Below are 72,089 nucleotides of genomic sequence, written 5' to 3' on the forward strand. Positions count from 1 at the left end.
TGTTTTACTTTTAATCAATAAATGCTTTCTACTTACGGAATTACGCTATGTGGCCCCTCTTTATTTTTCACGGGCCATTTTCTCAAGACGGGTAACCACTTATAAGGAGAAGATTCTCTTAAAGAATCAATGTTTCTGGAGTTCCATCACCACTGACTTTAAAGGTCCTTCCTCCATTGCTAGTTGGCAATATAAGCTCTTCTGAGTCATAGAACATACGTTCTTTTGAGTACTACCCTTTTGGTAAGCCTGCATTTGGGTGGTGGTATCATCACATTGGTTTTTCATATTGGCTACTCACGTGGTGAACAGGACCGCCTCATTCAAGTATGAACTATTAATAATCATTATATATAAGTGACACTTGGAGATCACCAGAGACTTTATTATTTTACTTCAAAACAAATCTCTTTACCACATTTGTTATATGTAATAATATTTTTTGTTTATATGGTTATTTGGCACAATAGCGCTACACTTTTATATACTTGATAGAGGAGGGCGGCATCGTTCCATAGTGTATTGGAACTCCACCACCTAAAGTCTGTTACGTAGTCCTCCACTGGCCTCCGCGGTTGTGGCACGCTGAGGGTCGTCATACAATTTGGCCATTTTATTCATAAAAGAGTCCATAGTGACTAACGAAGAGCTGGCCTGTTCCAATAAGCGGTGAGCCCAAGTTTGGGGTCCCCCCTGGAGTAGTGAGATGATGAACCCCACCTTAGTGCTCACCAAAGAGAAGGTACGGGGTTGTAGCAGTAAGTACAGCTGGCAGGCATTCCTGAAGGCACAGAACTTGCTACAATCCCCCGAAAACCTCTCTGGAGTGGGAACTCGAGGCTCTGGGGGTGGCACCACTACTGGCGGGAGCTGATGCTGAGGCTGCTGGGCCGGAGGGCCGAGATGCTGTGGCCGCCTGATGAGTTAAGGTGCTTGGAGACAATGACTCCACTCTTTGCTCAAGTTGACGATAGCCATCTTGCAGGCCCTGGACTGCCTTGCTAAGGGCCGCAATCTGCTGGCACAGAGCTTCCAAAGGTGAGGCCCCCCTTTCGGACTCCATTTTGGCTGGATCGCACTGTCACGTACCTTGCAGCGGAGTCCGAAATGCTGGGGGTGGCCTCTTGCACGATTCCGGTCCCAACACCCCTGATAGTGAGGACAGGGAGTGCTGGGGCAACGAAAGGGTGAAGGTGCCTTCAGGCTGAAGGCTGGAGCTTGGAGATACAGGGTCCTTTCGGAGGAAGGCATGAAGACTGATCACCAGAACTGTTCAGCAGAAGCCAGGCAGGTAAGTATGGATTCAGGAACAACTGCAGAAACAGGCAAAGGTTGGCAACTGGCTAGCAACAAGGTACATAAACGGAAGGCAAGTTTGTAGTAAAGGACAGGCAGAGGTTGGCAACAGGCTGGCAGCGAGGTACAGAATCAGGAAGCAGAGCCATGGTAGAGAATCCAAGCCAAAGTCTGTATAAACAGTAAAGGTAGATAACAGGCAGGGGTGATCCAGGAGAATGGTCAAGGAAGCCGGGTTTGTCAGGAGCAAGGTAACAGGTCAAACAACAATCAGGAACTCAGGAACAAGCTGAAGACGATCCACCACTGGTATCAGGCAGAGACTCTGTTTATATAGGGTGCCATGTGCCAGGATTGGTGGACGTGAATGTGCGTGCGCGAGTGCGCACACGTTAGCATGGTGTGCGAGTTCGCACGTTCGTTCTGGAACTCGTTCTCCTCTGTCGGGGATACTGCACATGGCCATTGGCATTAGTGGAATGGGAATTAGCCACTGCTGCATGGAGACGGGCATTAGCACTGTGAGTTCTCTGACAATGTCCATTGGCATTAGCGGAATGGGGATTAGCCACTGCTGCATGGAGATGGGCATTAGCACTGTGAATTCTCTGACAGTTTTACACTATGCAAGCATTCTTTTATCCTTATTCAACCATCTGGCTGCATTGAGATGATGATTTCCGTTGCTGGGATTGAGGAGTTTTGTGCCTGCCATTGAGACCGGCTGGGTTATAAGCCACTTGCGCTCCTGGATCCCCTGTCATAAGGGACCATATTGTTCTGGTAAGGGGCAGTGTGTCTGTAGGTGGAGGCATCTTTCTTACTCTCTGCATGGTTTCTGTGGTGTTTTGGATTTTTTCACTGTGATCAAGTTTTTCACATATTGTGTATGGACTTATTTTGGATCTTTTTTTCTTTATCTGTTTTTTTTCCATCAGTTATCACATGCTATATGGACTCACTTTTTTGTTTTGTTTTTTTTTTGCCAATCAGGATTCACTTGTCTATTATTACATTTTGTCACTAATGTTTTTTACAGTATTAGTCACTTTCTTGCCATACCTTTTGCCATCACTGTATTTCTTTGAGATTGGGTTTCACCAACCCATCCATATATACACTCAGTGTTTTTGCATTTTTATTGTTTTTCTATATAATTTTTTTCAATTTTTTTATACATAATTTTTGTGCTCACATTTACACGGTATTTGCATTGGGTTTCATCTGCCCTTTTATTATTATTTTGCATTTACCGTTTGCTATTGGTAAACGCATTGGCCCAATTCCAATGGTTTGTTTTTTTCCAATCCTTAGCGCAGCTTCATCTTGTTTTATTTCTGTTTTGGCGTCGTATAACGCCTTGAGTTGCAGCTTGGTCCTCTTTATATAATAGGGCAGTTTTCTTTTTTAACATTTTAGTTCTTTACCAATATAGGCTCTTTACCAAGATCAGAGATGCGGTCTGTCAGAGCAGAGCAACACACCGCACTACCGGTTGCCGTGGTGCATGCCCTCGTGGCTTATCCTGCTGGACATCATATGACTCCCAGTCAGAATAACTGATCCCCTGCCCAGCCGTCATTCGGCTATAGGCCGGGTGAGATGTGGTTAAAGTGCCTCTGATTAACCCCATATAAAGTTCAACTGTTCTAGTTGGTCTTTCCTGACATTTTCTTAGTCGCATCCTACAGCAAAAGCCATGGTCCGCAGAGAGGCTGTCAAGAGCGCTACAGCAACATTAAAGGAGCTGCAGGAATATTTGGCAAGTACTGACTGTGTAATACATGTGACAACAATCTCCCATATTCTTCAAATATCTGGGCTATGGGGTAGAGTGGCAAGATAGAAGGCCTTTCTTACGAAGAAAAACATCCAAGCCCGGCTAAATTTTGCAAAAAACACATCTGAAGTCTTCCATAAGCCCCTGGGAAAATGTTATGATCAGATGAAAACAAACTTTGAACTTTTTGGCCATAATTCCAAAAGATGTTTGGTGCAAAAACAACACTGCACATCACCAAAAGAACACCATACCCACAGTGAAGCATGGTGGTGGCTAGAAAGCTGAATATGAAGAGGAACTGCATCTTTCTGCACGACAACGGCTCAAAGCATACATCCAAATCAACAAAGGAATTGCTTCACCAGAAGAAGATTAAAGTTTTGGAATGGCCCAGCCAGAGCGCAGACCTGAAACCGATTAAAAATCTGTGGGGTGATCTGAAGAGGGCTGTGCATATTCATGTGAATATCCTAATATTGTATGTTTCCAATCTAGATGTCCTTCTGTATTGTTCATTGAGTACCGTACCTTAAAGAAGGGGTATCTAGACATCAACCAAAGCAATTTCAAATTCAGGACAGTTTCCAGGGTGGTCCACCTGAGGCTCACAAGATATGCATTAAAGCTGGAAAGGGGAGGCGATTGGGAGATTGGGAATAATCAAAATGTACATAAAAAAATCAAAAGGAAAAAGTATGTGAAGGTATAAAAGGAGGTACATGTGGGCAGTCTGAGTCTTGGTAAAAGCCCTGAGGGTGTTATCCACCAAGAGATTGGGTAAGATTAACATAAGGTATGAATACATTTGAGGATGGCATAATACCTGCAAAGTGTATATATACGCATGTATAAAATATTGTATTTTACTAGTGCCTCCACCTAGGGAGAGCATCTAAGGAATATATCAATATATTTATACTGATGTATGCAAATTTTTTTATAAAACGCCAAAAACGTAATTAATGAATTGCAATTCAAGTAGAATTACCTTATAGAATAGCGTGACAGATGAAGAAAAATTAACCTGTACATACCAAAGTGTTTTAAATGTATCATATTTGTGGAGGGCGTGGAGAGCTATTGTCTCTTCCATACGCATGATATCATTAAGGGTGGCTACCCAATGGGAAAGCAGAGGAGAGACTGATGATTTCCAAAAACTCATCTAGCCAAAAACTTGTCTAGCCGCCAAAAGAAATAAACGTAAGAGGCTTCTTTTCTGGAAAGTCACTGAACCAGGTAGAATGGAGAGTAAAGCAATTTCTGTGGAGGATCGCATGGAATCATCATACATCTTGTTGTAAATATCAAAAATAGACTGCTAGAAGGAACATCATTTAAAGCTTTCCCACCAGATGTGGGACCGCACCTCCAGCACACAGTAAAAGTGGATGGAAATGCGTTATGGAACGTGACAGGGTCTTTGCACCAACGTGACACAATTTTGAAATAATTTTCCAGAGCATACCAGGAATGGAGGATTTATGCATGTATAACCACTGTCCATCTGGGCTAGTTCTGACATTTCACACCTACATGTAAAAATCTACATTTTTTTTTGCTAGAAAATTACTTAGAATCCCTAAACATTATATATTTTTTTTGTAGAGGCCCTATAGAATAAAATGGTGGGTGTTGCAATTTTTTATGTCACACGGTATTTGTGCAGCGGTTGGAAAAAAAGGTTGCTGTGCAAGCGGGAGGTCTTTTGGATTTGCCATTTGAGAACACGGATGCCCAATGGGCTAAATTTTGAGTGGGATCTTACCCATTCTTTTTTTTTTGTTTAATAGATTTTTTTTTTTGTAATTCTTTTATTTCTTTCAAAGACATCACAGGTTAATTATCAACGATAAATAAAACGAATGACAGCATATACAGAAGTGATTGAAACAAAAACATGTCATGTAAAGGGTTAAATACCATATCAGAAGTGACAAACAAACATGCCCCTCAATTATGTGTTCTGCAAAGTGCATGTAGAGATTAAATCGTGCGGTGGAGCAGTCTATGGACTCAACCGGAAAAACTTCCTAGGTGTCATCTTAATAACCCATTAGGATCTGCATATCTACCAAGACTAATCGGAGAGATTAAAATTAGAATTTCCCAGCTGGCTGGGAGGAAGGCCCCCCAAGAAACCAGCTGAGTCCAGTCATGAGATGCACAGACAAGTAATATATATCAGGATATTCTCAGTATCTGACTAAACTTTCCCCATGACTGGAGGGGATTTGAGGGGGGACAGAGGAAGGGGAGCGAGGACGGGGGGGAATAGAGCCCCCCACAGTTAGGGGGGAAAAAAGGGGGGGTGAGTGGAGGATGGTGAGTGTCGAAGGCGGAGAGAGAAGGAAGAAGGGGAATGGAGAGAAGGAAAGGAGGAGCAGCAGTGGTGCCCCCCGGCTAGGCAACAACCCGGGCCCTGGAATCATTCAGCCTGTGCCACCTCTTGGAGGTACGATTCAGAATAGATATAGTGTTGCCATGGTCGCCAAGTCTCCCGAAAGGCCTCCCCCCTGTCGTACAGTGTGGTGGTGAGATCTTCCATGTTTCGAATTTCGTTCACCTTGGCATACCACTGTGCTTTTGTTGGTGGGGTCTCCGATCTTCAACACAAGGGTATACATGCCTTGGCGGCATTCATTAATTGGATGGTAAGAGAGGCTTTGTATTTCTTGATTGATCGCTTAGAGAGATGCAGTAAGCAGGCCCCGGGGTCCCCCTCCAGAGCAACACCGGTCAAGTGCCCAATTGTGCGTGCCACCTCCAGCCAGTAGGGTTTAATTTTGGGGCAGTCCCAAAAAATATGGAACGTCGTTCCCTCTCCCACCCCACACCGCCAACATAGATTAGGAACTTGTGGGAAAAAACGGTGTAGAGTGAAAGGCACTCTGTACCAATGAGTCACAATTTTATAGCATGTCTCTTGGACTCTGGTGGCCAAGGATGATTTCTGGGCAAAATGTAGAATCTTTTCCCTTTGTGGTTCAGTGAATTGAAAACCTAGTTCCTCTTCCCACTTAGACAGGAAGGGGGGCATGAACCCTTCTGCTGGTGAAACCAGGGAGGAGTATATCAGCGATAAACAATGGCGGGTTGGTTCTTTGCGGTGGCAGATTTGTTCCAGCTCTGTAAGCTGGCGTGATATACCCGGAGTCCATGCACATCGGCATATAAAGTTACGGAGTTGTAGGCCACTCAAAAAATCTAATGGAGGATCGGAACCCGCCATCCCGGCATCCCCCGTGAGCTGGCCAGTCGGGCCTAGAAAGTCATGGAGGTGTGGCCACCTGCCTCCCGCCGTCAGATAACGGAATACAGGACCCCGACAACCGGGTAGAAAATCAGGGTTGCCCGGGATTGGCACCATAGGTGAAGGTATCGGAGATACCAAAGAGTGTCGGAAGGCGTCTCTCGCCACCTGAATTGTGCTTCCTAGTGTGGGGTGGGCGATAATGGCCTTCAGTATGGGAGTGGTGATCCATGGCCAACTCTTGGCCGTGCCGTTGGAGTCCTCCAGCTCCATTGCCACCCACTGTTTTGCCTTCGCATGGCAGTGCCAGTCAACTACTCTGGTGAGGTGTGTTGCCCTATAGTAAGCTTTCACATCAGGGAGGCCAACCCACCTTTGTGTTTTGCCATGTGGAGGAGTTGCAATTTAATACGTGGTTTTCGGTGCGACCAGACAAAGTCGCGGAACATCGAATGGATTCGCTTAAAGAAAAGAGGGGGGAGGCGAATGGGGAGGGCCTGAAGCAGATAGAGCACCCTAGGCAAGGCGGTCATCTTGATGGCATTACATCGACCAAACCATGTTAAGGTTAGGGAGTGCCAGTGATGCAGATCCATTTTGAGACGAAGAAGTAGAGGAGCGAAATTCGTCTGGTATGGATTGGCAGGGTCAGGGGTGATGTCAACTCCTAGATAAGGGATAGTATCGGTTGCCCAATGTAGCTGGTATTCCGCGCGCAGACGGCGTATTATGTCTGTGCCCACCGTAACGTTAAGTAGAGAGGATTTTGTTAAGTTAATTTGGAACAGGGAGAGAGCCCCATAGATTCGGAGGGAGTGAAGTAAGATAGGAAGTGAGGCAAGTGGGTCTGCCAAGAAAAAAATAAGGTCGTCCGCAAAAGCGGCTACTTTATGGGCCCCCGGACGATTTGTGATAACTGACAATGCCCGAGTTCGCCCTTATCCTGCAAAGGAAGGGTTCCAACGTGAGTATAAAGATTAGCGGGGACAAAGGACATCCCTGTCGGGTACCATTGCGAATGGTAAAGTAGCTCGACCTTGTCTCATTGACCTTAACTGCAGCCGTAGGATGGGAGTAAAGGGATAATATCCAACTAAGCATCGATGAGCGAAGACCAATGTGCTCCAGGGTGGCCTGTATAAAGGACCAGTCTACACGGTCGAAGGCCTTCTCTGCGTCTGTAGACAGCAGGAGAAGGGGTCGCCGTGATGTTCTGGCTGCATGAATTAAGTTTATCACCCTAATGGTGTTATCGCGGGGTTCTCGCTGCGGTACAAAACCCGCTTGGTCCTTGTGAATCAGGCTCGGTATATGTAGAATTATCCTATTGGCCAGTATCTTGGCAAACCGTTTCAAATCAGTGTTCAGGAGAGCTATCAGCTTCCACAGCACAATGGGTCCTTCCCCTCTTTGGGGATAAGGGATATGTATGCTCTTAAAGTGTCAATAGGAAAAGAATTGCCTTCTGTGATTGAGTTAAGTGCAGATACCAATGGTTTAGAGAGCGTCTCAAAGAAGGTCTTATAGTACACCGGTGTGAAACCATCAGGGTCTAGGGCTTTCCTTGGCTTCGAGTCTGCCAGTGCCACACCCAGCTCCGCCAAGGTGATGGGTTCCTCTATTTCTTCCTGGACAGCAGTCGGAAGTGAGGGCATGCCCGATGTGGCCAGATAGGATCGGGGGGTAAATCCCCCAGCGGAATTCGGGTCCTCAGGTGGTGGCCTGTCTAGGTTGTAGAGGCCTTCATAAAATGATCGGAACTCTGCTGCGATATCAGATGATGCGGTCATCTTCTGACCAGAGGATGACAAGATGTGGGGAATGTAAGTTTTGGTACGGGGACCACGCAGTGCTCTGGCTAGTAGCGAACAAGGTTTATTGGAGTACTCGTACATCATTCTGCGTGCCCATGCCAGTTTTTGTTTTGTTTTATGAAACAGAAGTGTACGAAGCTCTTCGCGAGCTTTGAGAAGTTCATGGTGGGTGGATCGTGCAAGACTAGCCTTATGAGCGCACTCTAGGGAACGGATCTGAGTGAGGAGTTCGTCTATGCGACGTGTTCTTTCCCGTTTAAGGCGGGCACCTATGCTAATTAAAATGCCCCTTACAACTGTCTTGTGGGCCTCCCAGACCATTAAGGGATTAGGAACTGAGGCTTTGTTGACAGAGAAATACTCCCGCAACTTGGCCTGTATTTCTGAGCGGATCTCCTCTGACTGCAGCATAGCTTCATTAAGCCTCCACGAGGGTGGGGTCCGAATCACCGGTCCCAACCGAAGTGTCAGGTGTATCGGGGCGTGATCCGAGAAGGAAATGACATCAATGGAGGTATTCACCACCCTAGCTAGGTCTTTATGTGATAGCAGCAAGTAGTCCAATCTCAAGTAGGAGTGGTGGACTGGAGAGAAGTACGTATAGTCCCTATCTTGGGGGTGTGACAGATGCCAAGGATCTATCAAGCGCAGAGCATGGAGGTCCGCTTTCATTCGCTTAAGGCGGAAGTAGGAAAGATGGGATGAGCCGCATGAGGCGTCTAACAAGGGATCCATCGTGAAGTTAAAGTCCCCCCCAAAAATGAGCACCCCCTCCGAAAATTCCAGTAACTGAGGTAGCAGCTTCCGCAGGAATTGCGGGTGGTCTACATTGGGAAAGTAGACATTGGCAAAGGTGACCTGCACATCAGACACCCTCCCCTTCAGAAGAAGAAAGCGACCTTGTGGATCTACCCGCTGCACCTCGAACATCTACGGTACCGATTTTGCTACAAGGATGCTAGCCCCCTTGGATTTGGAGATGGGCGATATGCTGTGGTATGCCATCAGAAACGCTCCATTAGTCAATTTAGGAATATGGTCACCATGGAAGTGCGTTTCCTGTAAAAAGGCAATTTGAGTTTTGCCCTTGCGCAGATCAGTTAGTAGCTGGGAGCGCTTTTCTGGAACATTAAGGCCCCGTACATTGAGGGAGGTGACCTTTAGGAGACCCATAGCGTCGGTTATCGCACTGGCAAGCAGGAACAATAAAGTGAGGTGGGCAATCATCTCCAGCCCCAGTCCCTACCCAGCCAAGGGGCAACACCACCGGAAAGGGAAAAGAGGGCAAAAGAGGGGTAGAGAGGAAAGGAGAGCATGCAAGGGAAAAGGAGGGAGGGGAATAGAGGGAGAGGGTTGTAGGAACAACAATCTAGCAATACAATTACTCTCTGGACCCCCGATTAGCACTGAAAAGTCCAATCGGGAGACCGCCCTAAATGGGGGTGGACAGGGCAGTGAGGATTGCTTTTGATTAAGCAATTCAATGACCAAAAGTTAGACAAAAAAGTAATTATGTTAGGAGATGCACTAGACAGGGGTTATGAGAATCGTAAAAAATAAAAGATAACATTAGAACCAACTTAACATCAAATATAATCCAGCGAGCATTTAACACTCATATAACAAATGGAAATACCGGTCTGTTATAGCCGCATAGCGTTGCTGCATCGGGAGGAGGGCTCTGTGACACAAGGACCCTACACAGGCCACAAATACCGATTCGTCCCGTTTCCCGATGCATCAAGACCGGGACACTATCCTTCCTGGAAGGTAAACATTTGCAGCAGTTGGAAGGAAAAATAAGGTTAAGTGAGCCAGAAAAAAAAGAATAACATTAGTACCATAAATGCTGAAGCGACCTGAATTATGTCTCCACTAATTAGGCCCCATCCTACTCAGAAGGGAACAAAAATTTTCAGGTCAACTCTCATTATGATCTAACAATATGAAATGCATAATACCCCCCTCTCCCCAAAAATAAAGAAAAAGTACTCAGGGTGAAAGAAAAAAAAAGGGAAGGTCATCTTCTGCTGTAAACATATATGGCCAGTTAGTTGAAGGCAGTGTCAGTGAGACAAACAGAGATCATAAGTAACTCTCCTAAGTAAACCAAAAATCTTGACGGTTGACGATGCAGTTTCTGAAGAAGTCACAAAAAACAAAACAATAAAAGGGGGGAAACTGCAGGAGGGGAATACTGCATAACCTTACCAGTCCGTACAGTAAGGAAAGCGGTCAATCCTCGGATGATGTTGGATGTGGTCTGAAGGCGTCTCGATTTGGTGGACGGGAACATGATCGCCTGACCCGCTGTTGCCTGGGCAAGGCTGGACTTGGAGTCTCCTGAGATAGCAGGTAGTCGAACCAGTTAGGAACACTGATGGCAGGTTTGGCGATAAACTGGAACAGGTCAGGAAGTTGGTCTGGTGTGCGGAGATGAAACTCCGAACCTTGCTTCCTGACGATAAAATGAAAGGGATGGCCCCAGCGGTATGTGGCCTCGGCTTCCCGTATCACCTCCAGCAATGGCCGCAGCATACCTCTCATAACACGGGTCTGTCTCGATATGTCAGGAAAGATCCGTATGGACGCCCCATCAAAGTCAATTGTGCCCTTCTCCCATGCCAGGTGTAGAATCTCTTCTTTGATTGTGAAAAAGTGCACCCTGCATAGAACATCACGGGGGAAATCCTGGTCCGCTGGAGCCCGCTGTACTGGAGGAGGGGCCCTGGGACCCGGTATACGGTGAACCCTGTCCAGTTCCAGGTCAGCGGTAGGTGGCTTACCTAAAACCTGGTTCAGGATCGCTACAACAGTGGAACGGAGATCTGAGCCCATGGTGGCCTCCGGAATACCTCTGAGGCGTAGATTGTTCCGCCTGCCCCTATTCTCGCCATCATCGATCCGCAGGTGGACATCCACAAGATGTCGGCGGAAAACCTTGTGATCCAACTCAAGGGATGTGATGCGTGCATCAGTGGTTGTCTGAGAGGATTCTAAAACAGTTACCCTCTCCTCCACTGTGTCTACTGCCGTTTGAGGTCATGCAATTCGTTTGTGAGAGCATTGACTATGGAGGTTGCCATTGCATTAAGGTCTTGCTTTGTGGGTAAGCCTGAGACTATGTCCTTTAGAGATTCCTCCAAGAGGCTGCTTGTTTCCCTTGTGCTCTCAGAGAGCAATTGAGTGTTCAGGAAGGGGTTGGCGGGGGACTGTATGGGTGAAAGTGACCTGGAGGGGAGAGGGGGAAAATCCTTCTCCACTACTGTGGCTTCCACCTGCCCCCCTTCTTACTTGATGTTGCGGCGGTGCCTCCTGGTGGGACTCGTGGCGGCGCCATCTTGCTTCGTGTGGCTGGTGAAGAGAGTTGGTGCTGCCGCAAAAAGTAATGAGAAATTTCTGGTCCCCTCCGTTCCTCGATGGCCGGCGTGTTTGCGATCCCCTGGCATGGGAAGCTGGCTCGTCTGAGCGGTTCTACGGGTGATTCTCAGCCCGTTCTAGTGCAGAGCTCCCGGCATAGCGTCCTCACGATTCCATTGTTAAGCCACGCCCCTGTTTAATAGACCCTTTACGTGCATGTTTCCCTTCCTGTGTCTCAACAGATCTCCCGCAGCTCAATATAGCCAGTGACATTCATCCGACGCTATACATTTTGAGAATATGTCAGTATTGGTCCTCATAATGTTCTAACACTTTGCTTTTAAACTCATTTGTTCTTAACAAACTTGATTGTATGTATACAGTTAGGTCCATATATATGTGGACACAGGCACAATTTTAGATTTTTTCAGGTATTTACCAAAACATATTCAAGCTATAGTTATATAATGAATATGGACTGAAAGGGCACACTCTAAGGTTTAATTTGAAGGTATGTACATCCAAATCAGAGGAAGGGTTTAGGAATTACAGCTCTTAAGAATAGTCACACCCCCCTTTTTCAAGAAACCAAAAGTAATTGGACAATTGAATCAATAGCTGTTTCAAGGCAAGGTGTGGGCTACTCCTTCATTATTTCTTCATCAATTAACCAGGTAAAAGGTCTGGAGTTGATTCTAAATGTGGTATTTGCATTTGGAATCTATTGCTGTGAACCTACATCATGCGTTCAAAGGAGCTGTCCATGCAAGTGAAACAGACCATTGTAAGGTTTCAAAAACTTAAAGTGGCCAAATCAACAGTTTGGTACATTCTGAGGAAAGAAGAACGCCCTGGTGAGCTCAGCAAAATAAAAAGTCCTGAACGTATAGATAACTATGTGGATCCACCAAAGAGGGGGCTGGAGGTTGCCAATCCCAAATTCAATATATAAAGGAGCAAATATCCCCCCAGGTAAATGATAAGGACAACAAGGAAAAAAGGGGGGGGGTCTAAACAATTTTTTTTTATTAATAATAATTTATTTATTGATATAAGTATTATTTTTCTGTTTTGCATTTTTAGAATATGCTATGGTAATTTTACTTCATCTTGAACGCCCCTGATGAAGGGACTCCACAAGTGTCCTGAAACGCATCAGGCTGAATGTCTACAATTGCCACGCACTAACGATTCAGTTTTTGTAAACTTGTTGTTATTAATGTATTCCATTTCTGGTGATGTTTGCACCCAAATAATTTTATATATATTTTTTTCTATATATCAAATAAATTATTATTAATAAAAAAATGTTTTGTTTAGACCCCCCTTTTTGCCTTCAAAGTCCTTATTATTTACCTGGGGAATATTTGCTGTTTTATATAAAAAGTCCTGAACGTCCACGGAAGACAACAGTGGTGGATGATCGCAGGATTTTCTCTATGGTAAAGAAAAACCCATTCACAACATCCAGACAAGTGAAGGACACTCTCCAGGAGGTGGGCGCATCATTGTCAAAGTCTACAATGAAGAGAAGACTTCACGAAAGCAAATACAGAGGGTTCACCACAAGGTGCAAACCGTTCATAAACCTAAATAGAAAAGCCAGATTAGACTTTGCCAAAACATCTAAAAAAGCCAGACCAGTTCTTGAAAAACATTCTTTGGATGGACGAAACTAAGATTAATCTGTAACAAAATGACAGGAAGAAAAAAGTGCGGAGAAGGCTTGGAAAAGCTCATGATCCAAAGCACACAACGTCATCTGTAAAACATGGTGGAGGCAGTGTGATGGCATGGGCATGCATGGCTTCCAGTGGCACTGGGTCATTGGTGTTTATTGATGATGTGACAGAAGACAGAAGCAGCCTGATGAATTCTGCTGTGTTTAGGGATATACTGTCAGCCCAGATTCAACCAAATGCAGCAAAGTTGATTGGACGTCACTTGACAGTACAGATGGACAATGATCCCAAACACACTGCAAAAGCAACCCAGGAGTATTTGAGGGAAAAGAAGTGGAATATTCTGCAATGGCCGAGTCAATCACCTGATCTTGACCCAATTGAGCACGCATTTTACTTGCTGAAGGTGAAAATAAAGGCAGAAAGACCCACAAACAAAGAGCCACTGAAGACAACTGCATTTAGAGCCAGGCAAAGCATCAGAAAGGAGGAAACACAGTCTTAGGTAATGTCCATGGGTTCCAGACTTTAGGCAGTCATTGCCAGTAAAGGATTATCAACAAAATATAAAAAATTAACATGTTATTTATGATTATGTTCATTTGTCCAATTACATTTGAGCCCCTAAAAATGGGGGGATTGTGTATATAAATGGTTGCAGTTCCTAAAACGTGTACTTGATATTTATGTTCAATCCCTTGAGTTAAAGCTGCACTTCAAATTCATTTGGATTGTTTTGTTTTAATTTTATTCTGCTGGATTACAGAGCCAAAAGTATACAAAACTGCTTTTGTCCAAATATATGTGGACCTAACAGTACATACTGTATATACATTTTTTTCTATTATTTTGTATATGTTGCTGTTACTATACAATGATTTTGAATGATGTTGTCAGAAACCATGAAATCAGACCGAGACAGAAGTACAGTTAAATCACACATGTTTAATAATAAAAGTAAAAAGAACAAACATAGTCAAAACATAGGCAAAGTTCAGTAACCGGAACGGATAGTAAGCCAAGCCAGGAGTCAAGGATCAAAAGTAGTGGAACAGCAAGCAGGATCTGTAGCCAGAAGGGATGTCAGCAAAGCCAGTCTTTAAACAGGAATGCAGGAGATAGTTTCTTGTGATGTGACCAAGGCGAAGGCAGAGCTCCTCTGGACTGGACGGCTTAAGTAGGCAGGACTGATGAGCAGGACCATCAACAGCTGGGTAACTGTGGAGAGAGATGGAAGCTGGCAATTAGCCGACGGAAGGAAGGGCTGAGCCCAGCCCTGACAGATGTGTCAAGTTTGCTGTATCAGATTTTTTTCTGGCAGTGGATATGGACTGAACTCTTCACATAAGATTTGAGTGTATGTACCATGTACTCCAGCCAGATTTTGCAAAAGTGGTACCACTTTTCTTTGTGGTACCAGCTGAGTACTGTTTTTAATCACAATAGGTGATTGTTGTGACTAGTTACAATAGGCAGTGACTAAGCGCTAATATTTGCATGAAACACATCTATCTCTTTGTCATCTGCTCCATCTGTCAACCGCTTGTCATATGAAGCTTCAATAAAAAGCATTATTGGAAGTGCAGCCGTCCGGAAACATTTCCTCATGTTACACAGCATGCAAGCTGGGCTAGCACTTGACTATTGTGTTTGGGGATTAACCAGAGACTCACTCACCTGGAGCAGATTTTTTTGCTTCACAGTGTATAGCAAAGTCTTGATTGAAGGACAAGTGTCACGTACCGGTTTGGAGGCCGAGGTGCTGAGAGGGCTCCCCTTGCGGCTAAGTGCAACACACCCCTGGAGATGATACAGGGAGTGCGGTGCCCAAAGAAGCATGGTTTTCCAGAGCCGGGGTCAAACACTGGGAAGCAAGCAGGAGCAGAGTCAAAAGTACAAGCCTGTGTTCAAACCAGGATATTAGGAAGCAGGGTCAAGACAAGCTGGGTCAGTAACAGGAAGTCCAAGAATCAGGGATACAGAGGCACAGGGAACACAGGGGAGCTGACGATAATCCAGTAACATCATGCTCTCAGCAGCATCTGTCACACCATTCGTGCGCTATTGCGCATGCGTGTACGCCTGTTTGCTCCGTTGTGTATCTGCGTATATGCCGGTTTGCGATGCTTGCAACAGTGTGTACAGAGGTTCTCCATAGGCATTCATGCTAAATATTGGCAGCATTGCCAGTCCTTCTGCGGCCATTTTCCTGACAACAAGTAATTCTGAAAAAAAGAACAAAAATGGCTAGTAAAAATGGTTAAACGTTTCTCAGTAGAGAAAAGTTATCCATCCTCCTAGGGCACCACAGCACAAATCCGAGGCATTTTTTGTTTGCCAGTGTCCAAACCCTCCTTCAGGCTGCAATGTTAACAGGGATGGGGCATGAATGGTAGGGGTGAGATGTGTGAAGTAATTCTTTCTAAAAAAAATAAATAAAATCACAAGACTGTAAAATCAGATTTTTTTTTTTTAGCATTCCCCTTTGAAATAAATGGAGAGGAATTGTGATTGCAATGTCTTGTTTGTGAAATTTTAATCCACAATGCCTATAGTTACAGAGGTGAATAGGGGTTTGTTTTAAATCTGAACTGCAGGAATTGAATGTATTACATACTTACATTGCTCCCATTTGACAAAGTATGCATTTATCATATTTGATGAACCCGATAAGGAAGCTGACAATCACTGTAGTAGTTGGCACAGTGATAGCCACAATCTTCTGGGTCCTGCTCAAATCCTGTGCGAGTGGCTTCTCCTCTGCACACAAAACATAGGGGTTCATTCGCTTGGCACCACCACCATTCATAGAACATTTCCTCTCCCTACCGTTCAATCAGAGAACACCTTGCATTCACTGGAAAAAAATGCAAGGTGTTCTATGAATTCTGGCAGTATTGAGTAAGTGACCCTTTATGGTCAGTGTGCAGAGAAAAAGCTGCTTGCACAGAATGTATAAGATTGCAGCTATCACTGTAGTAGCACTGATTACTACAGTGATTTTTATCTCCCCCAGTGGTTCATCGGGTATAATATATGCATACTTACATTGTGCCAAACTGGTCCAGAGTACAAATAATTTTAGTGGTTTTCCTACTTGTTTGAAATATGCAAATACTTTAAAGCAGACCTGTGCCTATACTATGCATATTAAAAAATGACTTGTGTCATGTAGACACAAGTACAAAAACAGATGGATATAATTTTGCCAATAAAGACACACAGCCAAAGATAAAGTGCTAACAATAATTACTGTCAGTAATTTTATTCAATGGAGAGCAAATTTGGATAAACATATAAGATACAAAAATTTTTCCTGCAAAAAAAATGAAAAAGCATTTTCTCCCTTACACGGTAAGTAATCTCCCTTGCATTTTCATCACTGTATACAGCAGAATGATCTTATAGCCACTAGATAATATGGTAAATATTACAGATTCTCATAATTTTAAGACACTTCCTGACAGCAACCTGGCACAGTATTACACTGTAACATCAATTCATATATTAGGCTCTTAAAAGGCAAGTGCTGATATACTCTATTGACATGTTGTAGTTTATTATACACCGTTTACAAGTTCCCTTGGTATCATGAACGCCTAAATAGGAAAATGAATCATTAAGGGTGCTGATGGTTATTTTTCTGGACATGGCATCGCAAATAAAACAGACATGTTTTCAGTTATCACCCAAACCCATATCACAATACCAAATATACAATATCGCTATTTTGAAGCATTTTCCATGTCTAAACTGTCAATGAACCTGGGTGAGGGTAAAATGAAAGAAATCCTTACAGTTACTAAAACATCAGACACTGCTAACCTAAACTAAAGAGAGCAGCAAGTGTTCAAACTTTGTGGCAAACTATTTGATGGAAAGGAATTTCCAACTGTAATAAGCTCAGGAACTGCTACCCTGTTTCCCCGAAAATAAGACCTAGCGTGATTGTCGGTGATGGCTGCAATATAAGCCCTACCCCCCAAATAAGCCCTAGTTAAAGCCCTTGTAGGTCTTATTTTGAGGGTAGGGCTTATTTTCAGGGAAATAGGGTAGGGCTTATTTGGGGGGTAGGGCTTATATTGCAGCCATCACTGACAATCACGCTAGGTCTTATTTTTGGGGAAACAGGGTAGCAGTGATTTCAGCAATCATACGTTTAGTGATACAAGCAATTGCAAATCAATGTGGAGAAGTTCAAAAAACATTTGCAAATTAGAAAGTTCCCTTAGTCAGAATTTGTTATTTTTCTATATAAAACCAACAGTAAAAGTAAATTTCAGGGGTTACACATTTTTTCTCCTTTAATATTGAGAAGCTCAGTAGCTCTGTTTAGATATCCTACAAATGCAGTATGAAGATAGCAACCGCTATATGTGGAAAAAAAGTGAACTCTAGTTTATTAGAATACATTAAACCACAGTGTCAGTGAAGTCACATCAACACAAGTTCTATACCAAGATGTGTAAGTCCTGGAAAATAATTTGAGTGGCTTTATCAAACAACTCCATTAAAAATAATTTCTCAGTACATTTCATATTAAGAACCCTCAGTTTGTTAAATATTAATACAAGTATCAATTATTCCTAAAGTGGAGCTCCACCCAAAAGAGGAAGTTCTGCATTAAGATCCCCCTCACTAAATGGCACTTTTTTTGGAGGGGGGTAACTGATTTTGATATGTATCCGCTCCCACTTCCGCTCGTATCGCCTTGGTCCTTAACCACTTGCCAACCGCCCACAGCCGAATGACGGCTGCAGGGTGCTTGGATAACTCTGGGATCACGTCATATGACGTGATCCTGGAAAACTGCTCCCGCGCACCCCCCCCCCGGGCGCGCACACAGGAACATCCGTGTTCGGCGGGTCCACGGGACCCGGCGCAACACGGATCGCGGTATAGGGCCAATGACAGCGGCCCTTTACCATGTGATTGCGCCGTCCAATGACGGAGCGATCACAAATGTAAACAAAAAGGGAAAGCAGGGTCATCAGGAGGTTACAGCTCTCCTCTCCTCACACCGATGCAGCGTGAGAGGAGAGGAGAGCCTTACGGTGTCAATCAGTGAGTTTTTCCACATTTATCAGTGCCCAACAGTGCCACAGTAGTGCCCAACAGTGCCACAGTAGTGCCCAACAGTGTCATCTGTGCCACAACAGTGTCATCTGTGCCACCAGAGCCACACCAGTGATAATACAATGCACACCAGTGCCACACCTGTACCACACCAGTGCCACCTGTGCCCATCAGTGCCACCTGTGCCCATCAGTGCTGCCTGAGCCCACCAGTGCCGCCTGAGCCCACCAGTGCCACCTCTGTGCCACCAGAGCCACACCAGTGCAACCACAGTGCACACCAGTGCCACTACAGTGCACACCAGTGTCACACCAGTGCCCCATCAGTGCCACCTGTGCCCATCAGTGCCAACTGTGCCCATCAGTGCCACTTGTGCTCATCTGCGCCACTGCAGTGCCACCTCTGTGCCACCAGAGCCACACCAGTGCAACTAGAGCCACACCAGTCCCACTACAGTGCAACCAGAGCCACACCAGTCCCACTCCAGTGCCACATCAGTGCCACCTGTGCCCATCAGTGCCACCTGTGCCCATCAGTGCTCATCTGCGCCACATCAACCTCACCAGCCACCAGTATGGCAAAAAAATTATTTATGGCCGAGGAGGCCTACCAGCATGAGAGCAGCGGGGAGCTCTCTGAGTCTCTGTCCAATTCGCCTATGAACCTGTGACAAGCAGCGAGTCTGATACAGAATCGAAAGAGGAACGTGTGCCCATGAAAAGAAGGCATTCTGGCGTGGAGCAGCAGCCTACTAACACCTCGAGCGCTGTGCCATCCACCTCAAGCGCAGTGCCACCGCAACATAGGCCAGGTTGGTAGGGTGTCCTCTCAGCCACAAAAGGATAGAGGCCATGCCACCCTTCTATGCCCTTCAAAACCCCCTATGGCTTCCCCCTCATTCCGGAGCAGCAAATATCCCCCCTTTTACCGCCCAGCCAGGTGTCCAGGTGAACACCGATGATTTTGTGATGCTTGATTTTTTTTTTATTTGATTTTCACCGAAGACTTACTATCGTCCATTGTGGCCCAGTGCAACCTCTATGCACAGCAGTACATAGTAAGCAACCCTGGCTCTAGTTATGCCCATCCCTTTGAGTGGAGAGAGCTTACCATAGAGGAATTTAAAATTTTCTTAGGCCTAACTTTTACAATGGGACTCACAAAAAAAAACGAAATGTACTCATATTGGTCAACTAACCTCATCCACCACATGCCACTCTTCTCTTCGATAATGCCAAGATCAAGATACCTTATGATTTTGCGCTTCCTCCACTACAATGACAACACCCAGTGCCCTCCCCGAAATGACCCAGCATTTGACAAATTATTCAAACTTCGGCCACTCCTAAATTATTTCGCTGAAAAATTTCCCCAATTATATACCCCCGAACAGAATATTTCCGTGGATGAGTCCCTTGTAAAATTCTCCGGCAGGCTCAGCATCAAACAATTTATCCCCAGCAAAAGGGCCCGATACGGGGTAAAAATGTACAAACTTTGCGACCGAGCCACGGGGTACATTTAGGCCTTCCGGGTGTACGAAGGGAAGGACACCCAAACTGCATGTCCAGAACATATTGGAGCCAGCGGCAAAGTTGTCTGGGAGCTTGTTTATCCACTCCTTGGAAAGGGGTACCAGCATGTGGTACCGTAAGAACCAATAGAAAAGGCTTCCCGCAAAAACTGGTCAATGAAAGGCTATGCCGAGGGGAGACGGCGTCTTTGCGGAACCAGGAGCTATTAGCTGTCAAGTGGAGGGACAGACGAAACGTCCACATGCTTACAACAATCCATAATGACACCTACTTGGAAGTCCCAAGAAGAAACGGCCCAGTCCAGAAACCTGCTTGTGTTTACGATTATAATTTGTTTATGGGGGGAGTGGACTTCAACGATCAGATGATTGAACCCTACCTTCCCACAAGAAAATCCCGCCACTGGTATAAAAAAGTGTCCATTTATTTTTTCAGTTTGGCCATGTATAACACTTATGTTATTTACCAAAAATCTACATAGAACCCCGTATCCTATCTGCACTACCAGGAACAAGTAATCTCCGCCCTTTTGTACCCTGAAAGCCCACCAGAAATTATTCGCTCTGATTCCGTGAGCAGACTCCACGAACGCCACTTTCTTGACAAAATCCCCCCCAGTGAAACAGGTCAGAGACGTCAGAAGAGATGCCGGGTGTGCTCCAGAGGAGGAATTAGAAGTGACACCTCATTTTATTGTCCCCAATGTCTTTCCCAACCAGGTCTCTGTATAGGTGAATGTTTCCGCCGTTACCATACTTCTTTACATTATTAGGGAAGTATGGTAAACGTAATTCTCATTTCCTGTCATTTTCCTCCACACCCCTTATGCCACTGCGCTGAACTGTACATACCTCTGCCTTCTCCGGAATTGACCCTGGCCTATTATACGACCAAGCTTCTGCCTAACGATAAACATACCTCTGCCTTCTCCGGAACTGACCCTGGCCTGTTATTATACGACCAAGCTTCTGCCTAATGATAAACATACCTCTGCCTTCTCCGGAACTGACCCTGGACTGTTATACGACCAAGCTTATGCCTAACGCTAAATTGTACCTACCTCTGCCTGCTCTGGAACTGACCCTGGACTGTTTGACCACGTTTTTTGCCTGCCTCTTGGACTGATCATTTACCCTGCTATGCTAGTGGGAACACAGGGGTCTCACATATGTGAGGGGCTCCAGAAATGTTTTTCTGGATGAAGAAAAATATTTTTTTAGTTTTCTCATTCCCAGATTTAGGGTCTGGAGACTCGGAGGCTTCAAAGAGATTTGGGTGGGAGAAGCCTCTACCCCTGTCCCCAGTCTTTCCTGGCCTGCTACTTGGACCATGTTCCTGCTTACTACCAGGACCAATATTTTGGCACTGCTGGCAATGTCTCTACTTGCACTGACCCTGGACTGTATAAGGACAGTATCCCTGCCTGTACTGACTATGGACAATATTCTTGCCTGCTGCCTGGACAATTCCATTCACTGTCGCTGACCATGTCCCTGCCTGCTGCCTGGATCAGGGCTCTCCTCCTGTGGACAACTGCACTACTAAAACCACAGGTAATCTTTTGTTTACCCTTTGCTCAGCAGAATGTATTTTAGGGTGTAATTCTTGGTATGTTCATGCTATGTGTTAGAAATATGAAGAGTCTTCAAAAATGTGATAGATTGTAAGGAAATTAGATGTGTAATTTATGCTCCTAGAACGCCTAAATGTGCTACTTCAATGTTGCGCCTCTGTATGTAGCCAGGCTGTGTAAAAGTCTCACACATGTGGTATCGCCAACATACTATTTTGGGGTGTCATTTTTACTATGTACATGCTATGTGTTGGAAATATCTTAGAAATGGACAACTTTGTGTAAAAAAAAAATGCGTTTTCATTTTTTTTTCCCACATTTTCCAAAAACTTCTGTAAAAAAATGAACCATTCAAAAGACTCATTATGCCTCATAGATTATACGCTGGGGTGTTTGCTTTCCAAAATGGGGTCACTTTGTGGGCGCTTCCATTGTCCTGGTGCTCCAGGGCCTTCAAAAGTGTAATAGGTGGTTGAGAGATTAGATGTGTAATTTATGCTCCTAGAACGCCTGAAAGTGCTACTTCAATGTTGCACCTCTGTATGTGGCCAGGCTGTGTAAAAGTCTCACACATGTGGTATCGCCATACTCAGGAGGAGTAGCAGAATATATTTTGGGGTGTCATTTGTGTAATGTACATGCCATGTGAGAGAAATAACCTGTTATAATGACAAATTGGTGTGAAAAAAAAATAAAAATAAAAAAAAATCTTAAATTTTGCAAAGAATTGTGGGAAAAAATAACAACTTCAAAAAACTCACCATACCTCTTACTAAATACCTTGGAATGTCTACTTTCCAAAAAGGGGTCATTTTGTGGGTATTTGTACTTGCCTGGCTTGTTAGGGTCTCAAGAAATGAGATAGGCCTCAGTACATCAGGTGTGATCAGATGTGATCAATTTTCAGTGATTGGCACCATAGCTTGTAGACTCTATAACTTTCACACAGACTAAATAATATCCACTAATTTAGGTTATTTTTACCAAAGATATGTAGCAGTATAAATTTTGGCCCAAATTTATGAAGAAAAATTACTTATTTGCAAAATGTTATAATAAAAATGAAGAAAAATTCATTTTTTTACAAAATTTTCGGTCTTTTTTCATTTATAGCACAAAAAATAAAAAACCCAGAGGTGATCAAATACCACCAAAAGAAAGCTCTATTTGTGTGAAAAAAGGACGAAAATTTAATATGGATACAGTGTTGCATGACTGAGTAATTGTCATTCAAAATGTGAGAGCACCGAAAGCTGAAAATTGGTCTGGTTAGGAAGGGGGTTTAAGTGCCCAGTGGTCAAGTGGTTAAAGACCGTGGGACTATTCACAATGCGCAGCATGCGCATGCACAGTGGGCACTTGGCTGTAAAACTGCAAGCTGTCACAGCTGTGTGCCCACAGTTGAGATGCCGGCACCGGGGACAGAAGACCGAGGGAAGGAATGGCTCAGGTGAGCATATTGCTGGTTCCCAAGACAGGTGTATTTCTGTTGATTAAAACTCAGCAGCTACAGTTTTTATAATAAACACAAAATTGACTTATTTAACTATTGTGCCAATTCTATTTGGAAAATGGCAAAGCTCAAAATTCACTAAAGTAACAAAAGCACCTTCGCAGCAGAAAAGATAAAGTTGCAGCTGCTCCAACGAATTCGGAGTAGTTGTGAGGAATATAATTTCCCTTCACAAACAATGTAACAGAGTGGCAAAAAGATCCATACTGGCAGAAAGTTTCAACAAAATGCAAGACCATGAATGGCATAGTACTAGTTTGATTCAATCATAGGCCAACCTAAAATTCCAACACACACTGAAATCGCCAATCTAACCCAACCCTACATGTAACACATTGGTTAGCAGTGCATCTTTTTACCCAGTAATGGAGTACCAAAATTACTGCTGGGTAAGCAGTATGTTTAAGACTTTTCATTTTTAAGATGTCGTCCCTTGGTTGTAAAATTAAAAAATACAAAAACGTGACTTCAAACTTAACTTTAAAAATTCTGAACAATGAAAAAACAGTAAAAATAAAAAAGTAAAGCAAAGGAAAGGAGCTTGGATGGGCTTCAGTTTGAGATAATAGTTGGCACTAGTTAGTGTTGGGTATCCAAACATCCAGTCTTGAGAAGGAGGGCAGCAGTGACAAGACCCCTGTGGTAGAAGGCTAAAAGTTGGATTTTGAATGTCCAACTATACATATGGGGAAGTGCTTGACATGAGACGACCACTGTGCAGCTAGCTGGAAAAACTTGACATCATTCCATTCCATGCCATCATTTATAACTGAAAGAAAGAAAGATGTTAAAAAGCACAAATGTACATAATGATACAATCCCATGTACATTTTATATATTGTGAAATTCTACTACAATTGTAATTTTTTTCCTGTCTTACTGGCTCGTAAGCTTTATTTTACTGTAGAGACACCCTAACACACAGGATGTTGCCGGAACAGGCAGTCTTGGAAAATTTCCCAAATGATGACAAAGATGGAATGAAAAACTAAGAGGTTCTTACTCTTCTACGGTTGACTAAAAATATATTTTTTTTGTGCCCATTTCCACTGGTGATAGTGTCCCCCCCCCCCCATGATTAGGATCCCCTCCTTTTATTTGCATTCATTGTAAGACACAGCTGTGTTTTAGACAGGCATGTACTGGCCATCAGGACTACCGGGAGTTTCCCGGTTGGCCAGTTTCAGTGACAGTGGAGGTAGAGTGGCGGGGACGCCCAAACCCTGTCCACCAATAAGCTAATCTCCCGCTGTGTAGATGTTTAGAAAAATATCTTCTCCGAGCCTGCTGTGTTCAGTGGGGGGGCAGGGGGTGGATTAATCTGCTGCAGCGCACTACACAGTTGAAGGTTGGCCTGTGCACTGGAGCCGGCCAGGAGCGGTGCTGTGGATAAACCCGCCTAAAGCTGAAAGTAATGAAATAGTCCACTTTCTGTCCCCCAGCCCCCACTGAACACCTGGGAGGGCCAGAGAAGTTTTTTTTTCTAAACAGCTACACACCAGGAGTTGGGAGATTAGCTGATTGGTGGACAGGATTTGGGCACTGATCAGGCTGCATTAATGGGCACTGATGAGCCTGCATTATTGGGCACTGGTGTGGCTGCGCTGATGGGCATTGGTGTGGCTGTATTATTGGGCACTGGTGTGGCTGAGCTGATAGGAACTGATCAGGCTACATTAATGAACACTGGTGTTGCTGCACTGATGGGCACTGATCAGGTTGCATTAATGGGCACTGGTGCGGCTTCACTGCTCAGGCTGCATTAATGGGCACTAATGTGCGCTGATGGGCACTGATCAGGCTGCATTAATGGGCACTGGTGTGGCTGCAATAATGGGCATTGGTGTGGCTGTGCTGATCAGGCTGCATTAATGGGCACTGGTGTGGCTGCATTTTTTGGCACTGGTGTGGCTACGCGGATGGGCACTGATCAGGCTGCATTAATGGGCACTGGTGTGGCTGCACTGATGGCTACTGATCAGGCTGTATTATTGGGCACTGGTGAGGCTGCATTAATGGGCCCTGGTGTGGCTATGGCCTGTCCTATGCCCCATAGTGGAATGTTTTTTCTTATGTTTTTGTGCGTGTTTGCAAAATTAAAGTGGGCCAGTCTGGATAAAATCCAGGGCCGAATTTTTGTCCCAGTCGAGCCCTGGTTTTAGATCATCACTATACACGATACAAATACTAAAGGAGTCTCCCACCCAAGTAGTTCATAATTGAGGACCAAACAGTGTAGCCATTCAAGAGACTGTTTAAACAGCATAAAAGGCTAACCAAGTCAGAAATGGGACATTATGGGGGTGATTTATGAAATCCGTGCGCCATCAGTAGAGGCACACTGCGAGGTGCAATGCACATTTCCATATTTACGACACGGTGCACCGGTAACAGAGCTTCAATCCCCCATTTAACTATAGCAATCTCAGCGCACGGGAGGACATGGCGCATGGCATCTCAAATTCAATATTATCAGAAGATGGAGGTGCCAATATTATGGGGTGATGTGAGAAAGTTTAGTAACAACTGCCCAAGTAACAAATATGGCAAAAATAGAATGAGAAAGTAACTTTTTCAGCAAAAGCCTGCTGTGCCTGCAAGTACGTTTAGAACTGCGTGAGATCAATGTAAGCAGTGCGCATGCGCAAGCGGCTCTTGCGCTCATTCACATGAGTTTGTTAGTAAATGTTAAGCAATGTACATGCCATTGCATGGGTTACATAGTTAGTAAGGTTGAATAAAGACACCAGTCCATCCGGTTCAACCTGAGTGTGTGTGGGTGCATGTCCACAAACCCATGTAGTGCCGTCAATTTACGCAGCGCTCCACACATACATCGCACACTCACATCAGTCCCTACCCTCAAGGAGCCCACAATCCAAGGTCCCCAACTCACATTCATATACTAGGGCTAGTTTTGAACAGAAGCCAATTAACCTCACAGCATGTCTTTGGAGTGTGGGAGGAAACGGGAGCACCCGGAGGAAACCCACGCAGGCACAGGGAGAACATGCAAACTCCAGGCAGGTAGTGTCATGGTTGGGATTCGAACCAGCAACCCTTTTTACTGCTAGGCAAGAGTGCTACCCACTACACCACTGTGCTGCCCAATGGGTTGAACGTGCGCACCTATAAACTTGACAAATTTGTTTTTACGCTGGTTCACCTTTATGTATTACGTTGCCAACATGTGACATGCACCTTGTTAAAACTATGTAAAAAGACTCTCGCTCCTCTAGCTCCTCCTTAAAGGGGATTTAACCTTCCCCCGCTAATGCATATAATTTCCTTGGGCTAGCTTTTGCTTTTAAAGGGTAACTCCACACTCCATTCTCCAATGCTCTTTTCTCCCCCCTCTAATCCCTTGGATTTCCATGGGCTAACTTTTGCTTTTAAAGGGGAACTCCACACTCCACTCCATTCTCAAAAGTCTGTGAGCCATATCCAAACCACATCCTTTTTCAGAGCATACAAAAGGGCCAGCTATGAAAGGGGCGAGAAGAGCGATCACCCAACCCCCTCCTGAACCATACAAGGCCACATGCACTCAACATAGCTGGCTGCCTTCGGGGCATATTGGGCTCAGCCCAATACCAACCACAAAGCACCTTGTACCCACTAGTTTAAAGGGGCTTTCCACATTCCGAAGAATGAGAAAGGAAAGCATTCACAATGCCACATCTGTAAATTGAAGTGGTAAAAAAGGGGTACTAAACAAGTAACCAAAGGTCAGACTTTAGAGGCATGGAAACAATGGAGAAATAACAAAAATAATATTTATTTAAAAAAGTACATGGTATAGTCAGTGTTCAAAAAGATTAAAAATCATATAGAATGATACACTTTGTACAATGAGCTTTTCGCATCTACGCGTTTCGCTGTCAGGCTTCTTCAGGACCGGATCAAGGTTCAGAGACGTAACAAAGAAAAAAAAAGGAGGAGAGCGAATCTCACTGTCTGAAATGAGATATATTCAAATTGAAATCCAACACATCACACATACATACAGTGGGAACTGAAAGTATTCAGATCCCTTAAATTTTTCACTCTTTGTTATATTGCAGCCATTTTCTAAAATCATTTAAGTTCATTTTTTTTCATCATTAATGTACACACAGCACCCCATATTGACAGAAAAACACAGAATTGTTTACATTTTTGCAGATTTATTAAAAAAGAAAAACTGAAATATCACAGACCCTTTGCTCAGTATTTAGTAGAAGCACCCTTTTGATCTAATACAGCCATGAGTCTTTTTGGGAAAGATGCAACAAGTTTTTCACACCTGGTTTGGGGGATCCTCAGACCCTTTGCTGTGACACTCATATATTTAACTCAGATGCTGTCCATTTCTTCTGATCATCCTTGAGATGGTTCTACATCTAAATTTGAGTCTAGCTGTGTTTGATTATACTGATTGGTCTTGATTAGGAAAGCCACACACCTGTCTATATAAGACCTTACAGCTCACAATGCACGTCAGAGCAAACGAGAATCACGAGGTCAAAGGAACTGCCTGAAGAGCTCAGAGACAGAATTGTGACAAGGCACAGATCTGGCCAAGGTTACAAAAAAAGTTCTGCTGCATTTAAGGTTCCTAAGAGCACAGTGGCCTCCATAATCCTTAAATGGAAGACATTTGGGACGACCAGAACCCTTCCTAGAGCTGGCCATCTGGCCAAACTGAGCTATCGGGGGAGAAGAGCCTTGGTGAGAGAGGTAAAGAAAAATCCAAAGATCACTGTGGCTGAGCTCCAGAAATGCAGTCGGGAGATGGGAGAAAGTTGTAGAGAGTCAACCATCACTGCAGCCCTCCACCAGTCAGGGCTTTATGGCAGAGTGGCCCGACGGAAGCCTCTCCTCAGTGCAAGACACATGAAAGCCCGCATGGAGTTTGCTAAAAAAAAAAACACCTGAAGGACTCCAAGACGGTGAGAAATAAGATTCTTTGGTCTGATGAGACCAAGATAGAACTTTTTGGACTTAACTCTAAGCGGTATGTGTGGAGAAAACCAGGCACTGCTCATCACCTGTCCAATACAGTCCCAACAGTGAAGCATGGTGGTGGCAGCATCATGCTGTGGGGGTGTTTTTCAGCTGCAGGGACAGGACGTCTGGTTGTAATTGAGGGAAAGGTGAATGCGGCCAAGTACAGGGATATCCTGGATGAAAACCTTCTCCAGAGTGCTCAGGACCTCAGACTGGGCCGAAGGTTTACCTTCCAACAAGACAATGACCCTAAGCACACAGCTAAAATAATGGAGTGGCTTCACAACAACTCCGTGACTGTTCTTGAATGGCCCAGCCAGAGCCCTGACTTAAACCCAATTGAGCATCTCTGGAGAGATCTAAAAAATGGCTGTCCACCAACGTTTACCATCCAACCTGACAGAACTGGAGAGGATCTGCAAGGAAGAATGGCAGAGGATCCCCAAAACCAGGTGTGAAAAACTTGTTGCATCTTTCCCAAAAAGACTCATGGCTGTATTAGATCAAAAGGGTACTTCTACTAAATACTGAGCAAAGGGTCTGTGATATTTCAGTTTTTCTTTTTTAATAAATCTGCAAAAATGTCAACAATTCTGTGTTTTTCTGTCAATATGGGGTGCTGTGTGTACATTAATGAGGAAAAAAAATGAACTTAAATGATTTTAACAAACGGCTGCAATATAACAAAGAGTGAAACATTTAAGGGGGTCTGAATACTTTCCGTCCCTACTGTATATTACATTATATTGCATTAAAAAGCGTATGCTAAACTATCAAAGAGAAATCAGAAGAGACGGAAAGACACAAACAGCCATAAAAGATACCTTAAGGTGGACTAGGGCTCGAGTGGAACTCAATAATGCTAGCGGCATGTAATACAGTCCAACTAGCATACAATGCCTATAGAAGGAGGATCTGTGGAAAGGGAGAAATTACATACACTGCCAGTCAGTGTTAACAAATAAAGCATAACTGAGAGAGAATGAGTACTTGCATAAATACTGAGACGGAGAGATATGCCCCTGGGAGACAGCCTGGTGCTGTACACAAAGCCAATGTGAAATTGCGGGCTATTTATACTCAATAGCCGTGTCCCTACACAAAGACAAGACAACGTCAAATGACGCAATCACGTCAGAGCATCGCTGGTAGAATGGATTGTGGCAATTGTAGGCAGCGCGACAAGCGGACCTCCGCTCGATTTGCACATACGCACAAGTGAGACAAGAAGACTGACTTAGGTAGAAGATGTGTTAGATAAGAATAAACAGAGAGTCCCGTATCCCATAGACTTTAAGTAGGCAGGATTGCTCCAAGGACCGATTGTCTCGTTCTGCGGCCCCATTAGACTGCTGGTAATACGCAGAGGAGAAAGCAAGCTGAATTCCCAACTGTGCACAAAAGGCTCGCCAGAACCGGGAGACAAACTGACTACCCCTGTCCGAGGCAATCACCTTGGGTAGCCCATGTAAGCGAAAGATCTCCCGAGCAAAAATGGAAGCCAGTTCCTTATAAGTGGGCAACTTCATAAGTGGAATACAATGTGAGAACCGGTCAACCACCATAAGGATAACAGTGTTGCCTTGGGAGCTAGGTAACTCCACAATGAAATGCATAGGCAGGTAGGTCCAGGGCCTCTCTCCATTGGGTATGGGTTGTAGGAGGCCCACTGGAAGGTGTCGTGAAGTCTTACTCCGAGCACACACGAAACAGGCAGCTATGAAGGCAGTTACATCAGCTCGTAGACTAGGCCACCAGAATTGTTGGGAAATAGCCCAAACGAGTTGATTCTTCCCAGGGTGGCCAGCTGCCTTGGGAGAATGGTAAGTCTGGAGCACGGCAGTACGGATACTCTCTGGGACAAAGCAGCGGCCACAAGGTTTATCAGGAGGAGCATGGACCTGAGCAGCAAGAATTTTGTCACCCAAAGGAGAAGTAAGACTGGTGCGAACCGTAGCCAGGATACGATCAGAAGGAATCACAGAAACCGGAACCAACTCCAACTTGGAAGTGGAGGAAAATTGTTGTGACAAGGTGTCAGCCCTTACATTCTTAGTGACGGGTAAGAATGAGACAATGTAATTAAAACTTGACAAGAAAAGAGCCCATCGCACCCTTCTGAAGAGACAAGAATGTGAGATTCTTATGGTCAGTAAGAATGAGAACCAGCACAGTGGTACCTTCAAGGAGATGTCTCCATTCTTTCAGGGCTAAAATGATCGCCAACAGCTCTCTGTCACCAATCTCGTAATTGCACTCTGCAGGTGACAATAACCGGATCGGGTAGTCAGCCACATGAATGCATAGCGCTCTCAGAGTTAGGACGTTGAGACAGAAGGGCGCCAACTCCAGTCTCAGAAGCATCAACTTCTAGGATAAAGGCAACGTAGGATCAGGATGTGCCAACACAGGAGCAGAAACAAAGGCAGCCTTGAGACTCTCAAAAGCCTTAAAGTGTAAGTAAACCCTCCTATCGTTTTCAGTCAAGGAAGCTGCCATCTTTGCCTTTGTTTAATCAACAACTGCCATGATGCTTCACATGTGATCAGTTATGACACCAGCCATTGGATGGCTTGACAGTTTGGTTGAGAGCATAACCAATGGGAGTGTTACATTTCTGGCACATGCCGGAAATGAAACAGTTTTATGAATGGGTTTACATCCGCTTTAATGGACTCCGAAGACCAACTCTGTGGGTTACTGTCCTTTCTGGTCATTTCAGTCAGGGGCTTGACCAGAGACGAAAAGTTACGAATAAACGTCCGATAATAGTTGGCAAAGCCCAGGAAACGCTGCAGAGGACGTAAACCCATGGGACGGGGCCACTTTAGGACTGCCAAAAGTTTATCTGGGTTCATCAAAAAACCAGCAGTGAAAATGACATAGCCCAGGAATTTAACCTGTTCACGATCGAACTCGCACTTCTCCAGTTTACAATAGAGATTGTTTTCTCTTAGTTTCTGAAGCACACGACAGACACAGACAGACACATACACCAGGGAATTGGAAAATATGAGGATATCACCACATATAACTGAAACAAATCTCGGAGGAGATTAAATTCCTGGAAAACTGCTGGGGCGTTACAAAGGCCAAAAGGCATTACGAGGTACTCATAATGGCCTGTTCTGGTATTAAACGCAGTTTTCCACTCGTCGCCCTCCTTAATCTACACGAGATTGTATGCCCCTCTCAAATCAAGCTTTGTGAAAACTGTTGCTCCCTTGAGGCGGTCAAATAACTTTGTAATCAACAGAATCGGGTAGGCACTCTTAATCATGAAAGGATTGAGACCCCTATAATCAATACAAGGTCTCAGTTCACCACTCTTCTTCTTCACAAAGAAGAAACCAGCACCAGCAGGAGACGAGGATTGGTGGATGAAACCATGAGAAAATGCGCCTGCAACATACTCCTCCATGGCCTTATCCTCCAAGACGGACAAAGGGTAAACCCAGCCACGAGGGGGTATGGCACCAGGTTGAAGGTCAATTGCGCAATCATAAGGCCAATGTGGAGGCAAACTACCAGCTTGACCTTTGTAAAAAGACATTGCTAAAATTGCGGTACTCCTCCTGCAGGGAGGAGACTGAAGAGGTGCACAGGACCTTGGCTACCTTCTGGAAGCATGTCTCACTGCATTGTGGTGACCAGGAGAGGGGTTGTGAAAAAGAGGGGTTGTGCCTCTGTAACCAAGGATAACCAATAACCAGCGGAAACCTAGGTGAGGAAATAACTTGGAATTGGATTATCTCATGGTGAAGAGACCCTAAGGCCATGGACAACGGAACCGTCCCATGAGTCACATGGGCAGGCTGTAGAGGTCTCCCATCAAGAGCCTCAATGGCCAGTGGAGTGTCATGCAGCTGCAGCGGAATCGAGTGCTTTGATACAAAGGCAGCATCAATGAAAAATAAAATTGATAATTGCGCTGATATTAACCTATTAATATTGCACCGTGTATCATCAAATAAGTGAATAACATGAATTGGTGAGCTTATAAAAAATACAGTGAAATAAAAATAATAATAAATTCTTTGGTGAAAGGTACTGAATTAATTCACACACAAAATAAAATAAATAGAATCCACTTAGTGCGCACCAAAAAATTGGCAGGACTAGATAATCAAGTCTGAATGAGTGACAGATGCTTCTTTCAAACAATTCCACTGCTGGTTCCTACAGATGAAATTCCCGGCTTCCAGCAGACTTCCAAGACATAAAAGACAAAAAGGGAAACAAAACCATTGCACAGGTAACGTGACAAAGTGATCCCTATGCAGTTAGGGTGAACCTCACTCACACTTCCCCGTAGATACGATCACATGTGAAATGATCAGCTGCATACAGCTTAACGCTGGAGACTCCTCATCCACCACCAGTGCAAACAAAACTTTATTATTATTTTTATTTCACTGTATTTTTGATAAGCTCACCAATTTATGTTATTCACTTATTTGATGATACACGGTGCAATATTAATAGGTTAATATCAGCGCAATTATCAATTTTATTATTCTTGATTATTTTTGTGTATTAGGTCACATATTTAATTGCAGCTATATTATTTGGGCATCTTTTAATATTTTATCTCACATAATTTGGATCAATTTATCCATATCAGCGCTTTAGTAACTTGTCACTTTGAGCATCAATGAACAGGCCTGCAGCCCCAGAGTCGATTAGAGCCTGTATCTCGATGGACGATTCAGCCCAAGAAAGGGTGACCGAAACCAGGGGCTTATCCTTCTGGATAACTGGGGACAAAACAACGCCACCTAAGGTCTGTCCATGACAAGACCTCAAGGTTCGGGCGTTCCCTGGACGGTTAGGACAAGACTTCAAACAGTGACCCGCCTGGCCACAATAAAAGGTACAATCTTTCCCTCCTCCTAAGGGTTTTATTCTCTCATCTGCAGAGAGATGTGTGAAGCCCAAGTGCATAGGTTCGTCTTCACAGACCGACTCAGTACCAGGAGGTGAGGGAGGCAAGGGTGGGACTGCAAAGTTCGGAGACAAATGTACAGGAGGCTTCCGCAAGTGCTCCTTAAAAGGAAGTCTTTCTCTGAGTCTGAAGCCAATGAGGATAGCAAACGTGATCAACCTCTCAAGCTCAGTGGGTATATCTCGGGCTGCCATCTCATCCTTGATGGTATCCGAGAGACCATGAGAAAAAGCAGCCATGAGGGCTTCATTGTTCCAAACAACCTCTGCTGCCAGAGTACGGAATTCAATGGCGTAGTCAGCAACAGTTCTCGTACGCTGTCTGATGGACATGAGGCACTTGGCAGCAGAAGCGGAGCATTCGGGAACGTCAAATACCCTTTTAAAGGAGGCCGCAAACTCTGGGTAATTCAAGACAACAGGTTTTTGCGTCTCCCATAGAGGGTTTGCCCAGGCAAAGGCTTTCTCAGAAGGCAAAGATATCATGAAACCTACTTTGCTTCTGCCTGTGGGAAACGCCTGGGGCAGCATCTCAAAGTAAATCTCAACCTGGTTGAGAAACCCTCTGCATTGAACTGGATCGCCCCCAAATCGCTGGGGAAGCGGAGCAGAACCAGACATACCTCTTATAGAGGTAATACTCGAGGCGGAGGCCTGCACAGAGACTGGCACAGCAGCAGGGACGGCCTGCAACTCAAGTTGTACCGGAGCAGCCACAGTGGGAGTTTCCAGGTGAGCCGTGCAACTCAGGAGCGTTTGAAACTGAACCATGCGTTGATCTTGCTCATCCAATCTGGAAAAAAATATTACCAACAAGTGGATTGACTGTAACTTCAGAATTCATGACCTTCGTCTACTATCAGGGACCATGAATCAGACCGAGACAGAAGTATAGATAAATCACACTTGTTTAATAATAATAAAAATAAGGGTAAACAGAGAAAGCATAGTCAAAACAAGCCAGAGTTCAGTAACCAGATCGGGTAGTCAGCAAGCAAATGTTAGAGAGCCAGAGATAAACGTAGTAGTATAGCAAGCAGGATCAGAAGCCAGAAGGAACGTCAGCCGAGCAAGTCTTCAACAGGAACGCAAGGAGAAAGTCTCTGTGATGTTGACAAAGGCGAAGGCAGAGATCATGTGAGCTGGACGACTTTAAGTAGGCAGGACTGACGAGCAGAATCAACAACAGCTGGGTAACTGTGGATGGGAGCTGGCAATTATCCGACAGCCGAGCTGCCAGCTCAGAGAAGGAAGAGATGAGCCCAGCCCTGACAGGAATGCTGACACCAGCTGGAACGATGCGGCCCTCCGCTACCAGTTTCCTATGGGACCATCAGATCCTCTAAAGGACGAACTAGCCAGGGTTGGGGTACCCCAAACCTTGGATGCACTCATTAACCTGACCATACAGATTGACCGCCGTCTGCGAGAACGCAGATACATACAAGTGCACGATACTGCGGGTTGGCGCACTTGAGTACACGGTGCGGCACAAAGGCGTGGGCACGCGCACGCGCTACTGGGCATACAGCGTGAGTCTCCCTGGCGGGCTTAAAAAAAGCAGTCTTGTTTCTTGTCTCAGTGCTGGTTTGTCTTTTCAGCTTCCAGTGTTCCTGTTCCCAAGTTCTGTTTACCTGTGCCTGCCTGCTGTGACCCAGATCATCTTGACCATCTCTAAACTTCTCCTGCACTTGACCTCGGCTTGCTTTACGGACTTCTCTGCCTGCCTGATCCCTGTGTTTGACCCTCGGCCTGTTCTAAAGGACTTCTCTTCTGCTTGATAATTGTGCATGACCCTGGCTTGTTTTAAAGGACTCTCCCTCCACTGGACAACTGTGTTTGACCCTCGGCCTCCTCGTCAGACTTTGCTTCAGTTACCATCTCCAGATCAAGGTGTTAGAGCCTCGGCCGGGTTTTCTCATTGGTCCAGTATCCTAGTCTTCTCTGCAGGTCCTTCTCTCTGCCAGAAGATCTTCATGCAAGCCTCTCCTACCTGCTGGCGACCTGTGCCCCTCCATTCCCGATACCTTCTGTGCCACCTTCAGGGGTATAGCGCACTCAGTTGCAAGGGGAGCCGCTCTCAGCATCTCAGCCCTGGTGAGTACCTGACAGTACAAACCAGCCATGAGCGAGGCCGACAGAGCTGGCTCTCCCCTCGAGGCGCTCTGCCAGCAGGTTTCAGCCCTTACCCAGGCAGTTCACAGACTCCAAGACGGTTGTTTTCATATTGAAGGCCGCCTTCAACACCTGACTACTTCTCCAAGCCTCTTAAACACCACATCAGCATCTGCCAGCGGGACATCTTCCCCTCAAAGTCAAGCCAACCCAGCTCCTGCAGTGGTAATGACCCTCCCTGAACCCAGGGTCCCCACTCCGGAACGGTTTTCCGGGAACCGGAAGAAGTACAGGTCGTTCAAAAATACTTGTCTGTTGTATTTAGCCGTCCAACCCAGGACTTTTCATTCCGAGTCTGTGAATGTGGGATTTGTCATCTCCTTACTATCTGATGAACCGCAATCTTGGGATCACAACCTCCTGGAGCAGAAGAGCCCCCTTCTCAACTCGGTGGACACCTTCTTTGATTCGATGGCTCAACTATATGACAACCCACAACGCACTGCCACAGCCGAGTCCATCCTGAACACTCTGACCCAGGGGAAGAGACCTGTGGAGGACTATACTGTGGAATTCCGAAAATGGTCTGGAGACACCAACTGGAATGAAGCCGCTCTCAAATACCAGTATCGCCAAGGTCTCTCGGAAACTCTAAAGGACAAACTGGCTGGGGTGGATACTCCTGCCTCCCTGGAAGACCTGATCCAACTAGCCACCAAACTTCACAGATGCTTACGGGATTGTCGCTCCTAGCGTTTCCAGTCCTCAAGACCTACCTGGATGCTGCCACGGGTGCCTCCTGTTCCTGCACCTTCTGTGGTCCCTTCCTCCTCCTCCTCTGACAGGGAGCCCATGCAACTGGGTTTAGTTCGGTCCCCACTCTCTCCCGATGAAAGACTTCGCTGGCGCCAAGCCAACCTTTGCTTGTACTGTGGGGAAGCCTTCTTACGCAACTGTCCCGTGAGACCTAATAAGTGCCGTCCACAGTCTGCCATGAACTTCCAAGTTGCTAGCTCAAACCAATCTCACCTTGTCCTCCCAGGTTCTTTGCAGGTGGCGGAAGAGGAGGTCCGGCTGCTGGCTTTCATTGACTCAGGAGCCTGCAGTTGCTTCCTGGATGCATCTCTAGCCCAAAACCTGCACATCCCCCTACAAGCCAAGAAACAATGTCTGCAAATACATCTGGCAGATGGGTCCCTACCCTGCTCTGGGCCTGTCACTCAAGAAACTAAGCCTATTCTCACTTCCACAGACTCTGGCCATAAAGAATTTCTTCGCTTTGACATTATAAGTTCACCCATGTTTCCAATCATCCTGGGATATCCATGGTTGCAGGCCCATGATCCTCAGATCAATTGGAGCAAGAAAGAAATTCTCTTCTCCTCCTTGTATTGCTCTCAGCATTGCCTTATGTCAAAATACAACAGAACTGCTCCCTGTCTAGCTATACAACCAGTACCAGATAACCTCCAGCATGTCCCCTCAGCATATCATTATTATTATTATTCAGGATTTATATAGCGCCAACAGTTTACGCAGCGCTTTACAATATAAAAGGGAGACAATACAGTTATTATACAATACAATACAATAGGATTAAGAGGGCCCTGCTCAGAAGAGCTCATAATCTAATAGATTGTATCATGAATATCATGAATTTCTGGACATTTTTGATTAAAAAAAAGCTGACAGTTTGCCACCCCATCGGCCTTATGATTTCCTACTCGGTTCCGAGATCCCCTTCGGCCACATTTTTCCTCTGTCAGAGATCGAATTAGAAGCCCTTCGCTCCTACATCGACGAGAATCTTGAAAAAGGATTCATCCGTCCTTCTTCCCCAGCTGGAACAGGAATCTTCTGCGTTGAAAAAAAAGACGGATCCCTGAGACCTTGTGTGGACTATAGGGAGCTTAACAAAATTACTATCAAGAACAGATATCCGCTCCCTCTTATTCCTGAACTTTTCCAACATCTCCGAACCGCTCAAATATTTACCAAACTAGATCTCCGGGGAGCATACAATCTTGTTCGGATACGTGATGGAGACAAGTGGAAGACAGCCTTCAGGTCCAGATTTGGACACTTTGAATATTTAGTAATGCCTTTTGGGCTCTGCAACGCTCCGGCTACGTTTCAACAGGTCAACGACATCTTCCGTGAGTATCTGGATAACTTTTTGTAATTGTTTATCTTGATGACATCTTGATTTTCTCCACCACAGTAGAAATACATCGTATCCATGTGAAGAAGGTGCTCTCGATCCTCAGAAAACATGGCCTATACTTGAAAGGGGAGAAATTTGAATTTGAGAAAGATACCATCCAGTTCCTCAGGTTTGTCATCTCTATAGGAGGGGTCGCAATGGACCCACAAAGTAAAAACCATCCAGGAATGGCCAGCCCCTTCAGATAAAAAGGGGATTCAGCGATTTTGTTGGCTTTGCCAATTTTTATCGCAAATTCATTAAAGGGTTCTCTTCCATCATCTCCCCCATCACCCAACTAACCCGCCAGCAGACTAGATTCCAATGGTCACAGGAAGCCCAGGAAGCTTTCAATGAACTAAAAAGACTTTTCATGTCGGCTCCCATTCTCCAACATCCCAATCCAGTTTTGCCCTATGTGCTTGAAGTGGATGCCTCGGAGTCGGCAATGGGGGCAGTCCTGTCCCAAAGAAGTGGCCAAAAGCACTGCTTCACCCGGTGGCCTTTGCCTCTCGTAAACTCAGCCCTCCGGAGAAAAATTATGATGTTGGGGACCAAGAGCTACTAGCTATAAAATTTGCCTTGGAAGAGTGGAGATATTTACTGGAGAGGGCATCCCAACCCATCATGATTTTTACGGACCACCGTAACTTGGAGTATCTCTGAACAGCCAAGCACCTTAGACCTCGACAAGCCCGTTGGGCCTTATTCTTCTCCAGGTTCAACTTCCATATCTCTTATCGACCTGGCTCTAAGAACGGGAAGGCGGATGCACTCTCCCGTATGTTTCCAGAAATCAATGAATCAACAGAACCTGGAACCATCCTATCTCCACATAACTTCCTTAGCCTTATTCAGTCCAATCTCAGATCGGCCATCAAACAGGCCTCCATTCAATGTACTGGACCCGCAGTATCCTCCCTGGAAAAGAGAGACGGTTTATTATGGGCCCAAGACAAGGTATTCGTTTCTCCTCCGGTAAGACTTCAACTTTTGCAAACTTTTCACGACCACAAGCTGGCAGGACACTTTGGAATACAGAATACCTCTGAGTTAATCAACCGCTCTTTCTGGTGGCCGGGTTGGAGACAAGACTGCAAAAATTATGTACAATCTTGTATTTCTTGCCAACGCAGTAAGGGATCAAACACCAAGGCATGGGGACTTTTAAGATCCTTGCCCGTTCCTGAACGTCCCTGGAAAGAGGTCTCTATGGACTTTATCGTTGACCTGCCCCCCTCTGAGAAGTTTACTACCATCCTAGTATTTGTCGATCGCCTCTCAAAAATGGCACACTTTCTGCCCTTAATAGGCACTCCTTCTGCTTCAACTACTGCAAATATCTTTATAAAAGAATTAGTAAGACTTCCTGGTGTTCCTCACAACATTGTGTCCGACAGGGGAATTCAATTCACTGCAAAATTTTGGAAGGATCTGTGTAAGTCTCTGGAAATCAAAACCTCCCTCTCTTCTGCATATCATCCGCAAAGCAATGGCCAGACGGAGAGGACTAATCAAACTCTAGAGCAATACCTCCGTTGTTTCTGCTCCTGCTCCCAAGATGACTGGTCTACTCTTCTACCCTGCGCAGAGTTTGCCTACAACAATTCCATACACTCTGCCATCAACCAAACGCCTTTCTGTGCAAACTACGGTTTTCACCCTTCTTTTCTACCAGATTGCATCCCCGAAGTTGCTACTCCTGCAGTACAGGATAAAATAAATTTTATCCAAACAAATTTCTTGCTGATTCAAGAAGCCACGAAGAAGGCCCAAAACAGCTACGAATATTACTATAATAGAGGAAGAAGCAGTAATCCAAGTTTCAAAGTTGGAGATAAAGTGTGACTATCTGCTATCAATCTCAAACTACCCTGCCCGTCACGTAAATTAGGCCCGAAGTTCAGTGGTCCTTTTGAAATTAAGAGGGCAGTGAACCCTGTGGCTTTCGAACTGACCTTTCCCAGTTCTTACAGGATACACCCGGTGTTCCATGCTTCTTTACTAAAACCGGTCATCCCCAGGAAGAGAAGAACTACCTCCTCCACCAATTGAAATTGAAGAGGAAGAGGAATTTGAAGTGGAGGCAATAATAGACTGCAGAAAAAGGGGGGGGCGGGTACAGTACTTAGTTAAATGGAAGGGGTATCCCCCCAGAGGACAATTCTTGGGAACCTTCTAGCAATGTTCATGCCCCTCGCTTAGTGCAAGAATTTCACAGAAGACACCCAGGGATCCTGGCTAGGTTGGGCATCCGGAGGCTGCCCCTGGGGGGGGCACTGTCAGAGAAATAGTAGAAACCTTACCTGCCAGCGTCGGCGTTTCCCAGTGCGCCTGCGCGGGGGAGTAGTGCTGCGGCGCATACGAGTGCGTGATACTGCAGGTCGGCGCACGCGAGTACACGGTGCGGCGCAACGGCGTGGGCACGCGTGCACTACTGGGCGCACAGCGTGAGTTTCCCTGGCGGGCCTATAAAAAGCAGTCTTGTTTCTTGTCTTTGTCTTTTCAGCTTCCAGTGTTCCTGTTCCCAAGTTCTGTTTACCTGTGCCTGCCTGCTGTGACCCGGATCGTCTTGACCATCTCTGAACTTCTCCTGCACTTGACCTCGGCTTGCTTTACGGACTTCCCTTCTTGCCTGATCCCTGTGTTTGATCCTCGGCCTGTTCTAAAGGTCTTCTCTTCTGCTTGATAATTGTGCATGACCCTGGCTTGTTTAAAGGACTCTCCCTCCACTGGACCACTGTGTTTGACCCTCGGCCTCCTCGTCAGACTTTGCTTCAGTTACCATCTCCAGATCAAGGTGTTAGAGCCTCGGCCGGGTTTTCTCGTCGGTCCAGTGTCCTAGTCTTCTCTGCACGGTCCTTCTCTCTGCCAGACCCTCCATGCCCGATACCTTCTGTGCCACCTCCAGGGGTATAGCGCACTCAGTTGCAAGGGGAGCCACTATCAGCATCTCGTCCCTGGTGAGTACCTGACAGCAGATCCGAAAGGATCATGGGTCAACCTAGCCCTACCTGGATGTTGCCAAGAGTTTACAGCTTCTCCAACTCAGCTCCACTAGTACAGTCAGCACCCGCTCCTGACACATCCGAACCAATGCAGTTGGGCATGCTACATCCCTCACTTACAGGAGAGGAACACCAGCAAAGACGTCTGAATAACTTGTGCATGTACTGTAGGGAACCTGGGCATTACGGGAGATCCTGCCCGGCCAAGCTTCGTAAGTGTCTTTCAAATCCTGCTGACAGCACAACTTGTTGTGACCAACACTTCTTCTCACCTTGCTCTTCCTGTTCTGTTGAGGCTTCCTGGAAGGAACATCCAGGTACCCGCTATCATTGATCCGGGAGCATGCAGTTGCTTCATGGACTCTACCTTTGCAGCTAGACACTCAATCCCTTTACTGCCCAAGGCTCAAGGACTCCTAGTACTTCTAGCCGATGGGTCCGCCATCAAGTCAGGTCCTGTCACACAAGAGACGACCCCTCTTCCAGCCACCATTGCCAATTTCCATCAAGAACTGTTACGTCTGGATATCATCACATCACCTGCCCTATTGAGCTCCTCCCATGGGCCGAGGTGCCTTTTGGAAGAATTTTCCCTCTAACTGAACAAGAGCTGGGTACACTGAAAGAGTACATTGATGACAATCGAAAGAAGGGGTTCATCCGCCCATCCATATCCCTGGGAGGAGCTGGCATCTTCTTCGTGGAAAAAAAGGACCACACTCTTCGACCCTGTATTGATTATCGTGAACTTAATAAAATCACCATTAAGAATTGCTACCCTCTTCCTTTAGTACCTAAACTATTCCAGAGACTTGGGGCTGCAGCCATCTTTACCAAACTTGACCTTCATGGGGCCTATAACTTGGTCCGCATCAGGGAAGGTGAAGAATGGAAGACAGCTTTTCGCACCCAATTCGGACGTTTTGAATACCTGGTAATGCCATTTGGACTATGCAATGGCCCTGCCACCTTCCAGCACTTTATCAGTGATATTTTCTGAGACTACCTAGACCTGTTTGTTATCGTCTACCTAGATGACATCCTAATCTTCTCCTCCTCCATTGACAGTCATTGCAAACATGTTTAGTGTGTATTATTATTATTATTATACAGGATTTATATAGCGCCGACAGTTTACGCAGCGCTTTACAACAACATTAGGGCAGACAGTACAAGTACAATACAATTCAATACAGGAGGAATCAGAGGGCCCTGCTCGTTAGAGCTTACAATCTAGGAGATTGGGTGTGTATTGGGTCGACTCCGGCAGCACTACCTATACGCTAAGGCTGGAAAAATGAGAATTTGAACAACAAAGTATACAATTCCTGGGACTGATTATCTCAATCGAGGGCATTAAGATGGATCCCCAAAAAATTTCCGCTATCTTAGAATGGCCTATCCCTACAGAGAAGAAGGGGATTCAGCAGTTCAAAGGGATTTGCAAACTTTTACCGAAAATTCATTAAAGGATTCTCAGCCATCATCTCCCCCATTACTCAGTTGACCAAGCAGGGAATCTGGTTCCACTGGACTCCTGAGGCTCAAGTAGCCTTTGACATCCTCAAGTGACTATTCACCTCTGCTTTAGTGTTAAAACACCCTGACCCTGCCTTACCGTTTATCCTGGAAGTCGATGCTTCCGAAGTTGCTGTCGGTGGGGTGCTCTCGCAACGACAGGGATCCAAGGCCCTCCTGTTCCCCATTGCCTTCTTTTCCTGTAAGCTATCTGTCGCTAAAAGGAACTATGATGTGGGGGGGACCGGGAACTTTGGAGGAGTGACGACATCTGCTGAAAGGGGCAGCTAATCCAATTCTAGTTTATACTGATCATAAAAATCTGGAATACTTGAGAACTGCAAAAGGATTGAAACCATGTCAAGCCAGGTGGGATTATTCTTTTCCAGATTCTCCTTCCACGTCATGTACTGGCCCGGCTTGAAGAACACAAAACCAGACGCTGTCGTCTCATATGTTCAAAGACTCTAAAACAACTGCATCTCCGAATACCATTCTGCCTGCAGAAAATATTCTTCTAGTGCAGGAAGATCTACTTGCCCAGGACAAATAGGCTTCCATTAATGTCCCTCCTCTTGAAACAAAGTTGCTAGCTAAAAATGGCCTGTTGTGGCACAATGACAAAATCTTCATACCAGAGAGTCTCCAGGTCACCATACTTGAACTCTGTCATGACCATGTGTTAGCTGGGCACTTTGGCGCATCCAAGACATCTGATCTGATGTGGAATCTTGTCCTACCTGTGTCCGGAGCTAAGGTAATCAAACCAAGGCCTGGGGCTTGCTTAAACCTCTACCTGTTCCAGACAGGCTTTGGAAACTTAATTTCCATGGACTTTAATGTAGAACTCCCTCCCGCAGAGGGCCATACCGCCAACTTCATCCCTATGAAAGGAACACCTTCTGCCCCCAAAACAGCACAGGTCTTTATCAGGGAAATTGTCGGACTTCACAGAGTACCTGACAACATCATCTCAGACAGGGGAGTACAATTCACCTCCAGATTCTGGAAAGCATTATGCAAGTCCCTTGACATCGAATTATCACTGTCCTCAGCCTACCATCCACAGAAAAACGGGCAGACGGAGAAGACCAACCAGACCCTCAAACAGTACCTTCGATGTTTTTCTTCCTTTTCCCAAGATGACTAGATCTCTCTGCTGCCGTTGGCTGAGTTTGCTTATAACAACTCTACCCACTCCACCATAAAAAAAACCCTTTCTTGGCCAACTATGGGTACCATCCATCATTTCTACCTAGTTCCATTCCGGAATGTTTGGTGGCAGCCGTTCTTGAAACCCTAAACTTCTTCAGCACAAATTACTACAAGAAACTATGGCTAAAGCACAGGAACTCAACAAGGAGACCTTTGACAAAGAAGAGAGGTGGAAAATTTATCCTGGAACCCAGAGACCACAGTGGCTGTCCACAGTGAACCTAAGGCTAGCATTCCCTTCAAAAAAGTTGGGTCCTAGGTTTGTGGGTCCCTTTTCAGTAAAAAGAAGGATCAATGAGGTGGCCTACAAGCTGGAACTGCCGGATTCGTTTCGGGTACACCGCATTTTTCATGTATCTTTACTTAAACCTGCTGTATCCAACTCTTTCCCAGGTCAAAATATGGGTCCTCCTGAACCCGTGGTGATCAATGGGGAAGAAGAATTCCAAGAGGAAGCGATCATGGATTGTCGGAAGAGAAACAACCAAATCCAATTTCTGATAAAATGAAAGGGGTATGGTCCTGAAGAGAATTTGTGGGAGCCTTAAAGTAATATACACGCCAAGAGACTAATCCAGTCCTTCAAGAGGTCTCATCCTGAGAAGTTGGCCTGGTTGGGCATCTGGAGGCTGCCCCTTGGGAGGGGGCAATGTCAGGAAAGGCTTGCTAGGAGTAGCAGTTCCACACAAGCAGGTGCACGTTTGCAGGTGCCTGTGTGCATGCACGAGCGCGCACGAGAGTGCACGCGATCGCCAGCGCCAGATGGATTATTTAAACTCAGCTGTTACAATGAAGCTCTGCTGTCTGATCTACAGCTTTCCCCGTGAGTTACCTGCTTATCTGATCTGCTCCGTGATTATCCGGCTTGCCCTGTGACTACCTCTGCTATCCGCCTGCATCTGACCCCGGCCTGTTCATGACCTTGCACCTGCCTTATCCTCTGCTACATCCGTGCCTGTCTGTTACTGACTTGTCTTGTGACTCTCCTCCAGTCTCCTGCATCTGTTCCAGTACTTGTATATGACCCGTCTGTATATGACCCGGCCTGCCTGACCTTCCGGTGTTCCAATCCCAGGAACCTCCTCTCTGTATCCTGTGAGTGCCTTCCTGATACAAGCCTGTTCCAGTTTCCAGTCTGCTGTATCCAGCCTGCTGTTCCAGTCTGCTGATCTCCAGCTTCAGCATTTACCGGAGCATACCTGCCGACCAGCTGTTGATCCTGCCAGGCACTTGTATTCACCCACCCTGAGTCAATACTTTGTAGAACCACCTTTCACTGCAATTACAGCTGTAAGTCTTTTTGGGTAAGTCTCTACCAGCTTTGCACATCTAGAAAGTGAACATTTTGTCCATTCTGCTGTGAAAAATAGCTCAAACTCTGTCAGATTGGATGGAGAGTGTCTGTCAACAGCAATTTTCAAGTCTTGCCACAGATTCTCAATTGGATTTAGGTCTGGACTTTAGGCCATTCTAACACATATGCTTTGATCTAAACCATTCCATTGTAGTTCTGGCTGTATGTTTAGGGTTGTTGTCCTGCTGGAAGGTGAACCTACCACCCCTTATACAATTATGTATGTTTAGGGTTGTTGTCCTGCTGAAGGTGAACCTACCACCCCTTATACAATTAATAAGGCGTTTTAGGAAATTGGAACAATTGATGGCTAAAGAAATAAGAGCATACTGGGACATAACTTTTCTCACGGAATATATATCAATACTACACATTCCTCGAGGACTAAGGATCAAAAAGTTCCCCACCTCGGATTTATTCGATGAAAATTTTAAAAAAGAGTGGACAGACACTCTAGATTCTTGTTCCTTTAAACTCATGGAAATTCTGATTGCCTCAAAGAAAAAGGAAACAGAGAAATTACAGCTAGACATATCTGCAATACAAAAAGACCTCACCACCTCACAAACCTCTAAAGGTTTTGCTGAACTTGATGAAAAGCTAAACAGAAAATTGGACCGAATGGAAAAAACAGTAATTGACACCAAGAAGGGCAAAATGGCCCGAGATAAAGATGACTACCAAGGAAACAGTGTCTATACCTGGAACAGGTCATTTCATAATTCCAGCAAATCCCGTAAAAACCGAGGTAAACGAGTGAGCTTTTCCGATCATGAAGGAGAGTCGGCTGACAACACTCTAGCACGTACTGCATCCAACTCGTCACTGGATAGATCTTTTTTTTTAAAAAAACTTCTTTTTATTGAGTTTTTTCAATAGAGTAGTGTACAACTGGGTGCGTCAACGTGACACCCTCCCAGTAAACTTTGGTCTCGCAGGGCCTAACATGTCTAAATCCTAACAGGTACAGTCTAAGCCTACCCCACACCCCTTCCACTCCCACCCCCCCACCCCACCCAAAAACTTGTCACAGCCCAAGGATATTACTTAGCTAGATACGTGCTTAGTCTTATGCTTCACACTTACACATTTGTGGTATCACAGTAACTTCCACCTTCCAAGCTATTTCCTAAAGTTTCAACCATTTATCCTCTCATGCGAGCATAGCATAATGTGTCTTTAGATTTTACCATTTGAGTTTTACTCCTCACATGCGTATAAATCATGGGATATGTCTCTTTATCCCAAGGTAGTGCTAGATTCACACCATACCTTCCATATTTTGTCGAACTTTTTCTCACAACCCCTTGCTCTATATGTTGACTTGTAAAACGGAAGCATACCATTGACTATCTGTTTCCAAAACCTACCCTCTGGAGCATTCTTATTCTTCCATTTAAGCAGGATCGCTTTTTTCCCATAAAATAAGAGAATGGTAATTAGCGTTCTCAAGGCCCTGGTTGGAACCAGGTCCTCTACCAGCCCCAATAAGCAAACCTTAATCGTCAATGGAATGGGAACTGAGACCAGGTCTGAGATGCACTGCGTGATTTCCTTCCAATATACTTGAATGAGTGGGCATGACCAAAATATGTGCTCCGCATTTGCTGGAGAGAAAGAACATCTCCAGCACTTTGCTGTGTCTCCTCCGTACATTTTTGCAAGCCTGGCCGGGGTATAATAACTTCTATGTAAAAACTTAAATTGTATCAATCTATCTCTTGCTGAAACTAAGTAGTTAAAAGGTTGTGTCCATAAATCATCCCAGTCCTCCCCCTGTAGTTCCGGAACCTCTGTCTTCAAATTAGTTCTACATTTAAGAACTGCCTTAGGACTAGTTTTGAAAAATTCTTTGTATGTTGCTGAGAGAATTTTAGGTAATTCCTCCGCTGTCAACAGAGATTCAAGAGCCGAAGGCAGGGACTCCACCTTCAGCTCCCTGAATTGTTTTTGCATGCCTGATTTGGAGGAATCGGAAGAGGTAAGAATTCGGCAGGTCATGTCTGGTCTTGAGCTGTGAAAATGTCAGAAGTTCACCAAATGATGTGATGTCCTTGAGTGTTTTTATACCTTTTACTGCCCATATCATTGGGTCCGGCAAACTGTAAAATTGTGGTAGTAGAGGATTCATCCATAATGGTGAGGACGGGGAGATACCTAGGTAACTAGGAGATGCTAATTTTACCGCCAATCCCCAAGCTCTAATTGTGGCTATCATTGTCTCTGTAAGTGGTAGGTCTGTTTTTGTGCCCCTAAATAAGGCCAGTCGTAGGCTTTCATATGACCCAAGATGAGCCGCCTCTAAAACCGTAGCCGCCTCCCCATCGTCAGACAGTAGCCATCTGCGGGCAAACACCATTTGTCCTGCCAGATAGTACTTATGCCAGTCCGGTAATGCTAGTCCTCCCTGTGCACTTGGCTCCTGGAGAACCTTAAGACCCACCTGGGGAAGCTTAGGTGTCCACAGAAATGAGACTATCAAACTATCTATGCGCTTGAAGTACGCCTTTGGTATCCAAACCGGGGCGTGTCTGAGAAAATACAGGATTACCGGTAAAATTTTCATTTTTATAAGGCATATTCTGCTTATCAAGGAAAGGGGAAATTTAGCCCAGGCCTGAAATTTTTGCTTAATTAGGGTTAGCAGTGGGAGCAAATTTAGATTGAAGTAATCCTGTACTTTCGCTGTTATTTTTACCCCGAGATATTTGAGTGTATCTACCCATTGCAGTTGAAGATTTGGGTTCGCCTCATCTTTTGCTTTGACGTCTATGGGCAATATGGATGACTTACTCCAGTTTACCTTGAGCCCTGAAAAAAAGGGCGAATTTATTTAGAATTTCTAAGACCGCTTTTAAGGAATTGACAGGGTCATTCAGAAACAGAAGCATGTCGTCAGCATATAAGGCCAACGTTTCGTGAATTGTTCCTACTCTAACCGCCTCCACACTACTCGAGGATCTCAGGGCAATAGCCACGGGTTCCATTACCAGGGCAAACAGAAATGGGGATAGTGGACACCCTTGTCTAGTACCTCTACCCACCTCAAAGAATGTAGAAACTGTAGACCCAAATCCTATAGCTACCTTTGGATTCTTGTAAAGCATATAAATCCATTTCCTGAAATTCGGACCAAATCCCATAACCTCCAGCACCCTAAACATGAAGTTCCAATCGACCGAGTCCAATGCTTTTTCTATGTCTATGGATACTACAATCCTTGTTTCCGAGTCTGAGGGCGGTAGCTGCAAGTGAGCAAATAGTCACCTCAAGTTTGTGTCTGTCGATTTACCTGGCATAAATCCCGTTTGGTCGATATTTACTGTGGCCGGGATTACCGTCGCTAGTCTTGTCGCAAGAATTTTTGTTAAAATCTTTAAGTCTGTGTTTAAAAGTGCTATTGGCCTGTAAGACGCACAGTCCATAGGGTCTTTCCCTGGCTTCAGCAACAGGATCATATATGCCTCTAGCATAGAGTTAGGAAGGGAAGAATTTTTGTGACAATACTCCAGTAGCCTATTAAGTCTGGACGCCAACTGTTCTACATTATCCTTGTAAAAATCTATGGGGAACCCATCCGGCCCCGGAGCCTTGTTAGGCGGGAAAGCAAATATTGCTGCCTGTATTTCTTTAATTGTTATGTTTGCCTCTAATAATTGACAATCACTATCTGATAATCTCGGGATAGGTAGCCCCTCTAATAGCGCGTGCATCTCTTCAACGTTATAGTTAGGGATTGGTGAGTATAGGGAGGAGAAGAAGTCAATAAACTCCTGCATTATGGCGGTCGGTTCATTGACCAAAACACCCTGCTTGTTTTTAATGACCGGTATATGAGCAATGGGTGATTGGTCTGCCACTAGCATAGCCAGGAGCTTGCCATTCTTGTCCCCCTCTGCAAACACCCTATGTGCTGCCCTTGTCAAGTCTGAGCTAGTTAAACCCTTCACGTGTAGAGATAATCGCCGTCTCGCCTCTAGCAGAGCTTCATAGGAGGACCCATTGTTTGTCCTAGCATGAACCTCAGCACAATCCCTCTCACCCTGTTTTAAAGTTTCCATTTCCTCATTCTCATTTACTCTTGCAGTTTTTATAGCTGATATGCATTCCCCCCCCTAGTTACTGCTTTGAAAGCATCCCACACCATTGTTGGTTCAGCAGACTCTGAATTAACCGTCCAGTATGACTTAGTGGCTTCCTCTATCTGGGTTGCCACCTGCTCATTTTGCAACCAGACGGCCGAGAGGTGCCATCCTCCCCTCCTTGCCCCGGATGGTAGGGACAGAGCTAGAGAGAGAGGATTATGATCAGAAAGGCCTCCGGCCAGATATTCAATATTACCCACATATTGTAAGATTTTATTATTACCAAAGGCTAGATCGATTCTCGCTGCCGACCCATGTGTCAACGACAGGTGAGAATAACATCTATCCGTCGGATGTTTCCATCTCCATAATTCTATTAGGCCCGCCGCAGAGGCCCATCCACACAGGTCTGCCGAACTCACCCCGCCCGGATTGGACGAGTCCAATGCAGCATCTAGTACCGCATTGAAGTCTCCCATCAGGAGCAGAGGGAGATGCAGAAACTGGGCCAATCGGGTCAACATGTCATATAGCATCTGGATCTGGAAAGGAGGAGGAATGTAAACATTTACCAGTAGTATCCTACTATAATACACATCCATTACCATTGCCACATAGCGGCCATTAGGGTCTGTTATAATTTGGTGTACGTTACACGGAATTGTCTTGCTAACCAGTACCGATACTCCTCTAGCAAAAGTGGAGTAGGTGGAGTGGAAAGCTTTTTGTATCCATGGTTTGCGGAGAGACATCACCTTGCCACCATCCAAGTGTGTCTCCTGTAAAAATACAATGTGCGGTTTTGATTGCCTTAGGTATTGGAACACCGAAGCCCTCTTAAACTTATTGTTTAGGCCTCTAACGTTTCAAGACACTATATGCAAATTATCCGTCCCTGTCATTGGAATGATAATAAAATTTGTTACCACATTTTAAAGAAAACTTCTCCCTCCTTTGCATTAAACACCAACTAGTTATGTAATCTATTCCACTTTTATCAATCTGAGCCGTGACAAGTTTGCTATACCCTCCCCCCCCTGCTATTATACCAGTGAACAACCCCAACCAAACATAAAAAAGTCTGGCATGTAGCTTTATCCCAAAAACAAAAAAACAAAAAAATAACGTGGGCATCTGCCGCATACGACGAAAGTCTGGCAGCTCTTCTACTGTACTCTTCTTCCTTCAAAACGCTCCGGGTAACATATTCTTTGGAGCCTGTAAACTTTAGAGGAATTAGGGGACTTAAATGAGAGTCCCTATAAGGGCCCTCCGCTCGCTATTGGGTTTTGGGGGCGGGTATGATTGGAGTGATCTCCATTAGACACCCTTAAGGAGGACCACCCCACCCCCTTGTTGGTGAAATACTTCCCACCCAAAGGGCAAACAGGAACAAAAAGAAAAAAAAATAAATAGATCCGAAAAAAGAATAAGAATGAAAATCAGCTTCATAAGTGTCAACATCAATTGAGGCGGAGACCTTCAGAAAGGTTGTCATAACTTCTGCCAAACTGTTCTAAAATTCTGCAGGCTGAAACCGGGATATTTCCTAACTTCCAGGCCCTGTAGTCATATGTTAACTCCTTCTGGTTACGATGTTAATTCCAGGAGCGGTCATAAGTTCTCCATTTTTTAGCTTCATGGCATATCTTCCTGGCGCTGGATCCGACACATGACCAATTGGCATACTTCCATCTCCAACAGCGGGAATGATTTTTAGCAAATAACAACCTTGCTTTCAAACAGTGGTGCCTTTAAAGAGGTTAAACTGCATCTGTCCACCCAGGTATCATTCTTTCTAATCACTGATTTTAGGTTCTTTAGATTTTAGTTCTTTGTCCATCCATTCACATGCTTCAGCGGGATTATCAAAGAATCTCACATTGCCTTTGTACTGTATCCGGAGCCTGCTGGGATATAGCATGCTGTATTGCACCTCCTTCTCCCGTAAACGTTTGCGTACATCATTAAAGGAACGACGCTGTTGTTGCGTGGCTGCAGAAAAGTTTGGGAACAGCATTATCTTGGCATTTTCAAATTTTAATTCTTTGGCCTTCCTGGATTGCGTCAGGATCATGTCCCTATCTCTATAGTTTAGGAATCTCACCAGAAAGGGTCTTGGGAAGGCTCCTGGTGGTCTTTTTCCAGTGGGGACCCTGTGTGCTCTTTCCACTATATAAGTGGGGGGTAAATCTTCCAGGGAGAGGAGCTTTGCGAAGAACTCTTCAGCAAATAGCGCTGGCCTGTCCCCTTTTGCTCCCTCTGGCAGGCCAACCACCCTTACATTGTTTCTTCTTTGGCGGTCCTCAGCGTCATCTGCTCTGCGTTGCAGGGAGTTTACCAGGCCGCGGAGTTCAGCAAGCTGGTTGCTCTGAGTGTGGGATGTGTCTTCTACCCCGGAAACCCTGTCCTCCACTGTGGTCAGCCGACCTCTAATTTTGTCAAGATCATGTCTGATCAATGTGCATTCAGAAGATAAGTGGTCAATTCTCCCCATTAATTCTGACTTACTAGCGCTGATGGCTTCCAGGATCGGTCTTGTGATCACCTCCGCATCCACCGCCACAGCCTGCTCCTCAACCCCCTCTGCATCAGCCAGCAGCTCCTCTGCGTCCTCTGCCTGTGCCATCTTGGTTGTGTGCTGGGCGCGCTGTTCAGGCTTCCGGGAAGACAAGATGGCGGGGGCGGAGCCTCTGTCCGTCCCCTTAGCGGAGCGAGTCTGGCGCTGCTCTGTATGGCCCTTCTGCTGCATTTTAGAGGCCGCGGAAGGCATCTCTGTGATCCTCTCACCTTCCCCCAGGTGCCGGTTCTGTTTTAGAACAGATCGGAATGCTCCAATATAGCGGATTGTGATCAGGATGGACGGAGCTCTGAAGAAAAGCTAGCTGCCTCGCTCACATCCGGCCACGCCCCCCCCCCCCCCCACTGGATAGATCTTTAATCCCCTCGGAGCCCATCAGATCTACCAAAAGCCAAGCCTCTGGAAACCCTCACAGGTCCAGACCAACAAAGAAAAAGAAGTCATTTTCAAGAAGACAATAAGAGGCGGTAGGAAACACAGGCGCCACGAGCAACTCACGCTATACACTGCGAGAGAAAACGCAGAGGAAGTAAAACATAGTGTGATCAACTTGTCCAAGAGACCACTGAACACAGAAGAAATTGACCTCCTAGCAAAAGGCCTGAATTTTTGTCCGACCAGACACTTCAATCTTTTTGAAACGATCCTGGACATTAACAGATTTGTAACTCTTAGGAAACATTTTTTCGATTGCACGGTAGATGAGTTCAATGAGTCCATAGACAGCTGTGACACAGGTGAGTCCTTGTCTTCACCTATTTTATTTGTAGACAATTGTGCTTTAGAGATTTGACTGATTTGGCGCATGAGTCAGATCCTTTCCCCCTGGACCCCACGGATGTTCACACTGATATTTCTAGGGGCAGATCAGATTTCTATCCGGTGGCAGCCAGGTGCAAAGATCTTGACACATTCCCAAAAATGGTAGAGGGAGACCTGGTACACCTGGCTCACAGTTGCAATAAAAACAAGTTTGCACAGGACAATCTGACCACCAGGGAGAAACAGGCGCTCAACCGACTCTCCAAGGATGACCAGATAGTCATCAGGAATGCAAACAAGGGGGGTATGGTAGCAGTCTTAGATGCAGAAGCTTACAAAAGTGAAGCCTTACGCCAATTGACTGACGAACATACATACCAGAGACTGTCTTCTAACCCCACCACTTCTTTCAAAAACAAACTCTCTACACTCATAGATAGAGCTATACAAGTCGGTATATTTACCCCTAGGGAATAAAGAATTTCTCATTCCAGAAAACCCCATAACACCAGTGTTCCATCACTTACCAAAGATTCACAAGGGGTTAAATCCCCTTACAGGACGACCTATAGTGGCAGGTATAGGCTCCTTAAATGAACGCTTGGGGGAGTGGGTTGACTCTCATCTACAACCAATAGCCACTAGCCTCCCTGGTTACATAAAAGAAACAAATGATTTGTTGAATAAACTCCAAAACATCAAATGGGAAAACAACTTTAGATGGATCAGCTGTGATGTGATGAGTTTATACTCTAGCATCCCACACCACCTGGGGATCCAGGCAGTCATTTACTTTCTTAGAAAAACGGGTAAAGCTTCCCTGATACTTCAGGAGTTTATTGTGCAAGCTCTAGAGTACCTTTTAACACACAATTTTTTTATGTTCGACGGGGACTATTTCCTCCAGAAATGCGGGGCCTCCATGGGAGCCAAGTTTTCCCCCTCACTGGCCAATATTTATATGGGCTAGTGGGAGAGGTCCCGCATCTTTGGACCAGATAGTCCCCGCCGTAAAGACACCATCTTTTTCTGTCACTTTATAGACGACTTATTGTTTATTACATCAGATGGAGAGGCAGATTTGGACAGATGGCTTACATACTTTAATGACAATTCACTCAATTTGAAGTTCACTGGAAACCTGCAGGTCAGCTCCATAGATTTTTTGGATGTGAAACTGACAGGCTCTGGAGACACCATCCAATCCAGTTTGTATAGAAAACCTCTCAGTGGCAACACTTTACTCAGAGCCGATTCAGAACACCCTAAACACACTATCACAGGCATACCATATAGCCAGTTCTTGAGGTTAAAGCGTCTATGTAGTTCCCCTGAAGTTTTTGAAGCAGAGGCCGAACAAATGGCACATAGGTTTAAAGCTCGAGGTTACAAAGATACATCTATATTAAAAGCACTCAATACAGTAAAATCTATCCCAAGGTCCACGCTTCTAAATAAGAAACCACATAGAAAAACCCAACATAAAAGAGAAACATCCCCTAGGACTCCAGTCTTTTCTACCCCATACAGTACAGAATTTAACACAATAAAGAAAATCATTGTGAAACATCTTCCTGTACTGTACAATGACCCAATATATAACAACATCCTCTCTAAAGGGATCAAGGTTGTTTCTCGCAAAGCACGCACGCTGGGACGCTCACTGTCTCCCAGCCTATTTACAACCAAACGTACCAAAACAAATTGGCTTAATTTCACAGACAATTTCAAATGTGGAATAAAAACTTGCAATTACTGCGGGTACATCAAAACCGGCCTACACATAAGATCATGCAGCAGCCAAAAAGAGTTTTTGACCCCCGCTTTTATAAACTGCAATACCAAATTTGTGGTGTATGTTAATACATACACCAGCTGCCAGGTACAATATGTTGGACGCACAACACGACGTCTCAGAGATAGGCTACATGATCACCTGTATAATATTGAGAAAGAGATTTTAACAAATGTATCAAAACACTGGATTTTCACACACCACAAAAACACCTCCAGTTTAGTTATCCTAGATATTGAGAAAATCAGGACACCAGTGAGGGGAGGAGACAGATTCCAGATATTGTGTAAATGAGAAGTCCTTTGGATATTCTCATTAGACACTAGAATCCCACGGGGGTTAAACTTTGAGTGAGACGTTTCACATTTTTATGAATAATATTTCTGAAAGACATGTCTAGCAATATATCTGCTCCCTGTCCTCTCACTTCTCCCTCTAGCCATCCACTTATCCACTAACCCCTAATAAAAAATTGCATAAGAGCTCAAATTGCAACTATCCAAGAGCTTGGCCACATATAGTCCGGCTGAAATATTCCTTCTCTTCCTTTTTTCAAAACAGAACCTTGATGAGGTTCATGTATTTACTTCTTTACATGGATGGACGATTGGGGACACATCTATACATTCATACCAAAAGGACATTATGGGTTATATTCACCAACTTTTGGTTTGTGCGTTTAGTTAGTTACTTACTTTTCATCCCCAACCAGACACCATTGTTCAACGGTTGCTGTAAGCAAGCCACAACACCAAATTTATAAGAATAGCCCTCATGATTTTGAACGTACAAGTCCATTTTTCACCTTCATAGGGCCCACATACACACTATCCTACACCAGGTGTTGCAGCGAGTAAGGAGATACACCGTCCACATGTCTATCTAGTCACTCATCCACTTGAATTGGTATTTACTTAGAAATATGTGTATTTTAAAGCCATACTTCAGATGGATGAGGGGAATGATAATACATTTAGACGTGACATTTTTCTTCTTTACCTCATATAGTTCTGCCCATACACATGAAGACGGTACACCAAGAGATGAGAGTGCTTTAAAACAATACGCTTAGTAAACGTTTATTTTATCATTTAACCACAGTGAATGTTACCAGGTTGATAAACATATGCTTTCAAAGATATATATTTTTGAGAGTTTGAGCCACAGAATTATTAGTGCATGATATGTTTTATTATCATTTACTTCCTGTACACATATTACAAGCTCGACAGGTATATGTGTAGGAGATTGTATGGGAAACACATAATCACACATAGACCATTTATTGATCGTGTTTTTCAGTCAAGACACAAACACATGGTTCAGTTTTCACTGTGTTTTATTTTATATATATTCTATATATACTTTCACGATGATAGATATATATACATACACATGCACTCTTCACACTTCATGTTGATCTCCACTTTACTTTTCATTTTCACCTTTTACATTTATGATACACATAAATGCACATATACATGCATTTATAAAATAATTTTTTTTTTTTTCTCCTTGTGGAGTTCAGATTATTAAAAAAGCACCCATACGCCATATATGCATACATCTTGCTTGCATTTCAAGTCTGGTAGATTTCACATAAAGTCGTGAAATCTGAAAGTCATGCAAACACTGTCACAGATCCTCACATGTAAGACCTTGTCGTTTACAAAACACAGTGGTTTTTCACAGTGTTTTTTCATAAGAACCTTTACAATATCCTCATTTATATAATATTTTCATAACATTTGTAAACTGAGTAGACATATGATACCTTTTACACTATGCTGTGGCTGCTGGGCCATACGGCTCACATATACCTGCATTCATTTATATAAAGGTTTACATGTTTATACGTCTAAGCGCTAGTTTTAGCACCTATCTCAGTCCCGTGGAAAGAAAGGAAACTTTATATCTTCCTAACTTTCCTTCTTCAAAAGACTTTTAAAAGCAATATAAACTTTTTATTTATGGATATTTTTGTATTGTCTATAGAAACATCTTGTCTGCACATTCACGTCTTCAATAAACACTCCACCATAAAACACACACCCAATTAACTTCATGTTAAGAGGCCATACAATCTAACGATCAGCTGTTTAGAGTTATACAATCAGTATGGGGTCATGTGTGAGACGTATAATGTGTATATAAGTGACTTTCATTGTTGTACAAAACAGCTATGAGTAAGCGCTCTATGGGAGCGTGAAACGCGTCAGCGGTTATGCTGTATCACTTCAACAGAGCAATGTACGCATTTTATATCATGTCATTTTTTCAATAAAGAAGATTTTACCTTATTATTCCAATCCGGAGTGCGGCAGTCCAGATTTTTCATTGCACCTATACTATTGGAATAGCAATCGCCAGCACCTGGAGCTCTCACAACCATTCGCCTAGCGGAGGACGGGAAATTCAAACCCAGTTACCTGGAGCGGTGGTCACCAACCTGTCTACAAATGGGACTTCTTATGGTTGTCTTTTTACCACTTCAATATAGGGCATTCCTGCCCTTGCTGCCCAGGCCAATTTTCAGTTTTCAGCGCTGTGGCACTTTGAATGACAATTGCGCGGTCATGCAACCCTGTAACCAAATGAATTTTTCCCCACAAATAGAGCTTTCTTTTGGTGGTATTTGATCACCTCTGCGGTTTTTATTTCTTGCGCTATAAGCAAAAGAAGAGTGACAAGTTTGAAAAAAACACAATTTTTTAACTTTTTGCTATAATAAATATCCCAATTTTAAAAATCAGAAAACAATTTTTTTCCTCAGTTTAGGCCGATATGTATTCTTCTACATATTTTTGGTAAAAAAAATCGGAATAAGTGTATATTGATTGGTTTGCGCAAAAGTTATATCGTCTACAAAATAGGGGATAGATTTATGGCATTTCTTTTTTTTTTTTACTAGTAATGGCGGCGATCTTCGATTTTAATCATGACTGTGACATTGCGGCGGACATATTGGAAATTTCTGACACTATTTTGGAACCATTCACATTTATACAGCAATCAGTGCTATAAAAATGCACCGATTACAGTATAAATGTCACTGGCAGGGAAGGGGTTAACACTAGGGGGCGATCAAGGGGTTAAATGTGTTACCTAGGGAGTGATTCTAACTGTAGGGGGAGGGGACTCACAAGGGGAGGAGAAACCGATTGGTGTTCCTCTGTACTGGGAACACACGATCTGTCTCCTCTCCCTTGACAGGACGTGGATCAGTGTGTTTACACGCGTGCCTTCTAGACGGCTGGGAAGCCGAGGACGTCATATGACGCCCACCCAGGGTGGGTGATCCCTCCTGCGGATGTCATTTGACTATGGGCGGGGAAGCATGTGGTTAACAATGGCTTTCTTCCTGCCACTCTTCCATAAAGACCAGATTTGTGGAGTGCACAACTAATAGTTGTCCTGTGGACAGATTCTCACACCTGAGCTATGGATCTCTGCACCTCCTCCAGAGTTACCATGGGACTCTTGGCTGCTTTTCTGATTAATGCTCTCCTTGCCCAGGCTGTCAGTTTAGGTGGACAGCCATGTCTTGGTAGGTTTGCAGTTGTGCCATACTCTTTCCATTTTCGGATGATGGATTGAACAGTGCTCCGTGAGGTGTTCAAAGCTTGGGATATTTTTTTATAACCTAACCCTGCTTTAAACCTATCCACAACTTTATCCCTGACCTCTCTTGTGCATAGGATGCATTAAGGTGAAAAAACACGAGGGTTTACAACCCCTTTAACCACTTCAGCTCCTGAAGATTTTACCCCCTTCCTGACCAGAGCACTTTTTACTTTTGCCACTGCATCGCTTTAACTGAAAATTGCGCAGTCATGCAATGCTGTACCCAAACGTAATTTGCGTCCTTTTTTCCCCACAAATAGAGCTTTCTTTTGGTGGTATTTGAACACCTCTGCGGTTTTTATTTTTTGTGCTATACACAAAAAAAGAGCGACAATTTTGAAAAAAAAAAAGGAAAATTCCTATCAAATATTTACCATAATGTTCCTTTCCTGATGGACTCCATGGCAGCAACATGTGGGTTTAGCCCCCCTCTACTACTACCCTATAGGACTCTACTCCCATAAATCTTTGCTCCCAACCAGCTGCCATGTTCGATAACTAGCCTACTCCAGCCATTGGGAAGGAACTCCTGCTGCCATGGAGTCCATCAGGAAAGAAAAATTACGGTAAGTATTTGATAGGAATTTTCCATTTTCCTGACAGACTCCATGGCAGCAACGTGTGGAAAATAACTCGCCATACACACCCGGGTGGGCAAAAATGCTGAACAAAGATTTAATTAACACGGTCAACCAACAGTACTTTCAAACCAAAACTGACAGAAGACAGAGTAGCTGGTTCAACACAATAATGAGACATAAATGTATGTATTGATGACCAGGAAGCCGCCCAGCAGATCACTTTAGGTGCGACATGGCGTGAGGCTGCTCATGAAGTTGAGAGACTTCTGGTTGAGTGCCCTGTTACTGCCTCAGGAGGAGCCAAGCCCTTCTCTTTATAGGCCCACTGGATAGCTTCGACGACCCATGTAGCAATGGATCTGACGGAAGCTTGGAGTCCCCTGTTTTTCCCATGGAAAGGACTGTAGAAAGGAAGCCGTAGCCTCCAGGTATTGTTTCAAGGAGACTCCCACATCGAGGGGATGCAGCTCTAGACTTTCGGCTGATTTAAAGGTAGGAAGCGTGATTTCCTGATTCTCGTGAAAAATTGAGGTGACCTTGGGGTTTGCCCCTAGCATCGGGATTAGAACCACTCTGTCTGGAAAAAAGGTAAGAAAGGGCTCTTTTGACTCTAAAGACTGAATTTCACAAATCCTCTTTGCTGAAATTATGGCTATTAGGAAGGTAGTCTTAAGAGTAAGTTATCTGATTGAGAGTGGCTTGTCGAGTTGCGAGAAAAATTCAAGGACTAGTGGAAGGTCCCATTTGGGGAAGGTTAGGTTTCCTTTGCGGTCTGAGCCTAACTGCTCCCTTGAAGAACTGCTGGACCAGAGGGTGCTTGGCCCATGACACCCCAGAGAAGGCTGATATGGCTGACACCTGTACACGGAGTGAACTAACAGACAAGGAGATATCCAGTCCCGATTGCAGGAAGCTTAAGATGTCCTGAACTGCAGGAGCACTACATGAGTTGGATCTGGAGGACATGTGGCTTGTGAATTTAGCCCATATCCTTTCGTATACCCGGTTGGTGCTTCTTCTTGCACTGAGGAGTGTGAGAATGACCTCTTTGGGGCACCCTAGTGCCTCTAGCCTTCCCCTTTCAAGAACTAGGCCCTTTCAAGAACCAAGCAGGTGAGCCGGGCAGGGGTGTAGTCTCGTGCCCTGAGACAGAAGATCTGGTCTGAGTGGTAAGGGGACTGGTTCCCGGACACTGAGAAGAATTAGGAGGGGAAACCAAGGCCTGTTGGGCCAGTAAGGGATAATGGCTATCACCTCCGCTACTTCTGACTTGAGTCCCCGCAGGAACTGGAGGATAATGGGACTTGGTGGAATGGCATAGGCTCTGCGTAACCACCATCTCTCCATCAGGGCGTCCACCCCGTAGGCCTGAGGGTCCCAGAACCTCGAATAGTACCTCGCCAGTTTTTTGTTGCAAGGGGAGGCAAAAAGATCGACTTCTGGGGAGATCCCCAAGGTTAAGATCCAACTGAATACCTCCTCGTGGTCGTTGTTGTCTAAGAGGACTCGAGAGAGGAAGTCTGCCTGGACATTCTGGATCCCGGGTACATATGTTGCTGTTATGCTGACCGGGTTCCTCTGAGCCCAGGTCATAATTGGTTCTACCTTTTGAAGCAGGGACAGACTTCAAGTACCCCCTTTGTCTCCTACAGAGGCTCCTGTTATCAGATGGTGAAACGCCAGAAGTGCCTTGAATGCTGCCCATAGCTCTAGGATGTTCGACACTGTTCCTCGAGAAGGAAAGTCCCAAGAGCCCTGAGCCACCCCTGCCAAAACAGTGAGCGCCCCAGCCTCTGTTGCTGGCATCTGTCGTTATCATGACCCATGTGATGGGAAGGATGGAGTGACAGTTGTATAGGTTTTTTCGCTGGAGCCAACAAGGAAGGGAGCCCGTCATGGCCAAAGTAATGCGAATATGCTGGGCTTTTGTTGCCTGACCATTGATGAAGAAAGCCTTTTTGGAAGGGCTGCATCTTCCACTGTGTACACTTCACCATCAGTATCGTGACCACCATGGTGCCGGTAATCCTCAAACACTGAAGGGCATGGAGATCAGAAGAAGAGAGAGCCAGACGAATCCTGTCTCGAACTAACGCAATCTTCTCCTCGGGTAAGGAGGTGCCTCTCATTGTGTTGAAGTGAGCTCCTAGGAGCACAAGAGACTGAGACAGTTCCAACTGACTCTTCTCTAGATTCAAGAGCCACCCTAATTCCTGGGGAGTGGAGATGACCGGACCCCTGTGTTCTAGGAGTCAATCTCTGTCTTGAGCCAGCAGTAGAAGATCATCCAAGTAATGATGGCGAAGGATCCCTTTGGTTCTCAACAGAGCCACAACAGCCAACTGTCAGAAACCATGAAATCAGACTGAGACAGAAGTACAGTTAAATCAGACTTTTTTAATAATAAAAGTAAATAGAACAAATGTAGTCAAAACATAGCCAGAATTCAGGAACTGTAACGGATATTCAGTCAAGCCAAATGTCAGGGAGCCGGAGATGAGCGTAGTAAAACAGCAAGCAGGATCTGGAGCCAGAAGGGATGTCAGCCAAGCAAGTCTTTTAACAGGAATGCAGGAGAGAGTCTCTGATGTTGACTAAAGTGAAGGCAGAGATCCTCTGTGCTGGACGGCTTAAGTAGGCAGGGCTGACGAGCAGGATATCATCAACAGCTGAGTAACTGTGGAGAGATAGGAGCTGGCAATTAGCCGACAGCTGAGTGCCCAGCCCTGACAGTATCCCCTCCTCAATGACCCTGGACCACCAGGCTTGAGGGGAAAATGTCTATGGAAATCACGGAGGAGGACAGGGGCATGTACATCCGAGGATGAGACCCAAGAGCGTTCCCCCAGACGCACTAGGTACTGTATGCGCCCACGGAACCTATGGGAGTCAACAACGGACTGTACTTCATACTCCTCATGGTTCTCAACCTGTACAGGGTGAGGACGTGGCACAGAGGTGATAAAGCGGTTGCAGACCAAAGGTTTTAAAAAAGGAGACAAGAAATACATTTGAAATACGCATATTAGAAGGAAGGTCTAATGCGTAAGCTACTGGGTTAATCCTGCGAATAATAGAGAAAGGCCCAATAAACCGAGGTGCGAACTTCAATGAGGGAACACGAAGTCAGAGGTTGCGAGATGACAGTCAGACCCTGTCCCCAACTTGGTAGGAAGGCGCAGGCAGGTGTCTGCAGTCAGTGTGGAGTCTGTACCTATCATTAGCATGTCTCAAAGCCTCTTGGACTTGTGCCTAAGTGGAACGAAGACCACGGAGATGTTCCTATATCGCAGGAATACTCTGCGGAACAAACGAGTCAGGTAACATGGAAGGTTGGAAACCATATTTCGCCATAAACAGTGACAATCGGGAAGCATAATTCAAGGCACTGTTGTGAGCAAACTCCACCCACGGTAATAGGTATTACCAGTTATGATGGTCAGAAATATAGCAACGTAGGAATTGCTCCAAGGACTGATTAGTTCGTTCTGCAGCCCCATTAGACTGCGGGTGATACGCAGAGGAGAAAGCAAGTTGAATTCCCAACTGTGCACAAAAGGCCGAGACACGAACTGACTACCCCTGTCCGAGACAATCACCTTGGGTAGCCCATGTAAGCGAAAGATCTCACGAAAAAATGAAAGCCAGTTCCTTAGAAGTGGGCAACTTCTTTAGTGGAATACAATGACACATCTTTGAGAACCGGTCACCATAAGAATAACTGTGTTGCCCTGGGAGTTGGGTAACTTCACAATGAAAATCAATAGACAGGTGGGTCCAGGGCCTCTCTCCATTGGGTATGCATTGTAGGAGGCCTACTGGAAGGTGTCATGGAGTCTTACTCTGAGCACACACAGAACAGGCAGCTACGAAGGCGGCTACATCAGCACGTAGACTAGGCCACCAGAATTGTTGGGAAATGGCCCAAAAGAGTTGATTCTTCCCAGGGTGGCCAGCAGCCTTGGGAGAATGGTAAGTCTGGAGCACGGCAGTACGGATACTCTCTGGGACAAAGCAGCGGTCACAAGGTTTATCAGGAGGAGCATGGACCTGACCAGCAAGAATTTTGTCACCCAAAGGAGAAGTGAGACTGGTGCGAACCGTAGCCAGAATACGATCAGGAGGAATGCCAGGAACCGGAACCGACTCCAACTTGGAAGTGGAGGAAAATTGTCGTGACAAGGCGTCAGCCCTTACATTCTTAGTACCAGGTAAGAATGAGACAATGTAATTGAAACTTGACAAGAAAAGAGCCCATCGCGTCCTTCTGGGAGAGAGGCGTTTAGCCTCAGACAAGAATGTGAGATTCTTACGGTCAGTAAGAGTGAGAGCCAGCACAGTAGTACCTTCGAGGAGATGTCTCCATTTTTTCAGGGCTAAAATGATCGCCGACAGCTCTCTGTCACCAATCTCATAATTGCACTCCGCAGGTGACCATTTCCTGGAAAAGGCGCTCTCAGAGGTAGGACGTTGAGACAGAAGGGCGTCAACACCAGTCTTAGAAGCATCAACCTCAAGGATAAAAGGTAACGTAGGATCAAGATGTGCCAACACAGGAGCAGAAACAAAGGCAGCCTTAACAGGCTCCGGAGACCAATTCTGTGGGTTAAAGTCCTTTCTGGTCATAAAGGTCAGGGGCTTGACCAGAGATAGAAGTTAAGAATAAACTTCCGATAATAGTTGGCAAAGCCCAGGAAACGCTGCAGAGGATGTAAACCCACGGGTCAGGGCCACTGTAGGATTGCTGAAAGTTTCTCTGGGTCCATCGAAAAACCAGCAGTGGAAATGATCCAGGAATTTAACCTGTTCACGATGGAACTAGCACTTCTCTAATTTACAATAGAGATTGTTCTCTCTTAGTTTCTAAAGCACACTACAGACATCTGTGTTTGGCGGACTTGGAAAATATAAGGATATCATTGAGATAAACCACCACACATAACTGCAGCAAATCTCGGAGGACATTGTTAATGAGTTTCTGGAAAAATGCCGGGGCGTTACAAAGGCCAAAAGGCAACGAGGTACTCATAATGGCATGTTCTGGTATTAAAAGCAGTTTTCCACTCGTCGCCCTCCTTAATCCTCACTAGATTGTATGCCCCTCCCAAATCAAGCATCGTAAAAACCGTTGATCCCTTGAGGCGGTCAAATAGCCCTGTAATCAATGGAATCGGATAGGCATTCTTAATCGTGAAATGATTAAGACGCCTATAATCAATACAAGGTCTCCGTTCACCACTCTTCTTCTTCACGAAGAAGAAACCAGCACCAGCAGGGGACAAGGATTTGTGGATGAAACCTTGAGAAAGTGCGTCTGCAACATACTCCTCCACTGCCTTATCCTCCAAGACCGACAAAGGGTAAACCCGGCCACGAGGGGGTATGGCACCAGGTTGAAGGTCAATTGTGCAATCATACGGCCGGTGTGGAGGCAAACTACCAGCTTGACCTTTGTCAAAGACTAAAATCGCAGTACTCCTCCGGCAGGGAGGAGAATGAAGAGGTGCACAGACAGGACCTTGGCTACCTTTGGAGGCATGTCTTACTGCATTGTGGCGACCAGGAAAGAACCTCAGCATGGAGCTAATCAAAAGAGGGGTTGTGCCTCTGTAACCAAGGATAACCAATAACCAGTGGAAACCTAGGTGAGGAAATAACTTGGAATTGGATTATCTCATGGTGAAGAGCCCCTACGGCCATGGACAACGGAACAGTCTCATGAGTCAAATGGGCAGGCTGTTGGGATCTCCAGAGCTTCAATGGCAAGTGGAGTGTCATGCAACTGCAGCGGAATCTAGTGCTTTGATACAAAGGCAGCATCAAAGAACAGGCCTGCAGCCCCAGAGTCGATTTTGAGCCTGTATCTTGACGGACGACTCAGCCTAAGAAAGGGTGACCGAAACAGGGGCTTATCCTTCTGGATAACTGGGGACAAAACAACGCCACCTAAGGTCTATCCGTGACAGGACCTCACGGTTCGGGCGTTCCCTGGAAGGGTAGGACAAGACTTCAAAAACTGACCTGCCTGGTCACAATAAAAGGCACAATCTCTCCCTCCGCCTAAAGGTTCTCTCATCTGCAGAGAGACGCGTGAAGCCCAAGTGCATGGGTTCATCTTCACTGACCAACTCAGTACCAGGAGGCATGGGAGGTGAGGGAGGCATGGGTGGGACTGCAAAGCTCGGAGGCAAACGTACAGGAGGCTTCCATAAGCGCTCTGTAAAAAAGTCTGGAGTCAATGAGTCTCTGAGTCTGGAGTCAATGAGGATGGCAAACGTGATCAACTTCTCCAGCTCAGTGAGTATATCTGTTATCTCATCCTTGATGGAATCCGAGAGACCATGAGAAAAAGCAGCCACGAGGGCCTCATTGTTCCAAGCAACCTCTGCTACCAGTGTACGGAATTCAATGGCATAGTCTGCAACAGTTCTCATACTCTGTTTGATGGACATGAGGCACTTGGCAGCAGAAGCAGAGCGTGTGGGAACGTCAAATACCCTTTTAAAAGGAGGCCACAAACTCAGGGTAACTTTTTGCTTCTCCCATAGAGGGTTTGCCCAGGCCAAGGCTCTCTCAGAAAGCAAAGATATCATGAAACCTACTTTGCTTCTGTCCGCGGGAAAAGCCTGAGGCAGCATCTCAAAGTATATCTCAACCTGGTTGAGAAACCCCCGGACACCAACAAGACACGTGGAGATGTCGATAGTCTGAAGGGAAGGCACGTAAACTGCAAATGAAGCCAGCCTATGGAGAAGCAGAGAAACTGGAAACTGCCACAGGAATATGAAAATAAGCATCCCTGAGATCTATGGAGACCAGCCAGTGTCCTGATTGGACAGACTGTTTAATTGTGAACAGCGTCTCCATCTTGAACCTTTCTTTTTTTATAAAACGATTCAGATGGGTCAAATCTATGACGGGCCTCCATTCACCGTTCTTCTTTTGGACCATAAAGAGAGGAGAGTAAATTCCCATGCCTCGCTGGTTGTCTGGGACAGGGATAGCAGCGACTTGATCCAATAAAGATTCTACGTAGGCTAACAGAATCAGCCTTTTTTTTTCTGAGGCCGGAAGAGAGGTGGGAACACACTTGAGTCTGGGAGCGCTGCTGAAGGCCCAGGCATGGCCTGAAGAGACCGTCTTGACAGTCCAGAAGTCCTGAATTGAGGTCACCCAGACATGCCGAAAGTGGAGAAGGAGAGTCCCCATTTGGCCTGTCTGAGTGGGCCCAATCTCAAAAGGACTTGGTCGTTTCCCTCTCTCCCTTCGGACCGCTCTTGGTGGATTTCTTGAAGGATGAATGCCTTGACTTCCAGGATCTGAAGAATTCATGGCCTGACCTGTAGCTACAAGCTTTCCTGGCACGTTCCTGATACTGTTTCCATGGGAAAGTTCTTCTCTGGGCTTGCAAACGCCAGTCCTGAGGAAGGAACCCTGACTTACCTCCAGTGGCCCGGGTTATGGCGTTATCCAATTTGTTGCCAAAAAGAGAAGACCCTTCAAAAGGAATTCAGCACCATACCTGTTTAGATGCTGGGTCAGCCAGCCATGGGTGGAGCCACAGGGCACGCTTGGCGGTGACTGCTGAAAGCATAACCCGGGCCACCAGACGGATGATATCAATAGACAAAATTGATTATTGGTAAAAGTCTCTGAAATGTGCCTAATCAAATTCAACTTGAATTTTACCATGAGTTTCGACAGAGAGCGAATATCTTTCCTTGATGTTAAGGTCTTTAGAGACAATGATGGCAAATTAGGCAGTAATTTGTACAGGAAACCCACTGCTGGTACGAGCTTCCATCCTCAAACGCTAGTAAATTCAATACCATATAGTCAGTATTTGCGGATCAAGCAGAACTGCTCTGGGGAACAAAACTTTAAAGTCCAGGCCTCACAGCTCCACGATAGGCTACTTTGGCGGGGCTAATCCCATGCCTCTCTAAAGAGGGCCTATCAAGGGGCATGGCCTGGAGCTGCATGTGGTGAGACGTGCTTGAGCTGGGCTCCGCCGGCGGTGCCTTGTATATTCTATCCTGATCCCAACAAACACAGCCATCGAACTGATATCTCCTCGCCAGAGTCCCGGTACATGTCGGCGCAATGTCACCACCTCGCAGAACGGCTGAAGCGGCAAGTAAGCTCGCGCAATTCCGCCATCAAGACGGACAAACACAGGCTCAAGATGGTGGCTCCCCGTCCTCCTCCTCTGCAGCGTACGCTGCTGATAAAAGTGAGATCTTGGAGGCTATTGCTGCATGTCAGACTTCCCTCACTACCAGAACACTACAACAGAGAGATCCTAATTAAGAAGGACAAAAAGATTTATAGAGATAAGACTGCCTTTCAGGAGTCTAGGGCATATAATTGGAAGAATGTAGCAATGAATAGCAGTACAAATCGCCATGCTAAAAATGTTGACATTTTGTCTGAGATTTCTTCCATGTCTTCTTTTTCATCTAAGGGATCCTTCAGACAGAAATCATCACGAAAGACCAAAAGGAACTTCCAGGGCAATGGTTCACATTAAAAAAGAACCCTAAAAAACGCATCACTGATTCTCGCACAGCTGTCGGCATTTCTAGTCCACACTTGGTGTCAGGTAAAACAGGTGGTGGTGGTTCCTCTGCACTGATGTCCTTAGAGACCAATACTTCCCAAACTGATCAAGTAGGCAGTGGGATCCAGCCGCCTAGAATACTATCAGACAATTTTTTAGTCAACCCAGCCGACAATGCAGCAATATAAATGCTTCCAGTTCTCAGACAGTATCACCTGCATTGATTGATAAGCATAATCTCAATGTGGTGAACCTTTCCTCTTGTACCTTAAATGAGGCCGAGCTTTCCGTATTGGCCTGCGGCCTGAGTTTCTGCCCCGATCAGGACCTAGACAGGTTTGAAGTGTCTAAGGATATTCAGTTATTTGCACGCAAACTTATCCTGAAACAGTTATATTCTAAAGAGACACCTAAAGAACCTAATTTCAAGTCACAAGAGCTGATTGCGTTAGAGAACCTGATATCACTATTGGATGAAAATGAGCCCCCTGATCTGATTGATCAGATCGACCTGGAGCAATTGCTCGATTTGATCAATCCACTCTTCCCCAACCTCCCATTCAATCTTTCAAGAAAAAAATCGGACAAATTTCCCGCCCTCAACACGAATTCCAGCGTATTGGCCTTTGTCAAATTGACATGCAATGAAATCCGTAAGATTAATACCACTTCCAAAAAACAACATAATCTCAGTTCAAAAGAACGTGAAGCCCTTAAATCTTTGGCCTCTAATCCCAATATTACCATTAAACCTTCGGATAAGAAGGGCAACATTGTCATTCTGGACAATGACCAGTATGTTGCGATTTTGCAACAAAATACTGTCCAACCAACAATGGTATTGCAGGATTTCATCTAGCAAGATTGACAAGTTCAATAGGGAATTCTATAAACTCATAGATGAATAATATGCCGCTGATTTGCTCACCAAATCAGAATACGATTATGTTAGGACAGCCCTGCCTCGTATCCCAACATTTTATGCCCTACCAAAACTGCATAAGGACATGCGTAAACCATAGGGACGGCCAATCATTTCGGGCAACGGTTCTCTAACTGAGAAATTAAGCCAATTCATAGACAGACACCTGCGACCATACGTGCTGAATATACCCAGTTATGTAAAGGATACCATGCATCTTTTGCAGATCATGGACAGTATCCATGTTCCATCCAAATCCTTATTGGTAGCTCTGGATGTTGAAGCCCTATATAGTTCGATACCACATGATAAAGGACTTGCTTGCATTCGGCATTTGTGTTGTCGCGAGATGGCTGTTTTAGTGAAAGGAAAAGACATTTTTTTGATTGATGCCTTAGATTTTATTTTGAATCATAACTACTTCATGTTCAACGATGGCTTCTTCTTCCAGGTACAGGGGGTTGCGATGGGGACCTCTTGTGCCAACCTGTACCTGGGGGAAAGCATGTTGGAACAGTCCGAATCCACACGTCCCTACATGGACAATGTGGTGATCTGGCGTCGATACATCAATGACATTTTGCTTGTCTGGGATGGTACCCCAGACAACCTTCAGGCTTTCTTGCAAGAATTGAATACCAATCCATTCAATCTCACCTTTACCATGACATTCCATGAACACAATATCACCTTCTTAGATGTGACAATTCACAAACAACAAGATGGCTCATTAAGCAGCTCTCTATATCGTAAGCCGACTTCCAGCAATTCTATTTTACATGCTACCAGCTTCCACCCCCAACCCCTGATTTGCACGATTCCCTATAGCCAGTACCTACGTGTCAGGCGGAACTGCACCGACGACAAAGTCTTCAAACAAGAGGCTGACTTGTTAATGGGGAGACTCCTGGCACGTGGGTACTCCAAAATATGCTTAAAGAGGGCCTTTAGATGGGCTTGCCCTAAACCTAGACATGAACTTATCTTCAATACAGAATCTAATAGGAATAAAACCAATCCAATCCGTGTAGTAACTTGGTTTTTCAACCAGCACACGACCGTAAAAAACATTGTTGAACGGTACTGGCATGTCCTCAAACTAGACCCTACCATTGGCCCCTTTGTGCAGGACAAACCGTCCTTAACCTTTAAGCGTGCCAGATCCATTAGGGATAATTTAGTATTCAGCGAATATTCAGGTGGTGGCGTGGGTAAACAAGATCCTTACAAACCTGTCGCTGTGGCGGATGCCCATACTGCCAATTCATGAACATCAAGCCAAATATTAAATTACCCAATGGTCACAAGTACGCACCTAAGCATTTTGCAAACTGCAAAACAATTGGTGTGGTATACCTATTAATCTGTGACTGTGCATGTTATTACGTCGTCAAAACAAATCAGGAGTTCTGGTGGCGGGCATACCGCCATATAGCCTCAATTAAATCATGCGATCCCAGCTTACCGCTGGGTAGACATGTTTCTGCGTTCCATGTGGGAATTTTCCCCAAAGTGTCATTTTTTATCTTGGATCGTGTTCACCCAGGGCTACGTGGTGGGGATTGGAACAAAACTTTGTTGCAAAAGAAACAGAAGTGGATTTATCACCTTCAGGCCACTAAGGCACCTGGCTTGAATGATGCCATTTCTTTTCGAACTTTTTTTGGAGGACTTCACCTCTGGGGGATCCAAGTGGGACCCCCCCGAGGTGAATATGCCCCATTTCTTGTGAAATCCTCAGTTAACCGTGGCAAAACATCTTTGCACAGACTCTTTGGGGTATAGGGGTTTAATTGTCCCTCTTATATTCCGATAAATGCAGACTATCATAACTGCACTAGCATAGGATAACCTAGGAGGATGGATACGGGATGGTATATGGATATGCATTGTTGTATTGATTATACGTATATATGTTTGTTTCATACATTGATCACCATGGACATCTGCTTATGCCTCCCTTTGTGCCCATTCCTCCCTTCATGGATTTTATGCCATTTCTCTTACTGTACAGTTTGTTTTCTGCCTCCCTGTTTTCATGTGCTCTCTCTCAATCGTATCTGTGCAACCCTTTAGTCTTTGGAATGGATGTTTATTGTCGCTGTGGTCTCGGATCCTCTCCATATTCATGGGATGGGCTCCATTATACTGTTCTCTTTCTCCCTCAGTTGACAGGCACACCCTATGACACTTGATATCAGAGGTGTCACATTACAAGTGGTAGGACGCCCTTTGTGTCTTGTCCTGGGTTGTGGATGTGTTTGGTCTTTCGGTGACAGCATTGGCTCACAGACCAGATTCCTGCTGGCAAACCATTCCGCCCCATTTTTTGAAGCTGGATGCTACTCGATGTTGGCTTAGGAGTAACACGGTTAGAATATTTCTTAAATGTATCAATTAAACTTTGATTTTCACGCTATATGAATATATTCAAATATTATATCATGTTTGGTTCTTGCTGTGTTGTTTACTCTGTTCTTTCTTTGTAAAATGTTTTTAGATAATTACATACCTCACCATCAGCCCCTGAAGAAGAGGTTTCAACATTTACAAACTCGAAACGCGTCGGGACTCTGTTTTACAGCTCTTCGCTGAAACAGCTTATGTGGGGTTAAGTGTATCATTATAAAAAAGAAAAGTGATTTTTGCGCTAACCATACAAAAGTAAAATCGTGCTGCTGCTCGTGTTAGTCAATAAATACAAAAGACACAAAAATAATTAGCATGTAGTGTAAAAAACGCGCATCATAAATTAGTGTGTACTAAAATATAAGTGATCCTAATAGTTTTGACTACTATTAGTATAACAAATTAATCATGACTACACAGTCAAACCATTCTGATGTGAAACAAAATTTGAAAAATTACTAAAAAATCATTTTGAAAAAAATTCTGTGAAATTTATAATGAAGTTATACCTCCTATTGTATAATAAAATTTATATAGTAAAAATTATTATTATACCACACTCTAAAGTGTTCTGATGTGAAACAAACTCATGTGAAAGAATTTACTAAAAGTTGTGCTACTAGCTATAATGTTGCTTAAGGAATTTCAATCCGCAATAATGTAGCAACCACTATACATATCCAATTTGTGCTAAAAATAGTTATCAGTGAAAGCTTAACTTCCCTGGATATCTAGCCATATAGCCTCAATTAAATCATGCGATCCCAGCTTACCGCTGGGACTGATTACTATTCCTAAATAGGAATAGTAATCAGTCCCTTGTAGAAATATATTAGGTTGATGTTAAAACAAATCTTCTTTTGGGAAGAAACACACCGATAATCCTCCTTCTCACAGGTATAGTAGAAAAGGCCGCTTACCGGATCAGATGGATCCCAGGTTAGTGAGATCAGATGGGCATGTTGCATTAGCCTGCCGGCTTCTTAGATTATCACCTGGGTGTTGTTCCTGGGAGGTTTCCTCATCCACTTCGCTCCAATCCACTTTAACAGATCTACCCTTACTGGTACAATGTATCCGATTTCAAGATATTAGCTCTTTTATTCATCCATAGAGAAGATACACCTCAGTGGGAACAAAGCGTAAAGGGCTCCATAGTGCAAATGTGTATTATAAATTTATTCAAAACTTTTTCACAGTCACTTTAAAAAATTATTTTTCACTGCAAATATTCACAGCCACAATACACAGCACATCAGGAACCGCAAATCAAAAACTCTCAAGTATACACCAAACGGGAACCAGATAAAAACAGGAAACAGATAAAAAACAGCTAAAAATCAGCATACATGCAGAGCGGGAGCAAACCGGCTAACTGCATGGAGAAAGAACAGAAAAAGGTGAAGGCGTCACAGCCTCTAGCTCCACCCGACGTGTTTCCCCTAAACAGGCTTCCACTGGGAACGGAGACATGACTGAGTGTTGACACATCACGTTTTTATACTCACACGGCAGGAGACACCGGAAGTAACATTTCCACATCCCCTTCCTGTAGTCATTTTGTATAAAGTTATTTTTCCTCAACAAACTGCTCATCAAAAACTAAAATCACTTTTAATTCTTAACCCTTATAAAGGGAAGAAAAGAAATTGCTCAAAAATGAGAAAAAAATTAAAAATTTTTATATATAAAAAATAATAAAAACGTATTTATTCTATTCCTTAAAGACATTTTAATTTTTTAAAAATTTACTTTTTGACATTACACACAATTCCCCAAGGAGGGATCGCACATTTCATCCAAAATATCTGTAAACATGTGCATATCTCTCCATATGCATAATTGGGCGTTTATATTATAGATTGATATATGTATAAGAAATGGAAGTGCGGATCAGGAACGCCCAATTATGCATATGGAGAGATTTGCACATGTTTACAGATATTTTGGATGAAATGTGCGATCCCTCCTTGGGGAATTGTGTGTAATGTCAAAAAGTAAATTTTTAAAAAATTAAAATGTCTTTAAGGAATAGAATAAATATGTTTTTATTATTTTTATATATAAAAATTTTTATATATATATTTTTCTGTAATTTTTTCTCATTTTTGAGCAATTTCCTTTCTTCCCTTTATAAGGGTTAAGAAGTAAAAGTGATTTTAGTTTTTGATGAGCAGTTTGTTGAGGAAAAATAACTTTATACAAAATGACTACAGGAAGGGGATGTGGAAATGTCACTTCCGGTGTCTCCTGCCGTGTGAGTATAAAAACGTGATGTGTCAGCACTCAGTCATGTCTCCGTTCCCAGTGGAAGCCTGTTTAGGGGAAACGCGTCGGGTGGAGCTAGAGGCTGTGACGCCATCACGTTTTTCTGTTCTTTCTCCATGCAGTTAGCCGGTTTGCTCCCGCTCTGCATGTATGCTGATTTTTAGCTGTTTTTTATCTGGTTCCTGTTTTTATCTGGTTCCCGTTTGGTGTATACTTGGGAGTTTTTGATTTGCGGTTCCTGATGTGCTGTGTATTGTGGCTGTGAATATTT

The sequence above is a fragment of the Aquarana catesbeiana genome, linkage group LG13 (genome assembly GCF_042186555.1).
Source record: "Aquarana catesbeiana isolate 2022-GZ linkage group LG13, ASM4218655v1, whole genome shotgun sequence".
Classification (NCBI taxonomy): domain Eukaryota; kingdom Metazoa; phylum Chordata; class Amphibia; order Anura; family Ranidae; genus Aquarana; species Aquarana catesbeiana.